This window comes from Loxodonta africana, chromosome X (assembly GCF_030014295.1).
Source record: "Loxodonta africana isolate mLoxAfr1 chromosome X, mLoxAfr1.hap2, whole genome shotgun sequence".
Taxonomy (NCBI): Eukaryota; Metazoa; Chordata; class Mammalia; order Proboscidea; family Elephantidae; genus Loxodonta; species Loxodonta africana.
This window is the reverse complement of record NC_087369.1, coordinates 77,874,912-77,947,000: the sequence shown is the minus strand read 5'-3', so window position 1 is coordinate 77,947,000 and position 72,089 is coordinate 77,874,912.

Below are 72,089 nucleotides of genomic sequence, written 5' to 3'. Positions count from 1 at the left end.
TTCTGACTCATGGCGACCCCATATGTTACAGAGTACAACTGAGCTCCTTAAGGTTTTCTTGGCTACAATCCTTAGGGAAGCAGAGAGCCAGGCCTTTCTTCTGTGATACTGCTGGGTGGGTTCAAACCACCAACATTTCACTTAGTAGCAGAGTGCAAACCCTTTGCACTACCCAGGGACCTTGACTGTATTGAAAGGTCTAAGGTGGGGAGAATTAGAGCTAATTATTCTGAAGGCAATTATCTGGATAAAAAAAAAGGAAATCAAGGTCCACTCCAGAATTAGGTGGGAAAGAAAGCATCTGTGGGACACTGTGGCATGCTGCTAGACACTGACACAGTGCTCATTCCTCATTTCAGCAACAATGCTCTAATAAGTGTATTGCCCTTCTCATTTTCCAGATGAGAAAATTGAGGTTCAGAGAGATATAGTGAAGAAAAAAATCTAAATCCAAAGCCTGGGTTCTTCACACCCCACAGTGGTTTCATGGTGCCTTGGCCCTCTTTCCTTTCTGCCTAGTTCTGGGAGAGCCCTGGTGGAACAATGGCGGTCTGTCCAATCAGTTACCACTGAGAGGAGGCCAGAGAGGCCACTTCGGAGGCCAGCCTCTGTTGTTCTTGGGCCCCGGCCGGCGCTCCTCAGGCGGGTGCCGGCATTTTGGAGCTAGCGTCTGCTGCAAGCCAAGGTCTCCTGTGGAGAACCCCTTCAAGGGCAGCCCTTGTCCCCCACTCTAATTATACAAATAATTTTTCTCGGCTTCTCCAAATAAACGGTGTGCAGTCTGTGGGCCACGGCATGCTGGGAAATCTGAAATGGGAAGCTATGGGCTTCTTAGCTGCAGGGCTAAGCAGATTGCTTAAAAGGCTGTGGCTGACCAGGCCTCTCCTCCCTTCCTGGCTGGACTCTTCCTCAGTATACTGCTTGCATCACACCACCCATCCCTGGTCTCCCTGATGCCCACCTACCTGCAGCCCCCATTAGACAGAATGATTAGTGGGGCTACACAAGAATCACATTTCTGAATGCTGTAGATGGGGCTCCTGCAAACTGAATTCAAGAGAGGGTTTTTGTGTCCACAGAGATAGGCATAAATGTGCATGCGTGTGCAAGAATAGGACTTTACATGTGCACAAGGGGTGTGTGTGTGTGTGTGTGTGTGTGTGTGTGTGTTCAAGGAGAGATTTACACATGTCTACAATAGGGTCTCAGGGAGTTGCTGGGGATGAGTAGTTTGGGGGACAGAGGTTCACAGTGGGGGTAAGTGAGCAGGTGTATGTATTGGAGAATGTGGAACTGACCACGTGGGCTGACTGTCTTTGTGGGTCGTGAGCAGGTGGATATAAAACACTACTAATAACAGTCCCATCCATCTAGCTCTTTAGGGGTTATTAAGCACTTTCACATCCAATGATTCTCCCCATTAGCCCTGTGAAAAGGGACTATGGATGCCATTTTACAGATGAGGGAAGTAAGGCTCCGTCTGAGGTTAAGTAACTTTCCTAAGGTCACACAGCTCAGAACTGACTGCAGCTTCCTGACTCCTAGGGTTATTTATCTGACAGTCATCATTTGCTGCTTTGAAAGGTTGTTTCTTGCTGTCAGAAAGGCTTCTCCTCCAATATTGTCAGCTCTCTGAGGGAAGGGCCCATCTTGGAGCCAAACTGCCAGGTTTAAATCCATCTCTGTTGATCATTTGCTGTATGATCTTGGGTTAGTTATTTAACCTCTCCTGGTGGCACAGTTGTTAAAGCACTCACTACTAACGAAAAGGTCAGAGGTTCAAGCCCACCATCCGGGAAAAGATGTGGCAGTCTGCTTTCGTAAAGATTTACAGCCTTGGAAACCCTATGGGGCAGTTCTACTCTGTCCTATAGGGTCCCTATGAGTCAGAATTGACAAAATGGCAACGGATTTGGGTTTTTCGTTTTTTGGGTTTTTTTGGCCTTGTTTTCCTCATCTGTAAAATGGGGGTGTTAATCACCAAACTCATTGGGCTGTTGTGAAATTTAATGAATTCATGCATTTGAAACACCCAAAACAGTGCTAGCACATGGCAACTACTCAGAAATGGTTGGCTGCTATTATTATTATTCTTGTTATCCTTTATATGGCTTATCACAGTGCTTAGGGACTGTAGATACACAATTTTGGAGGGTGAACAATAAACAATAAGGTTATATATGTGATGTTACTAACTAGAGCTAATGAATTACTATCGTCCCTTTCCAGGTGAACCTCTTATGCAAGTCTGTTTCCCATCCGGTTGTATGTGTTGGGAGCCCTGGTGGCACAGTGGTTAAAGCACTCAGCTGCTAACCAAAAGGTGGGAAGTTTGAACACACCAGCAGCTCCACAAGAGAAAGATGTGGCAGTCTGCCTCCATAAAGATTACAGCCTTGGAAACCGTATGGCCAGTTCTACTCTGTCCTATAGGGTCGCTACAAGTCAGAATGGACTCGGTAGGCAGTAGGCTTCGTTTGGTTTGGTGTGTGTTGGGGAGGGGCAGGAGTTGGTATGGACTTGATGGGCCTTCTGGGCCTCTCAGGCTTGGCTGTTCTGTAACGCCCGAGGTGTTGACTCTTCTGAGTCCCCATTCATGGATCCCCTAATCAGCCTGACTGACGGCACCCCTTTCCTTAGCTCACACCCCACCCCCATCAGTATCCAAGCCAGCACACCTTGCATTCCCACCACACCACCAGCCCCATCACCAAGCTACAGCCAACACCATTCAGGGCTCACTGTAATCATCAGAGAAATTCTCCCTGCAGGCTGAACTTTCAATCCTCTCCCCCTTGAAGGATGCTATTTGAGGAGAGGTTTATTTAAATCCTTTCAGATGGTTTTGAGTTACCAGAGGAAACTGAAGAGGGAGAAAATGGAAAGGGAGAGGGGCAACAGAGAAAGTGGGAGCCAACTTGAGAGGGTGTACAGAGAAAAAAATAATAATAAAAGGAAATAAGAGCTTAAAAGAGAATGAGAATTTATTTTCTGTTTTTCCCCAGGAATACTGGGGGACAGGAAATTGCCAATGACTTGGTTCTATAATTTTTTAGTGTCCTTTGTGAATGGAAAGAACTACACGACCTATAGGAATAGCCAGCAGTGGTAGGGCCTCTGGGACGTGGCCCAGGAGACCCGGTTCTTGGTCAGGCTCTGCTTCTAATTCATTGCGTGACCTAGGTGAGACTCTTCCCCTCTCTGGGCCTTGGCTTCCTGACATACGATGTAGGAGATGACTAGGGCTGGGGCTGGGGAAACTAGCTTAATGAGTGCCCATGAGGTGGGTACTATTACTGTCCCCATTTTAAGGATGAGGAAATTGAGGAACATAAAATTAAGTTGCTCAAATTCACACAGCTGCTAAGTGATGGAGCCAGAATTTGAACCCAAGACCGTCTAGCTCTAGGACTAAATTATACCACCTTCCACTCTGCTAGGATGATCTTTAAGGATCATCCTCTGTGATCTTGGCCGAGTCACTTCCCCTCTCTGAGCCTCAGTCTCCCCATCTGTAATGTCTGCTTCATTAACCTTCTTACCTCACAGGGTTATGGTGAGGAGCCCAGTACTGTAATCAACCACAAAGTGAAAATGAGGCCCTAGAGACAGTGAAGATCTTTGCCTGGCACTGCTGGGAAGACATGAGCATGGTCTATGTATCTGTTGTTGTACCAGTACCAGGCTGTTTTGACTACTGTGGCAGTATGATATGTTCTAAAATCAGGCAGTGTGAGGCATCCACTTTGTTCTTCTTCTTAAGTAATGCTTTACTTATCCGGGGCCTCTTTCTTTTCCATATAAAGTTGGTGATTTGGTTCTCCATCTTGTTAAAGAGTGTTATTGGAATTTGGACTGGGATTGCATTGTATCTGTAGATTGCTATGGGTAGAACTGACATTTTCACAATGTCGAGTCTTCCTATCCATGAGCATGGTATGTTTTCCCACTTATGCAGGTCTCTTTTGGTTTCCTGTAACAGTGTTTTGTAGTTTTGTTTTTATAGGTCTTTTACATTCCTGGTTAGATTAATTCCTAAATTTTTGGCTACTACATATCCAGTAAAGGTCTAATCTCCAAAAAAATCTACAAGATACTACAATGCCTCAACAACAAAAAGACAAATAATCCAATTAAAAAATGGGCAAAGGATATGAACAGACACTTCACCAAAGAAGACATCAGATGGCTAACCACCCATAAGGAAGTGTTTGTGATCATTAGCCATTAGAGAGTTGCAAAGCAAAAGTACTTTGAGATACCATCTCACCCCAACAATATTGGCACTAATCCAAAAACCACAAAATAACAAATGTTGGAGAGGTTGTGGGGAGATTGGAACTCTTATGCACTGCTGGTAGGAATGTAAAATGGTATAACCACTTTGGAAAACAATATGGTGCTTCCTTAAAAAGCTATAAATGGGAATACCATATGATTCAGCAATCCCACTCCTAGGAATATACCCTAGAGAAATAAGAGCCATCACATGAATAGACATATGCACACCCATGTTCATTGCAGCACTATTCACAATAGCAAAAAGGGAAGAACAACCTAAGTTCCAATGAATAGGTGGATGGATAAACAAATAATGGTACATACACATAATGGAATACTATGCAACGATGAAGAACAATGATGAATTGCAAAACATCTCACAATGTGGATGAATCTGGAGGGTATTATGCTGAGTGAAATAAGTCAGTCACAAAAGGACAAATATTGTAGGAGACCACTATTATAAAAACTCAAGAAACGGTTTACACAAAAGAAAAAGCATTCTTTGATGGTTATGAGGGTGGGGAGGGAGGAGGAGGGGAAATCACTAACTAAATAGTAGACCAGTGTCAACTTCGGTGAAGGGAAGGACAATGGACAATATAGGGGAAGTTAGCACAACTGGACCAAAGCAAAAGCATTTAAGTTTCCTAGACATATCCAAACACTCTGAGGGACCAGGTGGGGCTGGGGCCTTGGGATCATAGTCTCAGGGGACATCTAGGTCAATTGGTATAACAGCTTATAAAGAAAATGTTCTACATCCTACTTTGGTAGGTAGCATCTTGGGTCTTAAAAGCCTTCAAGTGGCCATCTAAAATACCTCTATTTGTCCCATCCTGCTCCGGAGCAAAGGAATGAAGAAAACCAAAGACACAAGGAAAATACTAGCCCAAAGTACTAAGGACCACATGAACCAGAGACTCCTCCAGCCTAAGCCCAGAACTAGACGGTGCCTAGCTACCACCAATGACAGCCTTGAGAGGAATCACAACAGAGAGTCCTCAACAGAGCAGAGGAAAAACGGAGAACAGAACTCAAATTCACATAAAAAGACCATACCGGTCTGACAAGGACTGAAGGAACCCCCAGAACTATGGCTCCCGAACGCTCTGCTAACCCAGAGCTGAAACCATTCAGAAGCCCACTCTTCAAAGATTAAACAGGCCTATAAAGCAAAAAATAACACACGTGAGGAATGTGCTTCTTAGTTCAATCAAATATATGAGATCAAATGGGCAGCTCCTGTCCAAAAGCAAGATGAGAAGACAGGAAGGGACAGGAACTGGAGGAATGGACACAGGGAACCCAGGGTGGAAAGGCCGAGCGTGCTGTCACATTGTGGGGATTGCAACCAATGCCACAAAACAATATGTATATAAATTTTTGAATGAGGAATTAACTTGAGCGGTAATCTTTCACCCTAAGCACAATTAAAAAAAAAAAAAAAAAGCACACAGAATCAATAAGCCTAAGAGCCGGGATTCAAAGACAGGCTTGGCAAGCTCCATAGCTCAAGCTCCTGCTACTGGCTGCGCAGGCTCTGAGGCTACCGGAAGGCTCTGGCCAGGCTGGCAGGAAAGGCTTTCGGCTTAAAACGGGAGGAGAGGCCCTGCGAAGTTCCTCGCCTTTTCCGCCCAACCCAAGCCCTCAGGTCCCACCCCTGCCCCACTCCCAGAGCCAGCAGAGCTGAGTTAGAAGCTTGGTGCGGTGGGATAGGAAGCTTTTCTGGGGCCGGGTGCGACCCCTCCCCTCCCGCTCCGGGCTCCTCGGGCCTGGAACTCTTTTAATAGGAAACAAAGCCTTTAATTCCGCGAGACCAGATGAAAGGCTCCAAAGCAAACGTATGGGCAGGGAAGCCATTGGTGAGAATAAGCTGCCTTCAAAGTGTAAATGACTAAACGCCTCAGCCGGCAAGAGGAAAAAACCCAGTGCCGGCAAGAGGAAAGAGGGAGGGGTTAAAATAAGCGCCAGGCCAGGCGGAGGCCGCGCGGGACTCCCTCAATTGCTTCAATTCAGTAATTGACGGTTCCCAAACAGCTCCAGCCCTAGAGCCCCAAGAGTGAAAAGAGCCCCACAGACCTGTGCTGGCAGCCAGGCTCAGCCGTGTGACCTGGGGCAATTCAGGCACTTAATTTCTCAAAGCCTCAGTTTCCTCATCTATGAAATGGAAATAGCAGAGCACACCTCTCTCCATGGTCATGAGGCTGGAAGGAGAAAATGTATCTGAATTGTCTGGCACTGAGCAGGTGCTGAGGCAAATTAGCGGCCTTCTTCCCTTCAGATGCCCACCTTTGTTGCTTGATTAATCAAAACTCAATACCATGCTAACCTTTCTTCACTCAAATCTCTCCAGCCCCCTATATTCACTTCCATCCTCCCAAAAGACACTGCCTGGGAGCCTTGGGGATGACATGGTTATGCGCTGGGCTGCGAACTGAAAGGTCGGCGATTTGAATCCACCATGGGCTCCGCCAGGAGAAAAAAACCTGGTGATCTGCTCCCATAAACATTTCAACCTAGGAAACTCTATGGAGTGGCAGTTCTACCCTGTCATATATGATCACTATGAGTCAGAATCGACTGGATGGCACCCGACAACAATCCTCTCACCTGGAATATTATGGAAATGTCAGCTGATTGGCAGAGCATCAGTTGTTCCCCCTTCCGGACCTAGGGTGTCCATTTCTTTCTGAGCCTTGATGACTGGTGGGCTTTGAGCCCATGGAGATGGGGACAGAAGGCAAGGTGTTTCGAAGTAGGGACCAGCACCAGTGAAGCCAGAGTGATGGGAAGTGTTTGGGGAACAGTGAGAGAATCTGTGCAAAGGAAGTTGGAGATGCTTGAGGTGGTGGTGGATGGATGGGTGGAGGAGTGGAGAAGTGGGAGCTGGAGGATCAGATCGTGGAGCACCAAGAGGCTTGTATAAGAAGCTTAGCTTTTCCTAAGCATGGGGGAAGCCACTGGGGGGCTTTGAGCAGGGATGAGCCATGATCTAATTTACAGTTTTGAATGACCCCTTTGGCTGCCGTATGGAGGAGAATGAATTGTAGAGGGGGCAGAAGTGGAAGCAGGAAGACCACAGAGGAGGTTATTGCACTAGTCAGGCAAGAGGTGATGGCATGTGAGCCACAGTGGTAGCTGTGGAAGAGGGAGGGAAGGCCTTCCTTTATAATACATAGACTGGGAGGCGCTCAGCAGGAGGAAAGTAAGGAGCAAGGTTGTTGCATTGCACAGCTCCAGGAGACATGTAACCAAGGCCTACAACTGCCAACTTCCCTTTCTACTTTCCCTGTGATGAGCCCAATCAGAATGAAGGTAATTATCTCTAGGATCCCTTGACTGTCCTCCCTTCCCCAGAGAGGTTGCTGTGTTTTCCTCCTTTCTTCTCTCTCCCCCAGAGTCTGTCTGCCAAGGAAGCTGCCTCACTGAGTACAGAAGCTCAATGTGGGGGTGGGAGAGGGACAGAGCTGTGTGACTGTTATGGATTGAATTGTGTCCCCCCAAAATGTGTGTCAACTTGGCTAGGCCATGATTCCCAGTATTGTGTGGTTGTCCACAATTTTGTGATTTGATGTGATTATCCTTGTAAATCCCAACCTCTGTGATGTTAATGGAAACCCTGGTGGTGCAGTGGTTAAGTGCTATGGCTGCTAACTCTATTCAGCAGTTCGAATCCATCAGGCGCTCCTTGGAAACTCTATGGGGCAGTTCTACTCTGTTCTATAGGGTTGCTATGAGTCGGAATCAACTCAACAGCAACGGGTTTGATTTTTGGTACGATGTTAATGGCAACATACGGCCATATAGCATAGCATGATGTTAATGAGGCAGGACTCAATCTACAAGATTAGGTTGTATCTTGAGTCAGTCTTTTTGGAGATATAAAAGAGAGAATCGAGCAGAGAGGAGAGGGACCTCATTTGCACTAAGCAAAAAGAACCAGGAGTGGAGTGCATCCTTTGGACCCACGGTCCCTGCACTGAGAAGCTCCCTAGACCAGGGGAAAATTAATGACAAGGACCCTCCCACAGAGCCGACAAAGAGAAAAACCCTTCCCCTAGAGCTGGGGCCCCGAATTTGGACTTCTAGCCTCCTAAACTGTGAGAGAATAAATTTCTCTTTGTTAAAGCCATCCACCTGTGGTATTTCTGTTATAGCAGCACTAGATGGCTAAGATAACAACTTTAGACAAATTACTGCCCCTTTCTGGTCCTAACTTTTTCCTTTTCTCTAAGGAGATGACAACCTACATGTGCTCTGAGGTAAGGTGCTAAGGACGCGGCACTGTGGACAAAGTAGTGCAGAAGGAAGGACTTGTGTTCTGTGGTTCTGGGGTCCTCTTGTCAGATGTTGCTGTGTTGCCATAGGGAAGGAGCTTTTGTTTCGGTATCAAGTCCTAGTCACTTCTAGGACAAGGTGTGTTACCTGAATATCTGGTTTGGTTCTGGATTGGTTCTGGGGTGAAGTTGTGTGCTTGGAGCTTCGAAATGTAATTTCCAACTCTTACAATGGCTTCTACCTGGCTCTCGAGATAACTTGGTGCTGTGGCCAATGTCTCCCCTTCCTTAGGTCTGTTTCTCCTTCTGGCAGATGGGGAGAAGGTACCTGATGGGTGAGGCTGACCAAGAACAGTGGATCAAAGGTAAGAAAGAGAAGAGGTCAGACTTCGGACAGGATGAGGAGTGGAATATGGTGGAGAACTGGGGAGATAGATGGGGTAGAATTGGAAAGAAGAGGCTAATTTAGGGCAAGCATGCTGCATGGGACTCAGGAATGGCACTGAGGCCACTGAGGTAGGTTCAGATAACTGAGCAGAAACAGCTGTGGGCCTGAAACCCAGGCCATGGGGAAGCTCACAGATCCAGTAACAAACAGAGCCTAGAGGGTGTGTGACTCAGCCACTGTGACCCCAAGGGTCTGGCCTAGAATGGGATTAGTTTGTAGGAGTGCAATAAGGGAAACCCTGAAGCTAACCAATACTTCAGCAATGGTCAAGACACGGGCAGTCCTGGTAACTGGCCTTATCTGGGCAGTTTGTCCTGAAAGTGGGGCTCTAAGCAGGGGTCAGAAGGGATGGAGGGAAAACAGCCTGGAGCTTTAAGACAGGAGAGTCCTTTAAGAGAAGGCATGATGGATGTTTCAGGAGCGATAACTTGGGAAAGTCACTTAGCCTTTCTGGACTTCAGTCTCTTCATCTGGGTGCCTGAGCTGCTGCAAAGATCCAGTCTGACACTGTCTGCCCCAGAACCGGAGCATGAAGCAGATTTCCAGTGCACAGCAGCTTCTTTCTCCCATGCCTCACTCCACTATCCAGCACCCCCACAAGCCTAGGTAGCTGCAGGCAACTTGCCCTCTGCTCTGCTTGCATTCAGTTGTGGCTTTTCTTTTTCTTTTGTATGTTTTACTTTCTTTCCCGTTGTCAATCAAAGCCTCTGCTGAAGCCTGTGTGGCCAGGTAGGCTAAGAATGTGTGTGCTTGGCAGGCCCAGCGTGGGAGGGCTCATGCCACCCGCCCAACTGTGACAAGCCACATCTGCCAGGTGGTGGGGGGAAGTTGCGGGATGTCCCACATCTGCTCCCCACATTGCCCATCTCAGCCCCTGCTGTTGCCCAAGAGGAAAAGGCAGCCCAGTCAAGAAAGACAAGAAAGGAAAGAAGGAGAATGAGTGGCTCGAAGGAGGGCAGAAAAGGCCCAGAGTGAGAGCACAGGAGTACGACTGGGGCTCAAAGTTGTAGCAACTCCATATGAAAAAGAAAACTCTGTGGAGACAGGTGGAGAACAGGGAAAGAAAGCCTGAGACCATGGAAGATGGAGAGTGAGAAGGGGAAAGATAATCTGAGGGCCCAGAGGCCCAGCAGAAAGCAGAGGGAAAAACTGTGAGATTCAGAGGATGAGAGAGACAGAAACAAGGAATGAAAAAGAAAGCCCAGGAGTGGGAAACAGCACAAAAAGCATGGAAAAACCGTGTGGGGCTTGGAAATTCCAGTTTTGCTTTTTGTGCCCTTGTGCCTTGGCGAGGAGAGCTTCCCCATAAACCTTGGGATTAGCGGCTCTGCTGTCCTAGGCTGGCTGGCACCTAATGGAAGCCATCTGGCTGGCTGCAGGCCCTGGCCTGCCAGCTCTGGGCCCAAGAGGCTTCCTCAGAAATGACTTTATTTGCACATTTATGGTGGGGTAGCCGCATTGAGACCAGCAAAGGGTAATGTCGCACCCTTACGTCCCATGTACCCAAGTAGTAGTTTCTGCAGCCAAGCCTTCCTTGCACAGTGCCCTCCACACTCATCACAATGTGCCACCTCTGGATGTCCCCATTTTACCTCTGTGTGGATAGTTTGAAGTGTGGAAGGGAGCTCATTTTCCCTAGAGAAATGCAAGCAGGGACTGGTTGACCACTTCCTTGATGGGGATCCTGTGGAGTAGACTGGGGTCCAAGGGAGAGATCGCCCTCTTTTGCCTCTAAGTTCCTGCCAGGATTCTATAGCCCCATGAGACTATGCCAGCAGGACTAGTTACAGTGACCTGACCTGCTTCAGCAACTATCCGTCTAGCCCATTTTTCCCTTCCCTGTGGCCTGCATAGAGGCTGCAGCAATGCTGGAAGGTAGAAAGTGCTATTACCCTCATTTCACAAATGGCTCAAGGGAGGCACAGAGGAAGGAACTGTGCTGTTCAGGACCACACAAGTCAGGCGCAGGAACCAAGACGTTTGTGAGGAGGAATGAGTAATCAGGGATTTGTCTTGAGAAAGGAGGAGAGAAGGAGAGGGGCAGGAGAGGGATGGCATAGGAGGAGGGTGAGGGAGGAAAGAACTCAGTCCTTTTGGCAGGTGGATTTCAGCCATTCCCTGTACCAAGGGGTAGGATTTCAACCAGCCAGGGTTTCTTGCTCTGTGGGAGAGAAACTGGCCTGAGAAAAAGGGGGAGGTTTTGGGGCTGCACAGCCTTTTACCCGGACGTGCACATGAATGCACTCACAGGCACTCAAACAGGAGGATCAAGGCTAGATTCTAGATTGACCTGGCTCATCCCAGGAAAACCTTTTCTAGAAATGCAGTATTAAACCTGGAAAAAGTCAAGGGCCCTTGACATAAATGGAGGCTCCATGATGGCTTTTGGCAGATGAGGGAAGTGAGGTAAAGCAGACTGCCCGAGGAAGCACTGAGAGTGTGCATAGACCTGAAGGCCCCTGGGCCAGCGCCTGCCTCTCCTTTGGCTAGAGAGAGTGGGAAGCTCCGGGACCAAGGTAGAAGCCATTGAGATGAGAAGAGGTAGGAACAGTAGGACGATGAAGGAGGGCACCCTAATCACCCACATTTATTGAGCATTTACTATTAGGCTAGACATGTACCATGCTATTCTCAAGGTCTGCATTGTACTGGTTAAGTCTCACACAAAGCATAATAGGTAAGAATTGTTAGATCTGTTTTTACTGATAAGGAAACTACGGCTCAGAGAAGTGAAGAGACTAGCAGTTAGTAAGGGGACGATTCAGGTCTGTCAGAGCTTGTGTCCAGACCTTCAACCCTCATGGGGACTGGGACCCCCATGGTGGCCAGAAAAGGGAGGCAGGATAGATGGGACCTTGATCAATGCTGCCTTCACTCCAGAGTCTCCCGCTCCTCAGCCCATCCTGCTTTCAGTCTTTTCCTAGAGGAAGAGTCCCCAGCAGACCAGGACTATCCACCAGACTATGAAGATAGGGAGTTGCCATCTCTTTTCCTTGACAACAAAGATCTCTGACCTCACCCACAGCATGGGTGCATATGGGCTCACTGGGGAGGTCCAGAGACATGTGTATGCAGTGCACTGAACCCTGAGTGACACGGGACAAGTCTCTTCCCTGCTCTGGTCCTCAATGCCCCCATCTGCGCCATGGGGGGTGGACTTAGGTTGTCTAATGGCTCTGCCAGCTCTGACAATCTAGGAATCTATGACATAAATACATGGAAAGAGAACTGACGGTTTCAGGCAAGCTGTGCCAAGCACCAGATGAGGAGTGCTACAGATCCTCAGGGTGGAATTGGCACCCAGAGGAAGTGAGCCTGGGATAGGCGGGGTGGCCAGCGAGTTCAGATGGGCTTTCATTTATTCCTTTAAACAAGCAAGCATGTGTTGAACACCTACTATATGCCAGGCACTCTGCTGGGTGCTAGAGATGGAACAAGGAACTCCTTTCCTCAAGGAACCTCACCTGCCTGCCAGATAAACTGAATTGGCCTTGAAGAGCAAAGGAGTGACACTATGTCTGCTATGTCTGCCCTCCCCTCTCTGTTGCTGTTGTTGTGTCACTGTCCATCTCCTTTTCTCTGCCATTTCTCTATCTGTATCTCTGTCTTTCTGAGTCTCACTGATGATGGGAGTCGGGAGTAGGGGTCTGGTGGGGGGAGGGGTGGAAATTCTCACATGAACAACCTGTCGGCTTGGATGAAGACATTTAGAAACTGAGAGGGCCATGCCCTCAACTGGCAGCCTTCTCCCCAGGGTCAGAGGGAGGGGTTCCCAGGCAGGGGCACCAGTGGGTACAGGCCTTAATCAATGAGAGCTGCTCCAATGCTAGAACTGACTCTACCTCCCTCCAAGAGTCAGAGTAGAATTACAGCAGTGAGAAGGCCAAGGAGCACAGTGTGGGGGACTGGGATCAGAAAAAGGGCTTTTGGACAAATGTTCACTTGTCATTTTCATGTGTGTAATTTTGGTAGGTTCTGGAGTTGAGGTGTCTGGGTTGAGATGAAAAGAGAGCCCTGGGAATGGACCCAATTAGATGACTTGGGCTCAAGGCCCCATGTGAAGAACCTTGTTGAGCCTCAGTTTCTTCAAATGTAACGCAGAGATAATGCCAGGCACCTAGAGTGGGACCTAAATGATCCAACTGAAGTGGCAACCCATTGCTGTCCAGTCGATTCTGACTCATGGTGACCCTATAGGACAGAGTAGAACTGCCCCGTAGGGTTTCCAAGGAGCACCTGGGTTCCCAAACTGCTAACCAAATTAGCATCCCTAGCTCTTAACCACTAGGCCACCAGGGTTTCCAACCGAAGTGATAGTGCTTTACAAATTAAAGGCATTGTCTGATCCCTTCCAGAGGGAAGGGACAGCAGGCCATAGTGCTAGGGAATGGGATTGGACTTCAGGGGGGACTCCCAGTCCTGGAGAAGGTAGAAGTGGGGAGGAGAATTTTGTAAGGGTGAGGATTGAGAGGAGAGGAGTGCAATGTGGAGGGTCGGTGAGGGGCACTGAAGTGAGGAAAGACTCTGCTGTAGCCACATCCAATTCTGCAGGCCAGAGCAGGGCATTATTCGTTTCTGTATCCTTCCCAGCACATCTCGCTAGACGCTGAGGCAGCATCCTGGTCGCGGCAAGAACACATACTTTTGAGTCAGATAGCCCAGGGCTCAATTCTTGGTTCAGTCCCTCATCATCTCCGTGGTCTTGGACAAATCAGTTACCCTCAGTGGCCCTGAGTTTCTTCATCTATGAAATGGGGCTCGCCAGGCCTTGCTTGCTTGAATTTACATGGTATTTGGCAGATGTTGAACATGAGTTTTCCAGTCCCTTATCTCCTTGGGCCTCAGTTTCCCCATTTGTCAAAGAAAGGGGATTGGATTAAATGATTTATTGGGTCCCATTCAGCCTTAACACAGTTATTACAAGCCACAATTATTATTTGTGTTTTCAAATTGTGCCTGGTGAGTCAGTCACCAGTAAAAACTTGATTGTGTGGGTGCTTTATCAGGTGCTGGAGGATGGAGAAAGAAGGATGTTACGGAAGCAACAGAAAGGAGGGCCTTGGCCCTCAGAGGGGAGGCTGCAAGTCAGCTTTTTTCCTGCAGGAGGGCCTTGTCACAGCTCAGTGATAGATCCTGATCATGTCCAGTCACCAGGCCTGGGCAGCAGTGCTGGAAACTCCAATGGGCTTAGTAAGGCTAGAGGCATATCTGGGGCTATGGCTGGGCTTGGGGAGTTTGGTTAAGGCAGCTGGAAGCAAACTGAGAAGCTCCTGCTTAAGTCCATGTGTTTCCCTTCCTCAGGAAGCAAAGAGAAAGACTTAAAGGATTTAGACCTCAAGGAGGAAAAAGAGAAGAGAGTTAGAACTCAAATCCACATCTGGCCCTAAGCTCTCTGCCCACTGAGGCTGTGGGCTGGGAGGTGGGGGGCAGGAGAGCAGCTGGTTGCTCCCTTCAAGCTGCCTTTCTGGTGACATCATTGACAACAGAGGCACCCACGTGGGGCAGGGCTGGTCGCTCCCTTCTGGATCCAACCAGACCTAGGAAGGAGAAAGAATGGGGCTCCTAAAGGAAGCCACAGTTCCTGCTTTGACTCAGCCAGGAAACTCTCAAGGCTTCATTCCCTCATCTGCAAAATGGGGCCCACCCTCGTCCCTTGCATGTTGAGTAATATTATGACTAAGCCTCCTCTGCAGTGAAAGGAGTAGCAGACACACATACCACCTCCTGGAGTACATGCTATGCACCTTGATATTCCCAGCCTGAGTGTCACTGAGCTTGCCCCTGGAGGGCCAGTGGTAGGCTCAGTCCCTCAGTGCTCTCTTCAGCCATTCAGAGGCATTTGAGACAGAGACAGGCAGAATCAGCACTGGCAGGGCCAGTGGGGAGGAATGGGGAAGGAGGGTGTTACAGAAGCAGCAGAAAGGAGGGCGCAGTCAATCAGAGGGAAAGTTGTAAGTCAGCTTTCTCCTGCAGGAGGGCCTTGTCACAGCTGAGTGATAGATCCTGATCATGCCCAGTTACAGGGAAGTGACTATCCCAAGATCATTCAGTGAGTCTAGAGCAATGGTAGGATTTGCCCATGGGTCTCCTCCCTCCCAGTCCAGGCAGAGCCCTTTCACCAACACCTTATTACCTCCTCAAGGGCACAAGGGAATCAAATCCTCAGAAAGAAAGGAGAATTGGCCCTTTGCACTGTGGCGGGGGGGGGGAGGGGGGAGGTTTAGTTTCTCAAGTTCTTAGGCTTAAGATGCTTGTCCTTGTCCCAGTCTGGCTCTGTACCCCAGCTCCTGGATCCTGAGAACCCTCCTGATTAGGGTTGCCAGATCAAATCCAGGACACCCAGTTAAATTTAAGAAATTGGAACCCTCATGCATTACTGGTAGGAATGTGAAATGGTACAGCTGTTGTAGAAAACAGTCTGGCAGTTCCTAAAAAAACTAGAGGTAGAGCTGCCATAAAAACCAAAACCAAACCCACTGCTGTCGAGTTGATTCCAACTCATAGCCACCCTATAGGACAGAGTAAGAACCACCCCCAAAAGGTTTCCAAGGCTGTAAATCTTTAAGGAAGCAGACTGCTACATCTTTCTCCTGCGGAGCAGCTGGTGGGTTCGAACCATGGGCCTTTCGGTTAGCAGCAGAGCACTTTAACCACTGCACCACCAGAGTTCCTTTTTAGAGGTGCCATATGACCTAGCAATTCCGCTCCTAGGTATATACCGTAGGCATCTAATAGAAGTGACACGAACAGACGTATGCACACCTATGTTCATCACAGTACTATTCACAATAGCAAAAAAGATGGAAACAACTTAAGTTCCTGTCTTAGTTTCTTAGTGCTACTATAACAGAAATACCACAAGTGGGTGGCTTGAACAAACAGAAATTTATTTTCTCACAATTTAGGAGGCTAGAAGTCCGAAATCAGGGTGCCATCTCTAGGGGAAGGCTTTCTCTCTCTGTTGGCTCTGGGGGAAAATCCTTGTCTCTTCAGTCCTATAGGGTCGCTATAGGGTCGCTATGAGTCGGAATCGACTCAATGGCACTGGGTTCTGGGTCTTCAGCTTCTATCTCTTGGCTCCTTGGTGATCTTCACGTGGCACATGGCATCTATCTTCCCCCACTTCTGTTTGTCTGCTTACTTGTGCTTAATCTGCCTTTTGTTTTTTTAATATTCTATTGTGTTGTAGGTGAAAGTTTACAGAGCAGATTAGTTTCCCATTCAACAAATTGTATACAAAGTGTTCCATGACATTGGTTGCAATCCCCACACTGTGTCAGCACTCTCCCCATTTCCGCCCTGGGTTCCCCATTTCCTCTCGTCTGGTTTTCCTACCCCTTCCTGCCTTCTTATCTTTACTTTTGGGCAAATGCTGCCGTTTTAGTCTTGTATAATTATTTGTTCTACAGAGCGCATTCTTTTCAGGTGTTATTATTTATTTTATACTCCTCTCTATCACTTGGCTGGAAGGTGGTTTCTGGGAATGGCTGCAATTCCAAGTCAGAGGGGTGTCTTAGGGCTATAGTCTTGGAGGTTCCTCCAGTCTCTATCAAGCTAGTAAATCAGGTCTTTTTTATGAATTTGATATTTTGTTCTACATTTTTCTTCAACTCTGTCCAGGACCATCTATTGTGATCCTGGTCAGAGTGGTCAGTAGTGATAGCTGGGCACTATCTAGCTCTTCGTGTAGGCTGTGGTGCATGTGGTCCGTTAGATGTTTGGACTAATTGCTCCCTTGAGTCTTTGGTTTTCTTCATTCTCTTTTATTCTGAATAGGAAGAGACCACTAGTTGTATCTTAGATGGCCACTCGGAAGCTTTTAAGACCCCAGGACATTGTTTTTATGTGCTATGTTATGCCAATTGATGTAGATGTTCCCCGAGTCCTTAGCTTAAAGCCTAGTATCTTTATCCCAGGAGGTGTTTGGTTGCGCATAAGAAGTTTTAATCTGCTCTTTTTATATCTCCAAAGAGATTGACTTAAACACACCCTACACTAATACTACTTCATTTAACACAACAATGAAAACCCATTCCCCAATGGGATTATAATCACTATAGGGGTTAGGATTTACAGCATGTATTTTTGGGGACACAGTTCATCCATAACAGTGCCAATCAATGGATGAATGGATAAGTAAAATACGGTACATACAGACAATGAAATGCTTACTCAGTGATAAAGAAAAACAAGTTCCCCAAACATCTCGGAACGTGGATGAACCTACAGGACATTATGTTGAGTGAAATAAGTCAATCACAAAAACAAACAAATATTGTATGTTCTCATCTCACTTTTATGAAATGACCTGAACAGGCAAATGAACACTAATGCTCATTAGTGGTTACCAGGGATTGGGGGACGGGAGGCGGAGAGGGAGATTCGTTCTCTAGATAAACCTAAGCCAAACCAAACCCACTGCCACGGAGTCGATTCCGACTCATAGCTACCTTACAGGACAGAGTAGAACTGCCCCACAGAGTTTCCAAGGAGTGCCTGGGGGATTCGAACTGCCGACCTCTTGGTTAGCAGCCGTAGCACTTTACCACTACGCCACCAGGGTTTCCTCTCTAGATGGTAGACACTTGTTATTTTTGGTGATGAGAAAGGTAACACTGAATGATGGCGAAGTGCACACAGCTTGACAAAAGGTAAATGATGTCACTAAAATGTACACAAGAAAAAAAAGACCTGCTGATAATTGCTATGCTATATATAATTTTGAAACAATAGCAAAAACAGCCAAAAAATATATGTGTGTGCATATATGTAGGTATGTAGGCATATGGGCAGGTATGTAGGCATATATGTGTATAGGTATGTATATGTAAGTATATTTGTGTATATGTAGCTATATACATATATATATATGCATGTATGTAACTGTATGCACATATATTCATATATATAATAAAGCATATAGGGGCACAATTATGAACACTTCTTTGACATAACCAAACACCTCCCAGGATTGAATGATATAAAAATGACGTAGGAGTGGTGTCTGACCTCTTGTAACTTCACAATTGGGAAGGAGAATCAAGGTCAACAGCCCAAGCCTGATTCTTATGAGGCAGAGCTCAGACATGCCTCCTCTCTTGGCCATCTTTACCAACTCTGACACCAACCGTCCCTCACACAGCACTCTCTACTAGGCTTGATAATTCATTGGAATGGCCTCACAGAACTCACAGTTTTGGGGTTTATTAAGGAAGTAACAGTTACAATTCAGGCTCAGGAACACTCAGGATACAGTTCTTCCATCAGGATAGCTTCTTCCCAGCTGTGGCTCATAGGCACACCTCTCCCTGGTCCTCAGTCTCTGTCCAGAAGCACTCAGCACCATCTTCTGCTGCCAGGTCTCTACTGCTGGGCCTCTCCTGCTGGTGGGCTCCTCCTCTCTGCTCTGGAATTGGCTCTCTTTTAAGGCAAAAGTGACCAATCCCCTTGCTGGGACATAATTACCCTATCACACAGTCCCAACCAATCACCTGGGTGGGAGTTTCAAAACCATGGCTAGAAAGCCCACACTAAAGTAATGAATCACTACGTAAATGATTAAGACAATAGTCTCGCAAATTACCTCGGTCAACTGGCATAATATAGTTCATAAAGTTAAGTTCTACATCCCAGTTTGGTAAGTAGTGTCTGGGGTATTAAAAGCCATCGAAGATACAACTATTGGTCTCTACTCATCCGGAGCAAAAGAGAAAGAAGGAGACCAAAGACTCAAAGAGGAAACTAGTCTACAGAACAAATAGCCTACATGAACCACGGCCTCAACTACCCTGAGACTAGAAGAATGGGATGGTGCCTGGCTACCACAGACAGTTCTGATCAAGGCCACAATAGATAGACCCTGACAGAATGGGAGAAAAATGTGGAACAGAACCTCAAACTCCTAAACACGCACACACAAAAAACAAAAAAACAGACTTACTGGGCTGATTGAGACTGGAGGACTCCCTGAGACTATTGCCCTGAAACCCACTAAAACCAAACCCACTGCCTTCAAGTCAATTCAGACTCATAGTGACCCTATAAGGCAGAATAGAACTGCCCCATAGGATTTCTAAGGCTGTAATGGTTTTTTTCTGAATCTTTATGGAAGCAGACTGCCACATCTTTCTCCTGTGGAGTGGTGGTAGGTTCGAACCACCAACCTTTTGGTTAGCAGCCGAACACGTAACCACTCCACCACCAGGGCTCCTTTAATTGCCCTGAGATACTCTTCAAACCTTGAACTGAAACTAACCCCTGAGGTCACCTTGTAGCTAAATAACAGATTGGCTCACAAAATAATCACCTGTAAGTACTCTGCTCCTTTAAAAAAATTACCTATATGAGACCAAATGGTCAACAATTACTTTAAAACAAAGATGAAAATGTAAGGGGACAGGGAGACTAGATTAATGAAAACAGAACAACCAGAATGGAAATTATGAGAATGTTCACGCATTGTGAAGAATGAAACAAATGTCACTGAACAATATGTGTAGAAATTGTTGAATGGGAAACTGAATTGCTGTGTAAACCTTCACCAAAAATATAATAAAACATTATTTTTGAAAATTTTTAATTTGAGATAAGCAACAAATTATATTTTAGTATAAAAAAAAAAAAACCAAACCCGTTGCTGTCGATTCTGACTCATAGCGACCCTACAGGACAGAGTAGAACTGCCCCATAGAGTTTCCAAGGAGCTCCTGGTGGATTCAAACTGCCAACCCTTTGGTTAGCAGCCGTAGCACTTAACCACTACACCACCAAGGTTTCCATTTTAGTATAATAAGTATGTCCCAAATATTGCATGAGACATACTTGTACTAAAAAAACAAATTGTTGTTTATCTCAAATTCAGATTTTAATTGGATGTATTGTGTTTTTATTTGATAAATTTGGCAGTCCTACTCCTTAAGTTAATCGAGATGGACTGACAGTGGCTGCACCAATGGGTTCCAATGGCAGCAGTTGTGAGGATGACTCAGGACTGAGCAACATTTTGTTTTGTTATTCATAGGGCTACTGTGAGTCAATAGCACCTAACGACATCAACAACAACTCCTTAAGGAACAGGAGGAGATGGCTGCTTTAAGGTCTTAGACCTGTGGGGCAGGGACTTCCCACTTTCAAATCCCCACTCCTCAGCCAATCGACTGGAACAGCTTGCTGGCTGATATAACATGTTTAATTTGGTTGGTTATTAATTTGTACAACTCTCTCCCCCAGTCCTTCTGGGCCTGGCGCTGCTCTAACGAGTTGAGGGTGATAATGAATGAGCAAGAATCTCTTCATCTGGAACTGCAAAGGCCCACCCATGGGCACTTGGATGGGCGCTTTTGCCAGCGCATCAGCTGACCCACCTTATGATCAGGCCTATGGCATTGAGAAGTTCTGAAAAGGAGGGTCTGCTTCCCATGTTGGCCTCAGATTTGAAGGAGAATTGAGTACCTTCTGACCTTTCACTGATGAATTCAACAAGCATGAGGAGGGCATGGAGTCTGGTGGGATGGAGAGAAGACTGCAGACCCAGGCAGTGGGCTGGGTATAAGGTCTATGGCCCAAAACAACCCTCTAGATTGGGATTCAGTAATCTGAGAAAGGAGATTTCAATATGTGAGGGCAACAGAAGAAGACTGAGCCTAGGGTGTAGAGAAAACTTAAGGATACATTCCCCGAAGTGGACATTCACCCTGAAACACTGTGGAAAAAGACCTCAGTTGTCAAATTAATTTGGGTTGCACATTTGACTGTGACACACACAAACACATACACCTCAGTGATTGGCTTGTACATTAGCTTATCAAAGGCTCTGAGAAGTCTTGCTGTAAAAAAAAAAAAAAAGCTACATTGGTTTAACTCGGCATTTCTTATATTTATTTAACCATAGAATATTTTTGGCATGGGCATTATTACCCTTCCCAAGCACTAGGACACCCTCTGGCACACATTTTGATATAAGATGTTCTAGGGGCTGTGCCTCCGCTGGGGCAGAGTGGGCACTGGGGGGTTACCAGGTTCTTCTGGTTCCTGGAGATCATGCCTGATGAATTCCACCATCCTGACCTGGTGCCCAGGCCTCAGCTCAGCTCTGTGTCTCCCTCCCTTCTTTCATCTTACATGGACCTTTGTTCTCAGGCTCTCTCTGTCCATCTGTGCCCATGTACACACATGTCTACCTGTGCATATTCCTACATGTATCTATGCATCTAGGCACACCAGTGTCATACTTACCAGTGTGGGCTAATCAAGAGAAAAAAGAGAGGGAGAGATTGACTGATTGATTTTCTCTCCTGGTTCACTTCCTCTTGGGTCACTCTAACTTCTTTTTCCACTATTCCAGCCACCAGCAGGAAACATTCTAAAAGTTAGCTACTGATGAAGTACACGTTGGTCATACCGTCTGCCTGTGCTTATAGGCTGATTGCTTCCAGGATTGTGGAGAAGGGTCTTTGAAGTACACAGCTGACCAGCCTGCATGTACCCACAGAGGAAAGCAGAGCAGAGAGGAGTGGAGGCTGGATTCCGGGCCTGGCAGTGCCGGCTTGAACAGTCAATCCACTTCTGGCTGTTAGGAGGATTCTAGGAACAGAAGTAAAGCCTCTACCAGAGGGTCAGTTCATGACTGAGTGTCAGCTCTGTGAGGGCAGGGACTGTTTCTGTCGCATGTGCACACACACACATAGCAAATATTTATTGAGCATTTACTGTGTACCAGGCATTGTTCTAAGAATTTTACGTGGAATAACTCATTGAATCCTCACAACCATCCTCTGAGGTTAAGCACTATTATTATACCCATTTTACAGATGCAGACACTGAAGCACTAGGGGGTGAGTAAGTTGCCTAAAGTTACCCAACCAATAAAGATGCAGCCAGGATTCGACACAGGCAGTCTGACTCCAGAACTCACTCTCTTAACCACTATTCCATACTTCGTGGTTCATTGAATAGTTGTTAGAGGAATGTATGAATGAATGCATGTGTGCACAAATGAATAAATAAAAGAAATACCAAATGATGGTGGCCCACAATCTTCCTGTAGCCTGATACTAAGCGTCCAGTCCTGCCAAGGGCTCCCTCCAGAAGCCCAGCAGTGTAATACAGGAAGCACGCCCTCCTAGGTGCCTACTCCAACACCACCCCTTTTTTTCCCCTCCCTTCTTTTCTCCAGGCCTTTGCCACATTTTTCTGTCACCCTCTTCCTTCCCCACCTCTCCTCCCCAGCCATTCCCCAGCCCACCAGTTTCTTGGCCCACCTGCTTGCCAAAGCCTCTGCCCCCTCTTCCTTACATGCTCATGTGTGCTTCACAAAACCCACAAGCTGTAAAAACAAAGCAGGGAGTCACCTCACCCTTGTGCTGCACCTTTAATGTCCACTTCCTGGCAGTTGCAGGGTACTGAGCCACCCTCCACAGGCTTGGGTCTCTGGGGTAGGTATCAGTGCAGAAGTTCCACACACAGACCCAGGCCAAGAGGAACATGGGCTGTTGGAAACCCAGGAGGCTTGGGAGAAATGGCCAGCCTGCTGGATTGCACCTGGGGTGGCCTGGAACCCTCAGGACCCAGGGGCTTTCACTTAGCAGCCTCTATGTCCAGGGTGTCTCCAGGAACTAGCTGCTAACATAATTCATAAGTAATAACAATACCCACCCCTCACATTGGCATAGTCATCTAGAATTTACAAAGCACCTTTGCATCCATTTGCTTGATCAATCCTCATTATGGCATAGAAAAAGCTTTGGAGTCATGTTGCCTGGGTTTGAATCCTGCTTCTGCTGCTTCCCAGCTCTGGGACATTGGGAAAGTCATTTATGCTCTCAGTGCCTCAGTTTCCCCACATTTAAAATGAGGATAATAATAACAATACCTACCTCATAGGGTTATTTTGAGGGTCAAATGAGCCAATCCACGTACAATGTACCATGTAAACATGTATCATTTATTGAATGCTTACTATATGCCAGCACCATGCTAAGTTCTCTTACTCACATGTTATTTCAGGCAAACACGTGAAGTGGAACAAGAAACTGAGACTTGTGAAGGATAAATGACCTGCCCAAAGCTATAGAAGAAGTGGTAAAGTTGGAATTTGAACCCAGGTCTATCTATCACCAAAGCCCATGCTCTTTGGGTTAAATGAAACTCAGAAAATGGCACTTGTCTCGTTAGAAGCCAGACTAGCTCAACTCCAAACCCAGTGCTCATTTCATAGCCTCTTGAATGCTGCCCTTCTCTCTTGGATGAGATACTTCCTGGTGTCTTCCACCCCTCAACTTCCTCAAGCAGGAGACTTCCTGGTCTTTGCTGCCCCACCCCAATGGCACAGTGGGAAAGGTGTTCTTCAAAGACGATGAGGGAATGTTTAAAGTTGGGCTCTACCCAGAGGGACCCTGTTCCATGTATTCCTGGCCAGTGGGTGACAGGACTACCTGTCTGCCTACAGATAGTGGTTATACCTGGTTCATGTCACTGGCTGGCCAGTCCTGTTTGCACCACAGGTACTTTTTCTATGAGATTTGTTGACACTTGAGCCCAGGAGGTGGACCTCTACTCACTATTCCTGACTTTGTTACCAGGTGCCCTTGACTGGTGTCAAAAGGCTAGAGAAACTGCTCTTAAAAGGGAAGGCTGTAGAAATCAGAGGAAGAAGCAAAGGGGGCTCCTTAGTCCCTTCCCTTATCTTGGCCTCTAAGCCCTTGTTCCTGTGACTCTGTCTCCCCTTCTTTTCCCCCCATCTCTGGGCAAACACCAGCCCTGTCTAGAACCAGCATCACCTCTGGGCTCCATTGTCTCTGCCAAAAAGGCTGAGACCAGAGACCCTTGGAATGCTACTCCCTGAGATCTTTCAACAAGGGAGAGGTGGTGGCGAGGAGACAGGCTGGGACACTATTTGCAGACCTCCGGACTCTCTCAAAAGAGAAGGATGGAACACCTAACGGGCCCCTACTATGTACTGGGGGCTGTATAGGTGGGCTTTTGTTTCTCCTATTTAATCTCACAATCCTGCAAGGCAGGTATGATTATCAACATCTTAGAGAACTAACAGCTGACACACACAGAGGTAAACTGACTTGCCGAGGGCCACATGGACAGTAAGTGGTGGAGCCTGTTTTGAATTCAGGATTTACTCCAAAGGTCATGGTAAACATACCATAGTACATTGATTCTTGGTGGGATGGTGAACCCATCCAACTTCAGCTCTGGGGATTCTTAAGGAATGAGGCAGTCTGGATGTTAGAATTTGCCTGAGAGCTGAGGTTTTATTTCTGTAAGTGCCCACTTTAAAAAAAAAAAAAAAAAAAGATCAGTCATTTTCCATAGAAACCTATTTCTCATCTTCCCTGCTTCCTTAAACAGAGCATAACTGAGCTCTTTCTGGAGACTTGGGGACATCTTCATTAATACTACATCACTATTAGCACTATAATATAGCGATCTCCTCAGGGCTCTTTCCCCCTATACTAAATGGCCCCAGATTGTGTTCTTTGAGCTCTTCTACCTGGTTGGATTGTTTTTTGTTTTACTACTTTTGCTGCCTACTCCCCTGCTGTCAGGCTGTCAGCTCTCACTTCTTGACACTTTTAGTGTGCCTGCTTCCAGCAGCCCCTCTGCCCTCCTTCTGATTTACTGCTTCTAATTTGCTGTGGGCTTGGGAACCAGATAACCACGCTTGTTAGAGTAAATAGGAGTGAAAAGCACTATGGAGGGTCCTACAGGTAACTGGCCTGAGCTTTAGCATAGGCACTCGGTGGTAGCCAAGCACGTGAGGAGCTCTTCACAGCGGTCAGCCCTAAAGCCTGGGTCCCCCACATCCCTGCCACCAGGTACCTCCTTATCCTGACTTGCAGCCTGGGTGAGTCTGAGTCCAGCCCTTAGCCCTAAACTGACTGGTCTCTCTGACCCTCTCCCTGGCCAAAAAATTGATAACTAACACACCCAGGAAAAGAGGACTGCCAAATCTTGTTGAACAGAAGAGTGATTGAATGGAAGCTCACCCTTGCCTAAAGACAAAGGAATGAGCACAATGGCCTTTGGAGACCTCTTACCCTTCTTACCCTGTCTCCCAGAGGCCTTGCAGAAAATTCTGGGGCTAAGGAAGCTCCCTCTCATCCATGTCCCTTAACTTGTCAGGAGGTGGGTGGGTGGCGGGGATCATTACAGGTGTCCTTCACAGGGAATCAGAGACCAAGTCATGTTAGGCTCAGTGCCAGCATTGGGGCTTCTTCTAGGCCTCAGGGCCTGGGTAGGCTGAGCCCATCTCTGCCTACATCCAGACTGGTTCCCTCTCACTCCCACGGTTGCACCCCCCCCCAATCTAACTCTGGCAGGAAACGGGCCAAGCTGAGCTTGAACTGGCTTGCCACCTCAGCAATCCAAGGGCCTCCTTTCCTCCAGCCTGGGAGGGGGGGAGGCGCCACTCAGGGGGAAGCACTGAGGCAGATTTAGGACTTGGTGGAGTTTGAAGCCCCCCAAAGCTATTTTTCAACCTGAAAACTGAACCAAGCTGGTCTGGAATTGTGGCTGGAGGATAAATGTGGACCCCATGGTGTCATTTTATGGTCAATTTTCAGAGTGTAACTGCACTTTAAGCACTAACGCTGAGTAGCAGGAAAAAACTTCTTAACCATAAGATCTATTAAGAGTGCAGAGCTGGCTCCCAGGGGCAAGGTGGGAATGCATAGACGTGAATCATTGGAAACAGGTCTAGCCCAGGCGCTAGGGAATAGCCCAGCCCAAGCCAGGGCTGCAGGGAGGGAGGGGGCAGTGCTGGAAGCAAGCTAGGGCTCCTCCAACTCCTCAGGCCCTGCTGGTGGCAGCTCCTGGTCTCCTTTTCCAGGGGCCTTGAGTCCTGCCTAAGTGGCTGAACCCTATACTCTCCTGGGCAGGCCAATTGGGCTTGTTACCCGGGTCACTACAAGCAGAAACTGGGAAAGACAAAAACTGGTGTAGCAGCTGGCTTGGTGAGGTAGTGGCAAGGCAAAAGGGCCAGCTGGCCACTGAGCTGGACAGGATTGATGACTTCCCTGGTAGTCTTGCTCAATGTCAATCACTGGGCTAAGCAAGCTTTTCCACCAGACAGGGCTAGCTCCCAGGGAAATGAGACAAGAGGCAGGAGAAGATCTAGGTTATTTGGGGTTAAATGCCTCTAGAGAGAGAGAGCACAGTCAGGGGCAGGGAGCTTGGGAAAGGGGTTAGAGAGTACAGAGATGGAAGAGAGTGGTAATAGAGGAGGTTGTTGATGGAAGATGGCAGATGGAAGAGGAAGTCAGAGGATCAAATGATCTGTAAGGTTCCTTCCAGCTGGAAAAACTCTCTGAATCCAAGGAACACAGGAGTGAGAAAGTGAACTGCCAGACAGGGCTGCCAACAAACCGAAGGTGAGCCTCCCTATCTCAGGACCATGGTCCATCCACTAAGACACTTGCGAAGATCCCATCCGAGAAGATTGAGAGCCAGGTCTGTCAGTAGGGGTATGAGAGGACACCCATCTGGGGAAGGACAAAAAGTGAAGCTCAGGTCTGGAAGTGATGAAACCTCAGCTGAGGCATAATTTGCTCTGTGGTCTTAGGCAAGTCTTTTCCCCTCTCTGCGCTGAAATGTACTCATATGTATCATGATGGGTACAACGGGTGTTGGGAGTAGAATTTGAACCTGATCAATTTCTCTAAGCTTGGAATATAAAGCTCTTGGCAGCTAGAACATCCTAGGATTCCTCAGATTAGTATGCTCTGGGGCAGGATTTCCTGGGGGCTAAAAACAGAAATAAAGAAAACAAAACAAACAAAAAAAAAAACACTAAGTGCTGGGGAATGTTCTAAATGCTCTTACAAATATTAACTCATTTAATCCTCAAAACATTCCTACGATGTGAGTGCTTTTATCCCCATTTTGCAGATGAGGAAATTGAGGCACAAGGAGCTTAGCAAAAAAAGACCCCAGCACCAAATTAACTCTGAAACCAAAGACACTCCACCTTCTTTCTGGTTCCTTTCTCTAGATGGGACAACCAAATCTCTACCTCCTTCCAGGGCTCTGTTCTCCTTCATAGCTTTTGCATAGCTGGGATAGGTCTCCTGAGCCACGTCTGCCTCCTTGTGGTGCCCTTTACCTCCCTCTACTTCCTTCCTCCCCTCCCCTCCTTTCTAGCGGAGCTGAGCCAGGGCTCAGGTTTCTCCATTTCCAGGCTGAGGCTCTTGCCTTGGTCTGAGCTCACTGGAGAGATCTTGCTGACTCTGCACTTTCTGTCCACTCTGTGGCCGTGGATTCTGAGTGGACACAGGGGACTCCTGTACCCCCTGCCAGGCAGAGTATTGGGGAAAGGCTGGCCTTCTTCCCTTGACCCCTTGAGAGAGACAGAAGGTACCCCAGTCCCACTGGCCAGGAGTGAGTATGACCCCACAGGCTTCTCTGAGCAGATCCGATCAATGCAGTCAGGAACAGTGCTGAGGGCGCTGGAGAAGGAGTCAGAGCTAGGGCTAGGTAAAATAGTATCAGGAACGCATGTACAAACTGCATCTCAAAATCACAATGGGATACTAACTCCTTACATTGGACTAGTTTCTTCTTCAAGCTCTCTCTTTTGGAATCATAAAATTGCAGACTGTCACAGCTGGATCAAACCGAAAAAAACCAAACCCAGTGCCGTCGAGTCGATGCCAACTCATAGCGACCCTATAGGACAGAGTAGAACTGCCCCATAGAGTTCCCAAGGAGCACCTGATGGATTTGAACTGCTGACCCTTTGGTTATCAGCCGTAGCACTTAACCACTGTACCACCAGGGTTTTCCACAGCTGGATAGGCCCTTAGAAATCACTGAAACCAAGCCCTTCTGGTTTCAGATGGGGAGCCTGAGGCCCAAAGAGGGCAAGGACATGCTCAAAATTGCACAGCAATACAACCATGGAGCTGAGTTGGAACCCAGGGCTCCTCACTCTTCTAAGTCAGTGCCTTTTCCAGCTCAGCTCCCTTAGGGCCTCCAGAGGCAGCTGTGTGCCACCTTTTTGGGGGCCTTGCTTGAGGCCCCACCCCTTGCTGTGCACAAGATCAGCCCCTACACACAAACACATGCCCTACAGAAGCAGGACCTTGAGAATGAAATGGGAGGTACCCAGAGGTTCAGATGAAAGGCAGAAGCCAGATGCCAAGAACTTCAGCTGTGCCCCTGGGGTGGGAGAGGGCATTCTGAAGATGAGTGTGCCCTGTTTTTTTTTTTTCCTGCCTTAGAGTTTCATGCTTTTGTGAGCTCCACTTGAAAGTCTGGGGAGAGGCTGAGGGGAATTCCTTCCCCGGCTCACAGTTTTGGTATTCTGATGTTTGAAGGCCTTGGAAGTCTCCAGCAAAGCCACTGGCCCAAATCCTAGGTTATCCTTCACACCTGTCGCCCTCCAGGTGTCCAAAGCCCAACCTGGTACTCTCTCCCACCCCTTTTCCAGTCTACTGCTGCAGCTGGGTACGCGGAAGGCCAGGGCCACAAGGGGGCACTGGCGCTCCATGGCTCCGGTGGGCTGGAAGGCCGCTTTGTCGCCTAAACCATGTGGTGTGGGGTGGGATGGGGGTGGGGTGGTGGTGGGGTAGGGGGCTCAGGAGTTTGCGTCAGGCTCCACCACTCCTGGCACCCTCCCCATTTCCTCTTGGAAACCTCCCTAATCCTCTTTTGCCGAGGGTCACATCCCTGGGCCCAGGGACGAGGTGTTTCATTTTCCGTTAGCCCCCACTTCATGAAACGTGGGGAGGGAAGACCCCTGGACCGGAGGCCTCTTCTCTGCCCCTCTGCCAATCCTTTTTCAATGCTGCTCTCTTCTCGGGGTGTCTCTCTCCTACCTGCCTGCTTTCCATTCCTTCTCTTCCTGGTCTGGCTTCTCCCTTCCCCCTCCGAGCCCTGTTCCAGTTCACCTCTTCTTGGATCTTATCAACTTTCAGCTTGTACTCTCCTTTTCTCTTCCCCCTGTTCTTGTCCTCTCCCTTGCCCTCTTCTTCACTCCATTTTCATATCCCCTCCACTCCCCTCTTCTGCCTTCCTTCTCCATTCTCCTCTGCTTCCTCTCTCCTTCCCCTTCTACATTTGCTCCACTGTGGCCTCTTAGCCCTACCGCCAGAGCCCAAGGTTCCTCCCTCCCCCCAACACATACACAGTTCGTAGGCTGAGACAGAGAGTCAGGTAGGGAACATCAATTGCTGCTGGAATCTGGGAGTGGAGGAAGCTCTGAGTCAGAAACTCTCTTCAGTTCACTTGTTGAGTACAGCCTCTCATCAGGGTAGAGGGAGAGATCTAGATGTAGAATCAAGAGATCTGGAGTCTGGTCTGGGCTCTGGCCCTGACTGGCTACGTGACGTTAAAACAAGTCTCATCCTTTCTCTGGGCTTCAGTTTGTCCCTGAAGATAACAGAGAGGTAGATCTCTGAGGACTCTCCCAGTAATTATTTTATTTTTCTCATTTTTCAGCAGTGACTGTCAATCCCAGGAAACTTGAGTTCTGCTTCTTCCAGATTTGTCCCCTGTCATCACCAGCCCCCTTTAAAATGTTAGGGACCCTTGGTGTGGGAGAGAGGGCCCTGCCTGTGTTTGTCTGTTGTACTGGAAGAGGGACTTGGGGTTGGGCGTGGGTCATAATGTCAACATGTGAAGGAATCTGTCTGGCATACTTGCTCACTGACTTTGAGGGGCCTGGGCAGCTGTTAAGGTCCCTGTGTGGTGCAAAATATTTGTGCTCAGCTACTAATTGAAAAGTTGGCAGTTTGAACCAACCCCCCAGTGCTGCAGAAGAAAGACCTGGCTATCTGTTTCTGTAAAGGTTACAGCCAAGAAAACTCTATGGATCTCAGTTCTACTCTATAACACATGGGGTCGCCGTGAGTCAGAATCAACTCAATGGCAATGGGTTTGGTTTTACAGGTCCCTGGTGGCACATAGGAAACCCTAGTGGTGTAGTGGTTAAGAGAGAGCTACGGCTGCTAATCAAAAGGTCGACAGTTCGAATGCACCAGGCTCTCCTTGGAAACTCTACGGGCAGCTCTATTCTGTCCTATAGGGTCGCTTTGAGTCGAAATCAACTTGACGGCAGAGGGGTTGGGGAGGCACAAATGGTTTGCACTTGCCTACTAACCTAAAGATCGGCGGTTTGAACCCACCCAGTGGAACCATATAAGAAAAGCTTGCCGATCTGCTTCCATAAAGATTAAAGCCAAGAAAACCCTAAGGAGCGGTTCTACTCGTTAACACATGCAATTGCCATGAGTTGGAATCAACTTGACCGCAACAAGTTTGCTTTTGTTTTGTTTTGTTTTGTTTTGGGGGGGCAGTTGTTGGGGCATATAATTGTAAAATGTTAGTGATGGAAGAGGTTCGGGGAAGAGGTTAAGTCAAACACAAATGTATGGGACCTCAGTAGTTACCACTACGCCCTCTAGCTTTGCCCCTGAGATACAAACCTCAGGCCCGTTGCCTACCTTACACATCTCAGCTAACAAAACAATTAAAGCCCCCTGTGGTACAAATGAAGCCTTGGTGGCGCAGTAGTTAAGAGCTCAGCTGCTAACCAAAAGGTCAGCAGTTCAAATCCACCAGCCGCTCCTTGGAAACCCTATGGGGCAGTTCTACTCTGTCCTGTAGGGTTGCTATGAGTCGGAATTGACTCGACGCCAATGGGTTTTTGGGTTTTACGGTACAAACGAGAAAACTGAGGTCCAAAGAAGGGACTTACAGCAAGGAGGTGGTAAGCTGAGACTAGGGCACGAGGCTCCATTCTCCCAGCTGTGAGCATGCTGGGGCTCTAAGGACAGAGGTGAGGAGGTGTTGCCACCCTGGGCATGCACTTGGGGGCTGGTGAAGTGAACAGAGGTGTGTATGTGCCTGGTAAGACTGAGGCTGGGGCTTGGGGTTGGGGTTGGTACTTATGGTTGCCTGCTCCCCACCTCTTGTTTTGAGCACACCATCCTAGGAAGGCAACAGGTCTAGAGCCACCAGTGGTCCTCGCTACAGCTTGAGGATAGCATCTCCACCTGACAGTGTGATTTATCACATTCTCCCTTTCTCCTCTTAGCCCCCAACCTTCCTGCAGACCCCAGAGAGGGCCCAGCCTGGCTTAGAGGCAATTCACCTGTTTTTGATTTGAGACTCAGGTGGACTTTTCTCTCTTCTCATCAAAGAAGTGGTGAGGGAAATGCAGGGCCCCATCCATCACCCCAGCCTCTCAGCAGCCTTGGGAAGGGGAGTAGAGGAGAGGAGGAGTGGTCCAGGGATCTCACAGCCTCTTTAATTCACAAAGGGAAACTCTCAGACCGCCAGGCAGGGCATTACTGGGCTAGACACTTAGATCTTGGCCACAAATGTTCAGGAGAAACAGCCTAAGGATTTCTCCATTGGTGCTGTGGATATCCTGAGGTCTTGAAGGCAATTTTTCTTTTCCAACCCCTGCTGCCTGGGAAGGGTGGAGGCTGGGAGGGACTTGGGCCCAAAACGAAAGCAGAACAAAGATTTAGTGCCCAGGGAAAGAGGGGGAAGATGGGGAAGGAATTCATTTTGGTTTTTTTTTCACCTATTCTGTACCAGACACTGTTCAAAATGTTATGTATCTCATTTAATCCTCCAAACACTGTCCCCTTCTACAGATGAGTAAAATGAGACTTAGAGAGGTGAAGTGACTTGGCCAAAGTCAAATTATAAGGGAGTAAGTAATGGAGGCCAGATTCAAGGTCACAGTTGTTTGTCTCTGAAGAGAAGGCAGAGGAGGCAGGTAAGGTCTCTGGATGTTGCTCTGGCCAGGAAAGATAAGCCGTGGCGCCCAGTCCCCATCCCCCAGCCTGACATGTGCTCCCTTGGGCTTCAGCTCAAGGCCACTACTAGCCCATATGGAGCCTTTGCACAATTAGAAAAGGCACCCTTTCCCCTGGGCTGACCCAGTCCCAGGTCAGGGTTCATGACAGGCAGCAGGGGCTCAATTTCATCCTCCATGATCCCCTGGACCAGGCACCCTTGAGCAAGGCTCAGTCTACACAGTCATTGGCTGTGGCCCTGCTTGGGCTATCCTTTTTTCACAGTGGACCTGGTGAGTCCTGGTCAGGGAAGGTAAGTGAGGAGCCTGATAGGCTTAGCACCAATGTGCCATGATGCCTAATCCTTCTGCTACTTCTCCCCCTTCCCTGGAACATTATTACCATCACCATCATCACCACCATCATCCCAGGCATTCTCATGATACCACAATTACTAATAACATGGGTTCCATTGTGGCTCAATCTGTTAGGAATTCTTCCCCCGAGCAACCCATTTGCTCTCTGCTGGACTCTTTCCTCCTCATTACACCCTCCTCAGTCTCCAACTCATAGAAACATGTTCTCGGCTGGGCCAGCTGGGCCATGAAGGCTCCTGGGTGACTTGGGGAGACCTGAGAGAGATAGGGGTAGCAGGGACACTGTGTGGGCTTAGATACGCTGATTTAGTTGTTGTGTGACCTTGAGCAAGCTGTTCACCTCTCTGGGCCCAACTCCCCACTCTCCAAAACTGTGGAGTAGGTAACAACCATGGCCATTTCCAGCCTGAGTCCAGAAGGCCTGCTCCCCTTTATGCAGCAAGGGATGAGAATAAAACATCCTTTAGATTCCTTCCTGTGGTCTTCCAGCCAAGCAGCGGCAGGCTAGGGAGTAGTAAGCAAGTCTTGACTTTGTTGCTTCCTACCTGTGTAACCTAGGACAGGTTACTTCAATTTCTGAGCCTCAGTTTCTTCATCTGAACAATTGGTCACCCCTACCCTGCAAGGAAAGGCTGCTGTGAGGAGTCAATAAAATAATGTATGTTAATGTGCCCTGTACAGCAATTCATACAGTAGACCTTCATTCATTCTTTCAACAAATATTCCTTGAGTATCTAATATGGGTAGGTAGGATAGTATAGTAAAAGTGTAGGCTCTGGAACCAGACTGCCTGGGTTCAAAACTCAGTTCTGCCTTTCTTTTATTACCTACCTGATCCTGATCTGTGGCTTAACCTCTCTGTGTTCCAGCTACCTTTTCTCTAAAATGGGTCCCCTACCTCGTAGGGCTGTTATGAGGATTAAGTGAGTTAATCCATGTAAAGCATTTACTGCCTGACACAGAGTAACAGCTCATTAAATGCCAGCTATTCTTCTTGTGACATCATTATAAATGCTGGGAGTGCAGCAGGAACAAGACAGACAAGATCCCTGCCTGCGTGGAACATTCAACAAATGTAGGTTCCTCGTTTTGATCGAGGACTTGATAGATGGATCGTGATCAAAAGGGGGAAATACCTAGAACTGAATTTCCAATTCCTATAGAATCTTTTTCTTCCACATAGAATCCAGACATATTGGACCTATTGATACTAAAAGAACCCTTGAATCTATTGCTCTGAGATAATCTTTACACCTTGAAGTGAAACTATCCCCTGAAGTCATCTTTAAACCAAACAGCAGTTTAGCTCAATAGTAAAAAAATGCTTATTCACCTTGAGCATTGCACGCTTTTAAAGAATTATCTGTATGAGATCAAATTGACAACAGTAACTCTAAAGCATAGATAGGAAGTTTAGGGGCCAGTGAGTCTAAATTAATGGGGGTAAAATAATTTGGGTAGAGATAGAGAGAAATGATGACACAACATGAAGAATGTAACCAATATCACTGAATTGTACATGTAGGAATCATTGAATAGGTGTATGTTTTGCTGTTTATATATTTTCACGAGAAATTTTAAAATTTTTGTCATCCTCTGTGAGGTTGATAAAGAAGTGTCTTGGATAGCTCAAGCTGAAAACTATCCTTGGCTCCTTCCCCTGTTCCAACCATTAACCATTCCAGAAATATTAAACAAATATTCACACACGCATGGAAGATTCATTGAGCAGGCTCTGTGCTGGCTGCTGAGGCTGTAGAGATGAATATGACTTATTCACCTAAGAGCACTTAGTCAGAGAGGGGGATGTGGGGGGAGGAGAGACAGAGAGAGAAAGAGAGAGGACACGAACTTTTCCAGGGAGCTGAGAGCATTCCAGACAGAAGGAACAGTATGATCCAGGGCACAGAGGTGCCCAGATATGAGCAGTAGTCCGGTGAGGCTGGAAGCATCATCAGGTCAGAGGCTATGCTTCATGCCTTCTTTTGAAAGAGGAAGAGGCAGGGAGGAAAGCAATATATATAGGGCACCTTCCACGAGCCAGGCACTATGCTTGGTCTCTCCACATGTTATCTCACCATTGGGGTGGGAATTCTTACCTGCCTTTCACAGATGAGAAAACAGACTCAGAATGGTGCAGGAATATGTCCAGGGCTAACCATCTAGCAAATGGCTGACTTGAGACTGGTCTCTAAGTCTGCACACCTTCAGTACCTGTGGGTCAATTCTTCTCTGCTGTCTGATTAGCCTGTCTGCCGATTTCCTTGGGATAACTCTGTGTGTGTGTGGTAGGAAAGTGAAAGGATTCAGGGGAGGCCAGAGGAGGGGGAGGCTCAAGGGTCTGGGCACACACGCACTGAGCCAGCACCTTCCTGCCCCTCAGTGAGGAGATTTGGGCAGAAAGAAGTACCAAGGTCTACTTTATCCTGTGCCTCTCCTCACCCAGGAATTCACCATAAAGAAGGCTGAGCCTCCTTCTCAGTCTCCCCCCATCCTTAACCCTCAAACGCAGCAGGTGTGCACACACATGCAAACACACACACACACACACACACACACACACACCCCACAACTACTACCATCCTCCTCTCTCCAAAAAATATCAACCCAGTGGAGCTGCAAGGAAAATGATTGTTTGGCAGCAGAGCAAGTGGCCTAGGAGTGGTGTCAGGCTCTGTAAATATTTACCCATGGGATTAGAGCAGAAGTTGGAAACATGAGGCAGCTGAAAATTACTGTTTTAATAGCATGGCTGATAAATCCAAACTTGGGGGTTTGTTTGGAAATCTTGGCTTCTGGGAATTTCAGCACATAAACTACGGGCCTGGAGCGGCTGAGAACAGAGTGGAGGGGTATGGGCTGGTGGGTGGGTCTGCCTGGGAGGAAAGGGCAGTAAGGCAGAGGTGGCACAGAGCCTCAAGTTCCAGTCATTCATATTGTCTAGCATGAACTCATTTCCAGGTCATTCATTTATTCATCATATTGTGTTAAAGGGAAGGAATAACAATCAAACATTTGTTGGGCACCAACCATATCTCAGGGGGTGTTGTATATTTCAGAAGGTACTTTATCTTTTAGTTTGCATTTAATATTTACCATAACCCTGGGTGGTAGCAATTATTATTTTTATCCTACAAAAGCTGGGGAAAATCAAGTCTCAGAGTGGGAAGGTAACTCACTCAAGGGCGCCAGCTGGAAAGAACCAAAATAGGGATGTAATGCAGGTGTCTCTGACTTCAAAGTCATGTTCTTCCCATGCTATCTTCCTGTGTGTGGTGTGAAGTACACACTCAATACATTTCTTCCCAATCTGAATCAAGGTGCCAGGAAATATAAAGGTGAATCCCATACAACTCTTCCTCAGAAAGCTCCTGGGCTAGAAAGGACCTAAGATATGTATCCAGACAATTATAATTCCAGGGAGAAAGTGGTTAGTGCCTTAAGAGAGGATTGGATAAAGCGCCATGGGCATTCTGATGAAGGAAGAGTTTCTTTCAGCTTAGCAGGTGTCATGGATTGAATTGTGTCTCCCCAAAATATGTGTCAACTTGGTTAGGCCATGATTCCTGATATTGTGTGGTTGTCTTCCATTTTGTGACTGTAATCTTATGTTAAAGAGGATTAGGGTGGGATTGCAACAACTTTACCCAGGTCACATCCCTGATCCAATGTAAAGGAAGTTTCCCTGGTGTGTGGCCTGCACCACCTTTTATCTCTTGAGAGATAAAAAGGAAAAGAAAGCGAACAGAGGAGGGGGGACCTCACACCACAAAGAAAGCAGTGTTGGGAGCAGAGTGTGTCCTTTGGACCAAGGATTCTTGCATGGAGAAGCTCCCAGACCAAGGGAAGAATGATGAGAAGGATCTTCTTCCAGAGCTGACAGACAAAGCCTTCCCCTGAAGCTGACACCCTGAATTTGGGCTTGCAGCCTACCAGGCTGTGAGAGAATAAATTTCTCTTTGTTAAAGCCACCCACTTGTGGTATTTCTGTTATAGCAACACTAGATATCTAAGACAGCAGGGAAGGCAGGAGGCAGAGGGGAAGTCAGGCGAATCAGGAAGGCTTCCTGTAGGAAGTGGCAGTTTAGCTGGGCCCTACCGATTGCTAGGATTTGTATATGTGAAAATAAGAAGGGCAGACATTCCTGGCAGTGGGAACAACATGAGCAAAGGCATGGAGGAAGAATATTGAGTTTGGTTGAACCACAGACTGTATAAAGAGAAGGGACGGGCAATCAGTTCCAGAAGGTAGATCACGGCCAGATTGTGGAGGAACTTCATACCACTGAACTGTAACCCTTCAGAGCTGAGGGAACCAAGGGTCTCAGGGCTCAGGCCACAGCCTCTCTATTTTTCCTTTTGCCCTTGCGAGAAGGCAGAGAGAACAGTTCCCCGGAGCAATCTCCACCCTAACCCATCCCCGTGCAGGACAAAGCCCTGAGTGCCACTCCACCTCAATGTGTGTGTGCTGTTGCCCTTCCTTCTCCAAAGCCAGCCCCCTAGTTCAGCTGGTGACAGGATAGTGAAGCTGGTTTAGGTGCATGGGCACTCCTGAGTCTGAGAAGAAAGGGCGACCAGGGGAAGGTCATGATGGGCAACTGGGCCCAATGAATAAAAGGGCAGGAAAAGGCCTGGTGACAGAGGCCATGTGTGTGGGGGGTGGGAATTAGCACTGCTTTGCACATAGGGGGCACAGTTATGGATACTTCCTAGACATAAACAAACACCTCATGGGATTGGTTTTACTGGGTTTGGGGGCTTAGGACCATAGTATGGTGGGGGCAACTCATAGTATAGTCAATTGACACAATATAGTCCATAAAGAAAATGTTTCACATCCTAGTTTGATAAGTAGCATTGGGGTCTTAAAAGCTTGTGAGTGGCCTCTATGGTCTCTACTCATCCAAAGAAAAAAAAAAAAGAGAAGGAAATCAAATACTCAAAGAAGAAACTAGTCTACAGAACTAGTAGTCCACATAAACAATGGCCTCACCTACCTTGAGACCAGAAGAACTAGATGGTACCCGGCTACCACTGTTGACAATAGATGCTCCCAGATAGAATGAGAGAAAAAATGTAGAACAAAATTCAAATTCCTGAAAAAAAGGCCAGACATACCAGACCAGTAGAGACCAGATGAACCCCTGAGACTATTGCCCTCGGGTACCCTTTAAACTTAGAACTCAAATTACTCCCAGAGGTCGCCTTGCAGTCAAATGACAGACTGACCCATAAAATAAATAATATCACTCGTGGGTACTGTGTTCTAAATAATCATCTAAATGAAACCAAACAGTAAATATTTTCCCTGGACCAAAGATGAGAAGGTAAGGGTGGTGCAGGAAAGCTAGATTAATGGAAACAGAACAATCAGAGTAGAAATAGTGATAATGCTGATATATTGTGAAAAATGTAACCACAGCCATTGAACAATACATACAGAAATTGTTAAATGAGATCCTAATTTGCTGTGTAAAATTTCACCAAAAACACAATAAAATATTAATTAAAAAAAAAGGATTAGCACTGCTTTGACACGCAATAGGCCTGGATAAGAGTCCTATCTCTGATGTATGAATTTGGGAAAGTCACTTCACTTCTCTGGCCTTCAGTTTCTGCATCTGTAACATGGGAATACTGACACCTACCTGGAGGCATTATGTGAGGATTCAGTAAGATAATGCATGTAAAGCACTTAGTGTGGTGCTTTGCACATAGTAAGCACTCAGCAACTGTCAACCATCATAGTTATGAATAAATGAACACTTTTGTATCTCAACAAGGAGAAACTGGGGCTTTAAACATCAGGGAAAACTTCCAGATAACAGTGTTAATTCCTGAAATGTCTTCCCTTGAAGGCTTACAATAGAGGGGTCACTGCCCAGCTGAAACAGGTGAATGACCTGGAGAGTGTAGCTCTTTACCCTGTGCCTGTGGTTTCCTTGTTCTGTCTAAACTGTAAGTTCCACAACTCAGTGAAAAGGAAGAAATTTTAGGTTTAGGGAATTGGGGGGTATCAGGACTTCTGACTGATGCCTCAGGGTCCCAACATCAGGCCCAGCCCTGTACTCTCACTCCACCCTTCCTCTTCACCCTTTCCCAGTTCCTTGTCCTTTCCTTCTGCTAATGGGAATAAACAGGCCAGTCCTATATTTTGTAGGGAAGGAGAGAGGAAGGAGATAATGTCAGCAAAGAGGAGAGGACAGGCAGGGCTGTTTGCAAGGTGGAGGGAGGGAGGCCCCCAGCCAGTCCCAAGAAAGGTGGGAGTGAAATGGAAGAAGCTGTTCCTTAGGGGCTCTGATCTCCCAATCCCCAGCAAGAAAGGGGAGGGGAAGGGAAGTGGGCCCAAAAGGCTTGAGGCCATCCCCAAATTTGGCAATTAGGCCTCGCTGTATGGTTTTCCTGCTCCAGAAAATGTTAACTTATTGCAATTTGAAAAATGATCAAGCAGGGCTGGGGACTCAGCAGCTGGCGCAAGAGAGAGAAACCTCTTTTTGTTCTGCGGGGAATTAGGCTGCAGATCTACCTGTACCCTACTTCCTCACCCAGTGATTACCTGCAGCCTCTGGGCCACCAGAGACGCTATAGAGGAGGGTCTGAGCTAGGAAAAGAAGCCTGGAGTGGGGCAGCTGGCTAGAAACAGTGTGGGGACCTCCCCAACTCTTTTTCAGTCCTGTCAAGCTATGTCCACATACCTGGGCTGCCCCTCTCACCTCCATTGTTCACCCAGACAAAAGATGGCTATGGAAAAACAGCCTGCACCTAATAGGCAGGATAAGAACACCAACAAATCCCCAAACCCAGCTGAGCCCCACTGGGCCTGGCTGGAGTAGGAAGGCCAGGCTCTAGGGGACCCTGGTGTTCATTCTGTATCAAACACTGGTTTGGAGCACCATCTGTTCTGCCTCAGGTGGACAATTCCATATCTGACATCCAGGGGCATAGACACCCATTCTGTGGAGCCTCTGCCCCAAGCAGAAGTACACTTACTCCTCACTTATCAACTATCTCGTTATCTGACATTTTACATTTATGACAATGTAAAAAATCTACTATCTGACTATTTCACACATTAGTGACGTACATCTGCCAGTAATGAATTCTGAGGTATGAGATGAGAGTAACACTGGCTGTGATGGTTAAGGTTATGTGTCAACTTAGCTGGGCCATGATTCTCAGTGGTTTGGCAGTTATGTAATAATTTGGCAGTTATGTAATGATGTGATTTGGCAGTCAGGTAATGATATAATTTAGCAGTTGTTTAATGATGTAGTCATCCTCCATTTTGTGATCTGATGTGTCATCCTCCATTTTTGCATAATGGTGATTTTTGCATAGCAAACTGGTCTGTGGAAACTAACTACGTCTATAAGTAAGGAGTGTACTCCAACATGGTCACTTCTTACTGGTCATCATGACCATCCTTCCCATCAAACCCAAAACCACTCTCACTCCTCCATTCATTCAGTAAGCACTTGTTGATGCAAACTATGTGAAGGGCACTGGGGTAGGTATTAGGACACAGAGGTGAGCAAGGCATCAGCCCTGATCTGAAGAAGATTCTAGAAGGGAAAACAGACATACAAAGAAAAAAGGGGAAAGCACTTTAAGAGGGGACTGGACACCTCATATCACTACCTGCATCACCCTCTCACCTTTTACATCTGCATCAGCCCCACTTTCTCATCCCTCACCTCTACTTCCACTTCCCTCACTTCCACTTCCATCTTCCTCACCTCCATTTCCATCACCCTCACTTCCATCTCAGCCTCCCTCAGTTCTACCTCTCCCACCTTCACATCCACTGCCAACTTCTTCACTTCCACTCCCTTACCTCCTCCTCCTTCTCTTTTCCTGTATCCTTATACTATAACCACCAGCATCAATCCCAACACTATTATTATCATCGTGTCATCCTCATCATCACTATTTTCAATTCTGCATCCCTGCAAATCTATTCTCCGCCCTCTAGGAATTTACTACCTGAAATTGACATACCAACAAGAGCACAACTATCAGGACAAAAAAAAAAAAAAACTTTTGTATTTCACCACAGTCTTCTGTTCAAGTAATCCCTTGGGAGCTTATGGAACCTCTGACATCAGGTTGGAGATTTTCAGTGAAATTTAGAGTATGCTGACCCTCTCCAGCAAAGACCCAAAACACCAAGTAAAACAGATGCAAACGTCAATCCTGGAACTCTCAGCATCAAATGAAGGGACAAAGAACTAGATCAAACATCAAACGGAAGAAGAAACTGACAGAAAACAGAGAATGAGGAGAGATACAGAGTGGAGGTCTCCTGCCAACTAATATGGCACAGCGTCTCCATTTTGTAACACAGCCAGCGATGACCCTGGACAGGGAGTATGAGAAGGTAACTTCACAGAGCTCCCATCAGGAGATAGAGAGCCCAACTTGTACACCACCCCCGCCCCTTCTTTCCAGACCCTGCCATGCCACCATGGCTAGAGCATCCTTGGTACTCAGGCCTACCACCACACCAGGCCCGCACTGCCCTCTCCTCCCACAACTTGATCAGCTGCTGAACAGTGGGAAACAAGCCCATATCACTCCCTATTTGACCCTCTTATCTATCTGGTGAGGGGCTGTGATGGTTCCTACACTGCTGGACCAACAGTAGGAGGCAGACAGTGCCTGTCCAGTCCACCCTCAGCCACTTCACCAAACCAATGTACAGCAAAGTGGGTTTGGCCTGCCTGCTGCTGCCCTGCCCACCCAGAAAAGGTGGTGAGAGCTAGCATGGCCACAGATGAGCAAGCAGCAAATCATGCCTGGCCTACCGACCCTGACATATCATAGCAAAACAAAAAAGCAGGACTAAACAAATGAACATACAATCAAATAAAGAAAATAATACCTTAATATCTTGGAGAAGCAGACAATATCAAAACATATAAAAAGTAAGAAGATGGCTCTAGCAAGTGATCAAAATAAAGAATCAGATGAACTTCTGGTAGAAGAAAAGGCAGTGGAACGACCTGACATAGAATTCAAAAGTCCAATACTTAGGGCTCTCCAAGAGATTAGGAAACAGATCAAGGAAAACACGCACAAAACCAAGGAATAAATATACAAAATCATGGAAAACACAGACAAAGCAATAGAAGAATTCAGGAAAATAATACAAGAAAAAAAGTCAAAATATATAAACAATTAGAAATCATACAAAAACAGCAAGTAGAAAAGCAATAGATAAAGAACAAAATTTCAGAAGTGGGCAACTCAATAAAAGGCCTTAAGGACAAATTTGAAACAATGGAAGACAGAATCACTGAGATTGAAGACAAACTCATGGACACCATTTTATTGGAAGAAAAATCAGAGAAAAAAATGAAGAAAACCTAAGAATTATGTGGGACACAATCAAGAGCATAAATTTGATGAGATTAGAGTTCCAGAACAGGGAGAAAATGGAAAACACAGAGAAGATTGTGGAAGATTTGCTGGTAGAAAACTTCCCAAATATCATGAAAGATGAAAAGCCGACCCTCCAAGAATCTCAACAAACCCCATATAGGACAGACCCGAAAAAGAAGTCACCAAGACATATCAAAGAAACAATCCTGAAAGCAGCTCAAGAAAAAATGAAAAGTCACTTACAAAAAGAAAACAATAAGACTAAACTCTGATTACTCAGCAAAAACTATGCAGGCAAGAAGACAATGGAAAAGAAAAACAGGAGAGGAATCCAATAACCAAATAAGAAATGAGATGGGCTATATCAAAACAGACCCAACTGAAATTAAAAGAATCATATCAGATTACTACGAAAAATTGTACTCTAACAAATTTGAAAACCTAGAAGAAATGGATGAATTTCTAGATACACACTACCTACCTAAACTAACACAAACAGAGATAGAACAACTAAATAAACCCATAAGAAAAGAAGACATTGAAAAGGTCATTAAAAAAAACTCCCAACAAAAAAAAGCCCTGGCCCTGACAGCTTCACCAGAGAGTTCTACCAAACTTTTGGGGAAGAGTTGACTCCACTACTACTAAAGGTATTTCAGAGCACAGAAAAGATGGAATACTCCCAAACATTCTATGAAGCTAGCATATCCCTAATACCAAAACCAGGTAAAGACACCACGACAAAAGAAAATTACAGACCTATATCCCTCATGAACTTAGATGCAAAAATCTTCAACAATATTCTAGCCAATAGAATTCAACAACATATCAAAAAAATAATTCACCATGACCAAGTGGGATTCATACCAGGTATGCAGGGATGGTTCAACATTAGAAAAACAATTAATGTAATCCATCATATAAATAAAACAAAAGACAAGAACCACATGATTTTATCAATTGATGCAGAAAAGGCATTTGACAAAGTTCAACACCGATTCATGATAAAAACTCTCAGCAAAATAGGAATACAAGGAAAACTCCTTAATATAATAAAAAGCATTTATACAAAGCCAACAGCCAACATCATCGAAAATGGAGAGAGTCTGAAAGCATTCTCCTTGAGATTGGGAACCAGGCAAGGATGCCCTTTATCACCACTCTTATTCAACATTGTGCTGGAGGTCCTAGCCAGAGCAATCAGGCTGGATAAAGAAATAATGGGCGTCCACATTGGCAAGGAAGAAGTCAAAGTATCTCTATTTGCAGATGACAGGATCTCACATACAGAATACCCTAAAGAATCCTCAAGAAAACTTAAACTAATAGAAGAGTTGAGCACAGTGTCAGGATACAAGATAAACATACAAAAATCAGTTGGATTCCCCTACACCAACAAAAAGAACATAGAAGAGGAAATCACCAAATCAATACCATTCACAGTAGCCCCCAAGAAGATAAAATTCTTAGGAAAAAATCTAAGCAGAGATGTAAAAGACCTATACAAAGAAAATTACAAGATGCTACTGCAAGAAACCATAAGTGGAAAAGCATACCTTGCTCATGGATAGGAAGACTTAACACTGTAAAAATGTCTTTTCTACCAAAAACAATCTATAGATACAATGCAATTCAGATCCAAATTCCATCTATGTTTTTTAATGAGGTGGAGAAACAAATCACCAACTTCATATGGAAGGGGAAGAGGCCCCAGATAAGTAAAGCATTACTGAAAAAGAAGAACAAAGTGGGAGGCCTCACACTACCTGATTTTAGAACTTATTACACCACCACAGTAGTCAAAACAGCCTGGTACTGGTACAACAGATACATAGACCCATGGAACAGAATTGAGAATCCAGACATAAATCCATCCACATATGAGCAGCTGCTATTTGACGAAGGCCCAAAGGCAGTAAAATGAGGAAAAAACAGTCTCTTTAACAAATGGTGCTGGCGTAACTGGATATCCATCTGCAAAAAAAATGAAACAAGACCCATACATCACACAATGCACAAAAACTAACTCAAAATGGATCAAAGACCTAAATATAAAATCTAGAACAATAAAGATCATGGAAGAAAAAATAGGGACAATGCTAGGAGCCCTAATACATGGCATAAACAATATACAAAACATTATTAACAATGCACAAATACCAGAAGAGAAACTATAACTGGGAGCTCCTAAAAATCGAACACCTAGGCTCATCCAAAGACTTCACCAAAAGAGTAAAAAGATTACCTACAGACTGGGAAAAAGTTTTTAGCTGTGACATTTCCGATCAGCACCTGATCTCTAAAATCTACATGATACTGCAAAAACTCAACAGCAAAAAGACACATAACCCAATTAAAAAACAGGCAAAGGATATGAACAGACACTTCACTAAAGAAGACATTCAGGTAGCTAACAGATACATGAGAGAATGCTCACGATCATTAGCCATTAGAGAAATGCTAATCAAAACTACAATGAGATACTATCTCATTCCAACAAGGCTGGCATTAATCAAAAAAACACAAAATAATAAATGTTGGAGAGGTTCTGCAGGGACTGGAACACTTATACACTGCTGGTGGGAATGCAAAATGATACAACCACTTTGGAAATCAATTCGGCACTTCCTTAAAAAGCTAGAAATAGAACTTCCATACGATCCAGCAATCCCACTCCTTGGAATATATCCTAGAGAAATAAAAGCCTTTACATGAACAGATATATTCACACCCATGTTCGTTGCAGTGTTTACAATAGCAAAAAGGTGGAAGCAACCAAGGTGCCCATCAATGGATGGATGGATAAATAAATTATGGTATATTCACACAACGGAATGCTACACATAGATAAAGAACAATGATGAATCCGTGAAACATTTCATAACATGGAGGAATCTGGAATGCACTATGCTGAGTGAAATTAGTCAGTTGGAAAAGGACAAATATTGTATGAGACCACTATTATAAGAACTGGAGAAATAGTTTAAACACAGGAGAAAATATTCTTTGGTGGTTACGAGAGTCGGGATGGAGGGAAGGAGAGGGGTAGTCACTAATTAGATTATAGACAAGAACTATTTTAGGTGAAGGGAAAGACAATGCACAATACAGGAGACGTCAGCAGAACTGGACTAAACCAAAAGCAGAGAGGTTTCCTGAATAAACTGAATGCTTTGAAGGCCAGCATAGCAGGGGCTTGGGTTTGGGGACCATGGTTTCAGGGGACATCTAGGTCAGTTGGCATAATAAAATCTATTAAGAAACATTCAGTATCCTATTTGGAGAGTGGCATCTTGGGTCTTAAATGCTAGCAAGCGGCCATCTAAGATGCATCAATTGGTCTCTATCCACCTGGATCAATGGAGAATGAAGAACACCAAAGACACAAGGTATTTATGAGCCCAAGAGACAGAAACGGCCACATAAACCAGAGACTACATCAGCCTGAGACCAGAAGAACTAGATGGTGCCTGGCTACAACTGATGACTGCTCTGACAGGGAACACAGCAGAGAACCCCTGAGGGCACAGGAGAGCAGTGGGATGCAGACCTCAAATTCTCATAAAAAGACCACACTTAATGGTCAGACTGAGACTAGAAAGATCCCAGAGGTCATGGTCCTCAGACCTTCTATTAGCCCAAGGCAGGAAACATTCCCAAAGCCAAGTCTTCAGACAGTGATTGGCTTGGACTGTAGGATAGAAAATGATACTGGTGAGGAGTGAGCTTTTCAGATCAAGTAGACACATGAGACTATGTGGGCAGCTCCTGTCTGGAGGGGAGATGAGAAGGCAGAGGGGGTCGGAAGCTGGCTGAATGGACACAAAAATAGAGGGTGGAGAGGAGTGTGCTGTCTCATTGGGGGAGAGAAACTAGGAGTATATAACTCCAAACCCACTGCCGTCAAGTCAATTCCAACTCATAGTGACCCTATAGGACAGAGTAGAACTGCCCCATAGAGTTTCCAAGGAGCACCTGGCGGATTTGAACTGCCAACCTCTTGGTTAACAGCTGTAGCACTTAACCACTACGCCACCAGGAGTATATAGCAAGGTGTATATAAGTTTTTTTATGAGAGACTGACTTGATTTGTAAACTTTCACTTAAAGCACAATAAAAATTAAAAAATAAGGGCAATGGGTGACATATATAAAACCTTGAAAGAAAAAATTGCCAACCAAGAATAATATATCCAGCAAAACTCTCTCTCAAATATGATGGCAAAATTAGGACATTTGCAGATAAACAGAAATTAAGGGGAAAACCAAACCAAACTTACAAGAAATATTTAAGGAAGTCTTTTAGTTAAAGAGGAGCCCTGGTGGTGCAGTGGTTGAGAGCTACAGCTACTAACCAAGAGGCTGGCAGTTCAATTCACCAGTTGCTCCTTGGAAACCCTGTGGGGCAGTTCTACTCTGTCCTATAGGGTGGTTTTGAGTTGGAATTGACTCGATGGCAAAGTGTTTGGTTTTTCTTTTCTTTCAGTTAAAGATCCAACAACATCAGACAACAACCAGAAGTTAGGACACAGAACAACCTCAGCCAGAAACCAACCTAGTTAAAGAACTCTCAATAATAAAACAAAGCTATAGGACTTAAAACAGGGAAACAGATACATCAATCTGTAACTGATGACAAAATCAAAACAATAAAAGGGAGAATAAATGGCGTAGGTATTAGAAATTTCGAATGGAGAGGAAGTCAAGGCAATATTAAGTAATAAAAGACTGATTCAAACATAGAAAGATAAGGGTAAATTTCAAGGTAACCACACACAAAAAATGTTCAAAATATTCATCAGAATAAACAAAGAAGAAAAATAAAAAGACTTAGTAAATACAAAATGAATAATAACAAAAGAAAAGAAAATCCACGAAAGTACTCAGCACATGAAAGTAAGAAGAATAAGGGAAATGTCAGCACTGCAAAAAAAAAAAAAAAAAGCTCAAAAACAGGACAGCAATAAATTCATACCTATGCAAAATCACACTGAAGGTAAATGGCTTAAATGCACATGCAAAGAGAGAGAGAGTGGCAGAATGGATAAAAAAACTAAACTGATCAACATGCTGTCTACGAGACACACCTTGGACACAAAGACATAAAAATATTAAAAATCAAAGGATGGAAAAAAATATCAAGCAAACAGTAACAACAAAAAAAAAGGGGGGGGGCAGGAGCAGTAATACTGATCTCAGACAAAATAGACTTTAAGGCAAAATCAACCATAAAAGATTAGGACATTATATAATGATTAAAGGGACAATTCACCAAGAAGACTGTCTTAGTTTTCTAGTGATACTATAACAGAAATACCACAAGTGGGTGGCTTTAACAGACAGAAATTTATTCTCTCACAGTTTAGGAGGCTAGAAGTCCAAACTCAGCATGCCAGCTGTAGATTGTGTCCTGCCTCATCAAAATAACTGCCTCTAATCCTGCCTCATTAACATCATAGAGGTTAAGATTTACAACACATAGAATAATGACATCAGATCACAAAATGGTGGACAACCATACAATACTGGGAATCATGGCCTAGTCAAGTTGACACATTTTTGGGGGATGCAATTCAATCCATAACAAACACATAACTTTAATAATATCTATGCCCCCAATAACAGGGCTCTAAAATACATAAAACAAACTCTAACAGCACTGAAAAGAAAAACAGACAGTCCCATAATAATAGCAAAAGCCTTCAACACACCACCCTTGGTACAGGACAGAACATCTAGAAAGAACTCATAAAAGATACAGAAGACCTAGATGCCAAAATCAACCAACTTAACCTCATAGATATATACAGAACAATCTACCCAAAAGGAGCAAAGTATATATTCTTTTCTAACACACATGGAACATTCTCCAGAATAGACCACATTTTAGGCCACAAAGCAACAGTCAGTAAAATCCAAAACACTGCAATAGTACAAAGCATTCTCTCTGATCACAATGTCATAAAAGTAGAAATCAGTAACAGGAAGGTCAAGGAAAAACAATCAATTACACGGAAACCAAATAACACCCTGCTTAGAAACAACTGGGTAATAGAAGAAATCAAAGAGAGAATAAAAAATTCCTAGAATCAAATGAGAATGAAAACATATCATACCAAAATCCTTGGGACACAGCAAAGGCCACGTTCGTTCAGAGGTCAATTTATAGCCATAAACACACTCATCAAAAAAAGAATGGGCCAAAATCAGAACATTAGCCCTACAATTCAAACAAATAGAGAACAACAAAAGAAGACCACAGGCACCAGAAGAAAGGAAATAATAAAGAATAGAGCAGAAATAAATGAAATAGAGAACAGAATACAATAGAAAGAATCAACAAGACCAAAAGTTGGTTCTTTGAAAAGATCAACAAAATTGACAAAACATTGACCAAATCCACAAAAGAAAAATAGGAGAGGAAGCAAATAACCCAAATAAGAAATGAGACTGGGGACATTACAACAGATCCAGCTGAAATAAAAAAAAAAGATCATAGCAGAATACTATGAACAATTGTACTCCAACAAATTTAAGGATGAACCTAGAGGCAATGGAAAAATTACTAGAAACACACTAGGTACCTAAACTAACACAAACTGAGATACAAAATCTGAACAGACTCATAACAAGGGAAGAGATGGAAGAGGTAATTAAAATAACTCCCTACCTCCCTCAAAAAAAAAGTCCTGTTCTGGAGGGCTTCACTGGAGAACTCTACAAAACATTCAGAGAAGAGCTCACATCAGTACTACTCAAACTATTTCAGAGCATAGAAAATAAAGGAATACTCCCGAATTCATTCTATGAAGCCAACATAACCCTGATACCAAAGCCAAGCAAAGACATCACAAAAAAAGAAAATTACAGACCAATTTCTCTCATGAATATAGATACAAAAATTCTCAACAAAATACTAGCCGATAGAATTCAGCATCATATCAAAAAAAAAAAAAATACACCACGACCAAGTGGGATTCACACCAGATGTCATAGGCTGGGTTCTCTAGAGAAGCAAAACCAGTATAAATGTATATATAGATTTATATCAAGAAAATGGTTCACATGGTTGTAGACGCTGAAACATCCCAAGTCTGTGGGTCAGGGTGGAGGATTCTTCTGATTCAAGTAGCTGCAGGGGCTGGCGATCCCAAGATCAGCAGGTCAGACAGCAGCCCTCTGGCTCACAGGCTGCAAAGAACAACAAATCCCAAGATCAGAGGGTAGAAGGCAGGTAAGCTGCTAGTTCAAGTCCCAAGTATCAGAGGTCAGATAAACAGGAGCCAGCTGCAGGATCCAGAGTAAGCAAAAGCCCATGAGCCTTGCTAGATAGCCCACCTATATTGGATGAAGGCCACATTCCCAAGGAAAGTCTCTTTCAACTGATTGGTTACTCACAGTGGATCCCACCATGAAGGTGTTCACATTATATCAAATCTTATCATGGAGGTGATCACATTATCACCTCCAAACTATATCATAACTGCCAAAATACTGAGAATCATGGCCCAGCCAATTTGACACAGCCATAATGATCTCACCAGGTATGCAAGGATGCTTCAGCATTAGAAAATCAATTGATGTAATCCACCACATAATTAGAACAATAGAAAAGAATCATACGATCATCTCAATCAATGCAGAAAAGGCATTTGATAAAGTCCAACATCAATTCCTGATAAATACTCTCAATAAAATAGGAATAGAAGGAAAATTCCTCAGCATAATAAAGGGCATCTATACAAAATTGCTGAGTCGGAATCAACTCGACGGCAGTGGGTTTGGTTTTGGTTATACAAAATCAACAGCCAACATCATTCTCAATGGAGAGAGGCTGAAAGCATTCCTGCTGAGAACAAGAACAAGACAAGGATGCCCTTTATCACCCCTTCTATTTAACATTGTGTTGGAAGCCCTAGCTAGAGCAATAAGGCAAGAAAAAAAAAAAAGAGTATCCAAACCGGAAAAGAAGAAGTAGAAGTATCCTTATTCATAGATGCTATGATCCTATACTTAAAGAACTCCAATGATTCCACAGGAAAACTACTGGGACTAATAGATTCAGCAGAGTAGCAAGAAACAAGATCAACCTTCAAAAATCAGTTGGATTCCTATACACCAACAAACAGAACTTCAAAAAGAAATCAGGAAAACAATACCATTTATAATAGCCTCTAAAAAGATAAAATACTTAGGAATAAATCTAACGAGGGACATAAAAGACACAAAGAAAACGACAAAACGCTATTGCAAGAAACCAAAAGAGACCTGTATAAGTGGAAAAATATACCATGCTCATGAGTAAGAAGATGAACATTGTGAAAATGCCAATTCTACCCAAAAAGCTATCTATAAATACATTGCAATCCCAATCCAAATACCAAAAGTATTCTTTAACGAGACAGAAAAACTAATCACCAACGTTATATGGAAAGGAAAGAGGGCCCGAATAAGCAAAGCATTACTGAAGAAAAAGATCAAAGTAGGAGGCCTCACAATACCTGATGTCAGAACCTACTACACAGCTACAGTAGTCAAAACAGCCTGGTACTGGTTCAGCGACACATAGACCAATGGAACAGAATTGAGAACCCAGACATAAATCCATTCGCCTATGGTCAGCTGATTTTGACAAAGGACCAAATGGGGAAAAGACAATGTTTTTAACAAATGATGGTGACAAACTTGAAAAACTTAAAAAAAAAATGAAACAGGACTCATACCTCACATCATACACGAAAAACTAACTCAAAATGGATCAAAGACCTAAATGTACAACCTAAAATGATGAAGATAATGGAAGAAAAATTAGGGACAAAGCTAGGGGCCCTAATACACGGCATAAATACAATACAAACCGTAACTAACAGTGCACAAACACCAGAAGATAAACTAGATAACTGGCAGCTCCTAAAAATTAAGCACAACGTTCATCAAAAGACTTCACCAAAAGACTAAAAATAGAACCTATGGACTGGGAAAAAACTTTTGGCTCTGGCATATCCAACAAGGGCCTAATCTCTAAAATCTGTAGAATACCTCGACGCCTCTACAACAAAAGATAATCCAACTAAAAATGCGCAAAGAATATGAACAGACATTTCACCAAAGAAGACATTCAGGTGGCTGATAGACACATGAGGAAATGTTCCCGATCATTATCCATTAGAGAAATACAAATCAAAACTACAATGAGATACCATCTCACCCAGCATTACTGGCACAAGTTTAAAACACACACACACACACACACACACACACACACACAAAATAACAAATGTTGGAGAGGTCACGGAGTGATTGGAACTCTTATACACTGCTGATGGGAATGTAAAATCATACAATCACTATGGAAAATGATATGATGCCTCCTTAAAAAGCTAGAAATATGAATACCATGCAATTCCACTCCTAAGAATATATCCTAGAAAAATAACAGCCATCACACCCATGTTCATTGCAGCACTATTCACAATAGCAAAAAGATGGAAGCAACCTAAGTGCCCATCAACAGATGAATGGATAAACCAATTATAGTGCATAAACATAATGGAATACTATGTAATGATCAAGAATAATGATGAATTCGTGAAACATCTCACAACACGGATGAATCTGGAGGGCATTGTGCTAAGTGAAATAAGTCAGTCACAAAAGGACAAATATTGTATGAGACCACTATTTTAAAAGCCCAAGAAAAGATTTACACACAGAAAAAAAAATCTTTGATGGGGGGCGAGGAAATCACTAACTAGATAGTAGACAAGTGTTAGGTTTGGTGAAGGGAAAGACAACACACAATGTAGGGGAAGTCAGCACAACTTGACCAAGGCAAAGCCATAGATGCTTCCTAGACACATCTAAACACCTTGAGGGACCTAGTTACTGGGGCCACGGGCTGGGGACCATGGTCTTGGGGGACATCTAGCTCAACCGGCATAACATAGTTTATGAGGAAAATATTCTACATTCTACTTTGTTGAGCAGGGTCTGGGGTCTTAAAAGCCTGTGAGCGGCCAACTAAGATACTCCACTGGTCTCAACCCTTTGGGAGCAAGGGAGAATGAAGAAAACTAAAGATACAAGGGAAAGATTACTCCAAAGGACTAACGGACCGCAACTACCACAGCCTCCACCAGACTGAGTCCAGCACGACTAGATGATGCCTGGCTACCATCTCTGACTGCTATGAGAGGGATCACAATACAAGGTCCTGGATAGAGTGGGAGAAAAATGTAGAACAAAATTTTAACTCACAAAAAAAGACCAGACAACTGGTCTGAAAGAGACTGGAGGAACTCCCGGGACTCTGGCCCCTGGACACACTGCAAACTCAGAACTGAAGCTACTCTCGAAGTCCACCTTTCAGTCGAAGGTTAGCTGGTCTATAAAACAAACAATAACACATTTGAGGAATGTGCTTCTTAGTTTAATCAAGTATGCAAGACCAAATGGGCAACACCTGCCAAAAAGCAAAGACGGAAGGCAGGAAGGGACAGGAAACCTGGATGAATGGACACGGGAAATAGAGGGTGTAAAGGGAAAGGAGGAGAGTGCTGGTGGCCTGCCTCTCCCTCTTAGTGCTGTTAAGCTTCCAATTTCACCCTGACTTTCCTGGAAATCTACCACTCTCCCCTGGGAACTATCAAGTACTGTGACTTAGGACAGCTTAATTTTCAAGGTCCTACTAGGGCCCAAGATGCCTGCTGGAGCTCCAGTCATCACATCACTATCATTCTAGACAACAGGAAAGAGCAAGAACACACATCCTGGCTAAGTCCACTTCCTTTTCAGCAGCTTTGCCACAAGTTCACATAACATTTCCTTTTATATTTCATTGGTCAGAACTTAGTCACATAGTCACATGTAAGTATAATAGAGGCTGAGAAATGCAGTCTTTTTGCTAGGCATTGCCATCATGGATAAAATTGAGATTTGGTTACTAATGGAGAAGGAGAGAGTGGATATTGGATGGTAACTACCAGAAGCTCTGTATAGCAAGGTGTTCCCTCCTCCATTACAGCATTTATCACTCTGCATTAGAATCTAGCACCTAGCTTCAGTAGGTCCACTAGGCAGGAGGGAGTCCCCCAGCTGCTGCTTCGCCCAGCCTAGCTCAAGAGAAAGGCTTAAGTGCCAATGACAGCGAGAAAACAATGAGCATGAGGGTACAGAGCATTGCAAAGAACGTTGGTTTTAGAGTCAGAATCGAGTTTGAATCATAGTTCTGCTATGCAATAGCTCTGTGACCTCAGGCGCTAGTAACAGTGACCCGTGAGCAGCATTTGCTACTTGCTAGCCAAGTTGTTTACATATATTATCTCATTTAATCCTCAGTGGGGTCAGCACTATTATCACCTCCATTTTACAGTTGAGAAAACTGGGGGTTAAATAACTTGTCCAGGGTCACCCAGCTAATAAGAGGTGGAGCTATGCATCCAATCAGGCTGTCTGAGCCAGAGCCCAAGCTCTTAATCACTCTACCGTACTGTTGTTGTTGTTAGTTGATTTCAAGTTGGCTGTGACTCATGGTGACCCCCTGTACAACAGAATGAAACATTGCCCCGTCCTGTGCCATCTTCATGATCGTTGGCATGCTCGAGTCCATTGTTGCAGCCAATGTGTATCTTGAGTGCCTTCCAACCTAGCAGACTCATCTTCCAGCACTACATCTAAAAATGCTCTGTTGTGCTCCACAGGGTTTTCATTAGCTGATTTTTGGAGGTAGATCACCAGGCCTTTCTTCCTAGTCTGTCTTAGTTTGTAAGCTCCACTGAAACTTGTCCACCATGGGTGATCCTGCTGATATTTGAAATGTTGGTGGCATAACTTCCAGCCTCATAGCAACACGCAAGCCACCACAGTATGACAAACTGACAGATGGTTGATGGACTGTACTGTACAGTCTCTCTCTAAATCTTACCATACCTCAGGTTTCTCCTCAGCAAAGTGGGTAAAATCATCCTGCTTCACAGGCTTGTGTCAAGTATTTAATGCCACCATGCATGTGAAGTGCCTCCCATTATGCCCGGCACAATAAACGCTCATTCTTTTCTCCTACTTCTGACAAGGGCAGTCTTAGCAGACCCAATTCCCTTTGGAAGCCAGGGTTGCTGGCATCCCACTCCTTCCTTCCTGTCAGTGTCATAATTCTATGTGCACAAGGACCTGCCCATCTTTAGAGGGTCCTGCATCAGGGCAGAGTTATTGTCAGAAATACTGCCCACCCAGGGACTAATCCCATACGTGGTGGTATCTGCTGCAAAGAGGCACTGGTGCAGGGATGCAGGCCTTCCCAGCTCTGAGATGCGATGGAGTTGATGTTTCATTTTAGAGAAGATGGGGGCCAGAGAGGGGCTGTGACCTGTCCCAGGTCACACAGTGGAACCGTGGCAGGGCGGGGATTCAAACCAAAAGTGGACTGTGTTCCAGGCACATCTCTTCTTTCAGGGTCATCTATTCCCTGACAGCTTCAGATTGCCTAGTCTCAAAAGAACCTTCACCTGGGACATGGTGACATTTACAATTCCACTTGAGCTTTATTTAAGATCTAGATTCAATATCACTTCCTCCAGGAAGTTGACATCTCCCTTATCTCCACTGTGCAACACGCATGCCTGATTTGCCTTTCTGTTATCACATCAATCATTTCCCCACTGATAGGGAGATCTAGGAGGGCAAATGAACTCTGTATTATCAGAGCTCAGCCCTGGGCCTGTCCCAAAATAGGTCCCTATTGAATGCCTGAAGACTGACTGAATGAATGAAGAACAAATGAGTAAGTGACTGAGTGAACCCCTTCTCCTCACCTGGACCCTAGAGGACTACATGGGTGGTAATAGTCCAGGGCTAGCAGACCAGAAAAGGGTTTTTCCCTGGAGCCACAAGAAAAGCTAAGAGAGAAAGGCGACATTACATGAAAGCCAGTTTCCCATGGCATTAATAGCCCAAATCTTGTTGCAGGAGAGAGGCAAATGGTAAAACAGGTGTGTGAGCAGATAATACAATCTTCCTCCCTAAGACCCACGTTGGTGAGCCAGGCAGCCAGAAGATTAAAGCACTGGTATCTCCTAACAGTGCCAACCAACATTTATTATTTATTATAACAAGAAGTAGAGATTTCTGTCAGTAAGAGAGAGGATATGTGTATACACACACACACACACAAAGCAAGATATAAGTTATTCTTATTTCCACTTAGATGCAAGGGAAGAAAATAACAATAACAACAACAAGGACAATAATAACACAAGACAGCCTTGCAAAAGAGTTTTGTTGATTTCTTGTGCTGAGAAGATAGTTCCTTCAGCGCGAGCCTCACTTAGTCTCCATGTGTCCACCCCACTGATGTTTTGACGTTCCACTTTCATCAAGAATATTGGGCATGAAATCCTAACGTTATGTGGGCTGCCTGGCGACAGCTGATGAAAAAAATGAAGTGTGAGCAGATGAGCGTTAGGGATGCCTGCCTCTGCTGCCCAGGGACAAAGCGCTGCCTTAATAGGGCCCCTGAGAACAGTGAAAGCCCAAAGGAGCAAAGCAGAGTACATCCGGGCCCTCTGCCAACCACTACCACTCCAGGCCTGACTTGGGGGCCAGGGTGGAGGTTTGAAGGAAGCCGAAGGCTCCTCACCCCTGGTGGCAGTGGGGGGTCTGGGGTTCCAGTGCTATTGACCCTTGGGAAAGAGGTGGGACAGCACATGCCTGGGCTCTTGAGATCAGTGAACTTGAGAGCTGTGGGATTTGACTTCTAGATGCAAATTCCGCACCCTAGAGAACTGGCTCACAGAGCTTCCTGCACTGGCAGTGGGACTCTTCTTTCTCCGCCAGTACTGCTGTCTCTGGACAAAACCTAAGGCTTTTCTAGATGCATTGGGTTTTGGATTCCCATATCACTAAGGTCTGCAGTGTTCTCAGAGGTCGTTGAGTCTATCTTCAAGCGTTCAGGCTCCACTCCATCTTATCCAGTCCCATTGAAGAGGACCCAGGGCATGCTTGTCTTAAAGGTTCTGTTTAAGGGCGATGGAAAAATTTGGAAACGGAGCGTGGTGACGGTTGCACAGCATGATGAATGTAATTAATATCATTGAATCGTGCATGCAAAAAATGTTGAAAAAGCAAAAGTTTAGTTTTATATATATATATATATATATATTTATAACCACAATAAAAAACAAAAGATGTTTCAGAGTGCTGCCCAGGACTGGCAACATGGGCATTCCCTGGAGCTTGTTAAAAATGCAGAATCTCAGGCCCCACCCCAGACCCACTGAATCAGAATCTACATTTTAGCAAGAACCCCAGGAGATTTATCCTCCCATTAAAGTTTGAGAAATGCTGCTCTAGCTAATGGCGCTCAGCCTTAGTTGCACATTAGAACTGTTTAAAAATACTCAGCTTAGGTCACATCCCAAACTGATCAAATTCAGGACTCTGGAGATGGGGCCTGAGCACAGGTATTTTTAACAACTTCCCAGTTCCCCAGGTGATTCTGATACGCAGCCAAGGTCAAGAACCCCGGGGCTAGAACGCCTTCTAGGAGCACCTATTCAGATGCATATTGAACTTCAGAGACAGGCAATCCTTCCAGGTGCCTAACCTGTAGGGCCTGTGGTGTGACTCCAGCCCATATAGTCTTCCTCAGGTGGGAGAGAGAGGGAGAAGATGGAACTCTTCACCCTAAGAAACTTCTGAGGCCTCCAGGGCCTTCATGTGCCCTAGCTGCTGTTTTGCTTGATGACTCATTTTTGTAACAAGCCCTAACAAATTTAGCAGAGAAGCAGGGCGAACAGTGAAGCCTCACATCCTCAGAGCTCACCTTTTCAGTGCCTACCTATTGGAGAACTCTGGTTCCTTGGGCTAATAGGACTAAATGAGGACAAGTCACCTCCATTATTTTCCCTCTTCCAGAAAAACTTCTCTGCTGGCCCACACCTTGGGGGTGTTGAGAGGTGATAGTGCTGACTTAATTTTAAGTGTTCCTCAAGAAAATAACTAGGATCAAAGTGTGAATATTATAAGGTGGCAAATTATCACGCAATTTTCTTGAGCTTTCCTAAAAGTTATAGCTGACTAACAATGAAACCATCTGCCATGTGAGGTAATGAGTTCTCTGACATTGGTGGTGAATAAGCATGGGCATCTGGGAGGGAAACTAGAAAGAGCTCCTCAAAGATCTCCAGTCCTGAGCACCTACTAGATCATTTATCAAATAAAGGTGAAAGGAACAATGTAGTTCAAGGGCTTGTTCTAGAGAAGCTTGGGAGATCTTAATATCTGGAGCAAGTCTACAGCAGAGAGGAATGAAAGGCAGTCTGAGTTCTAATCCTCACACTGCCACTGATTGATTGGGCTGTGTGACCTTGGGCAAATGTCTTTCCATCTCTGGGTATCAGTCTAAGGGACTGAACTCCATGGGCTTAAACTCCATGGGTCTCTGCACACTCTAGTGAGTACCGTTTACATAGACCACAGTCTATCCTATGACTATATGCAGGACTGGCTACATAATTTGCAGGGCCCAGTGCAAAATAAAAATGTGGGGCCCTTGTTCAAGAATTATTAAGAATTTCAAGACAGTGACAGCAGAGCATTAAGCAAGTTTGAGTCCTGTGGACTGCATTGCTCAAGAAGTCAGGCCTGACTATATGATAAATGCTGGCTGAAGGGGCCATGAGGTGGAGGTGAGGGCTCATACCTCAGCATTTCTTCCTCTTCGTGCCCTGCCCTTCTTAGGCCTGGCACTCCTGGGGGACTGAGTTAGGAGGAAATTAACATTAACATCTAATCAGTCCTCTAACAGCTCAGCCTCCACTGGGGCCTAGTCAGTGCTGTCCCCTCTCCCTGCCCATGATCCAGGGTATCATTAGTTCTCCTAAGGGCTGATCCCAAGTGGGGCAGATAGCCACTGACAGAATGCCGCAGCTGGAAGGGCCCTCGGGGACCTTCTAGTCCAACCCCTTCATTGTACAGGTGAGGAAACTGAGGCCCAGAGAGGGAAAGGGGCTTATCCAAAATCATATAGTGAATCTGGATGCAAAACCAGAATTGGAATAGGGTCGCTATGAGTTGGAATTGACTCAACAGCACACAACAACCCTTAACCCAGTCCATAGATGGCACAAACAGTTAAGCACTTGGCTACTAGCTGAAAGGCTGGTGGCTCGAACCCACCCAGAGGCACCTTGGAAGACAGGCCTGACAATCTGCTTCTGAAAAGTCACAGCCTTGAAAACTCTATGGAGCAGTTCTACTCTGCATACATGGGGTCACCATGAGTCAGAAGTGACACAACAGCAACTAACAACAACAACACTTAACCCAGGGCTCTCTCCCATTGTCTGAACAACAGAACACCCAAGCTTGCATCCCAGCCCTACCAAATACTGGCTCTGCCCCTTCTCACACCCTCAGTTTCCCCATCTATAAAATGGAGGCAATAATATCCATTTTATAGGTTTGTGGTGTGGTTTAAGTGGGGTAGCAAATGTGAAAAGTACTTTGTAAAGTACAAAGAGCTATTCAAATGTAAGACACCCATTCATTCAACATTCACTGAGGCCCTGCTTTGTGCTGGGTGCTGTGCTCCAGGCTGGGGACAAAGAGATGAACCAGGCAGTCCCTGACCTCCCTGAGGGGACGTATGTAAATGCGGAGGGAGATGTGCTGCAGCAGAGCTCATCCTCTTTGGAAGAAGGGAGGGGAAGGCAGTGAAGATTTCTTGGAGGAGGTGAACTCATGAGAAGCAGAGGGGGTCACAAGGGATTAAGGGGGGGTGACATGGTCATATGTTTGACAATACTGCATAGTACCTATCACATGTCAGAGCCTGTTCTAAACAAAAAAAAAAACCGTTGCCGTCGAGTCGATTCCGACTCATAGCGACCCTATAGGGCAGAGTACAACTGCCCCATAGAGTTTCCAAAGAGCACCTGGTGGATTGGAACTGCTGACCTTTTGATTAGCAGCCGTAGCTCTTAACCACTACACCACCAGAGTTTCTGAACCTGTTCTAAGCACCTTAAAATATTAACCCATTTAATCCTTGTAACAAGCCTATGAAGTTTCCTAGGAAAACTGAAGCCTAGAGAGGTAAAATGACTTGCTCCAGTCATAAAGCTAATAAGTCGCAGAACTAGGATTCAGACTCAGAAAGCCTGGCTGTAAAGCCCACACTCTTCATCACTAAGCTATGCTGCCTCTGATACAGGATGGTCCCTATGGCAGCAGTGGTGTGGACAATAGTTTGAAAGGGACAGACCTGGAGGCAGGCAGAACAGTGAGGAGGCTGGGGCAAGAGGCCAGGTGAGAGTTGTCAAGGGCCTTGACCTCGGGCAGTGGCAGTGGAGCTGAGGAAGAGGTGACAGGCTGACAGTTAAGAGGCAGGAGAATGGACTTGATATTTTAACTTGAGCTTCTGATATGATGACCTTAATTCTCTGTGGATACACACTGATGGAGTTGTATTGGTCGAAGCCCAAATTTAATCTTCACTCTAATTTTCTCCTGAGAATCCTTGGTGGTTATTGTTTTTATCTGTTCAGGACTCCTTTTCTTCCTTTTCTGCCTGATTGGCTACAGGGATGAGCATACGACTTAAGCTAGCCGATCAGAATCCTCCCTTGAGACTGCAAATAGGCAGTGTTGGGAAGAGCTCTGCTTCCTTGTTGCTACCAAAGCTATAAGAATGTAGGCACTGCTTCCACCCTTCCCTTGGTATGACCCTGTGACCGCTGTGCCTGAACCAGGCCTCCTGATTCTGCAGGCACCTGCTCCACCCAGGTGTCCAAGCCCTTTCAGATACCTGGGAGACCCTTTTAGGTCACCTCTTCCCTCACTCACATCTAGTTTGTCACCAAGTTCCCTTGTTTCTATCTCCTCAATATCTCTTGAATCCTCTGCTCGTTCTCTCTTTTTTTATTATTGTACTTTAGGTGAAGTTTTACAGAACAAACTAGCTTCTTATTAAACAATTAGTACACATATTGTTCTGTGACATTGGTTACCAATCCTACGACATGTCAACACTGTCCCTTCTCAACCTCGAGTTCCCTATTACCAGCTTTCCTGCCCCCTCTTGGCTTCTAGTCCTTGCCCTTGGGTTGGTGTGCCCCTTCAGTCTTGTTTTGTGTTATGGGCCTGTCTAATCTTTGGCTGAAGGGTGAGCCTCAGGAGTGACTTCATTACTGAGCTAAAAGGGTGCCCAGGGGCCATACTGTAGGGGTTTCTCCAGTCTCTGTCAGGCCAGAAGTCTGGTCTTTTTTTGTGAGTTAGAATTTTCTTCTACGTTTTTCTCCAGCTCTGTCTGGGACCCTCTATTATGATCCCTGTCAGAGCAGTCAGTGGTAGCAGCCAGGCACCATCTAGTTGTGCAGGACTCAGTCTGGGGGAGGCCGTGGTAGTTGTGGTCCATTAGTCCTTTGGACTAATCTTTCCCTTGTGCCTTGGTTTTCTTCATTCTTCCTTGCTCCTGACGGGGCGAGACCAGTAGAGTATCTTAGATGGTTTGCTCACAAGCTTTTAAGATCTCAGACTGCTCTTTCTTTCTTTATGTACTGCCTCAGTAGAGGTGACCCTTGTCACCTCTCTCTTGTATGACTGTAGTTACCTTCTAACTGCTCTCTCTGTTCTAACTCCCTGTTATACACCCTCCACTCAGTGGCCAGGGGTATCTGATATGTCACGTGGATCTGATCATGCCCCACATGGGTGAACAGCATATTAGATTTCTCACATCCTGAGACTTTGCCTTACTCTTCCTTTCCTGGAATAACAATGAATGAAATTGCCTTGCAGACTTTTACTTCTACAATCCCTGGTTCAAACATGGCTGTCTTTTGGATTCCTCTGACTGGCAGACAATGGCTCTTTCTTGGGGCGACCACTTGGTGACATTCACTGATAACATTTTAGTGTATTTCCTTCCAGCCTTTTCTTTCTTTTTTTTTTTTTTAAAGATAATTGAGGTCTTACTGTACTACAGTTTTGTATTTTTCTTTTTCATTTCACAATATCTCATAGGCATCTCTCTACATTATCTGAAATCCTTTGTAAACTGTCTTAGTCATCTAGTGGTGCTATAACCAAAATAACATAAGTGTACGGCTTTAACAATGAGAAATTTATTCTCTCGCAGTCTAGTAGGCTAGAAGTACAAATTCAGGGCACCAGGTCCGTGGGAAGGTTTTCTCTCTCTGTTGGCTCTGAAAGAAGGTCCTTGTCATCAATCTTCCCTTGGTCTAGGAGCTTCTCCTTGCGGCAACCCCGGGTCCAAAGGACGTGCTCTGCTCCCAGTGCTACTTTCTTGGTGGTATAAGATCTCCATGTCTCTCTGCTTGCTTCTCTCTTTTTATATCTCAAAAGAGATTGGCTCAAGACACAATCCCATCTTGTAGATTGAGTCCTGCCTTGTTAAAATAACTGCCACTAAATCCACCATGGTTTAGTGGCTAAGTGCTATAGCTGCTAACCAAAAGGTCGGCAGTTCGAATCCACTAGGTGCTCCTTGGGAACTCTATGGGGCAGTCCTACTTTGTCCTATGGGATCACTGTGAGTTGAATCAACTCAACAGCAATGGGTTTTTTTTTTTATTTTAATCCCATCTCATCGACATCACATAGGAAAATCACATAGGAAAATCGCATCAGATGACAAAATGGTGAACAATCACACAATACTGGGAATCACGGCCTAGTCAAATTGACATGCATATTTCTGGGAGACACAGTTCAATCTCTGACATAAACCAAAATTTTTAAATGCTTGCCTAATGTTCTGGCTGGATATTCCATGCATTTAGGACCTGAACATCTCCCAGTTCTCCAGCCTTCTGTGGTCACTCTAACATCCAAATTGTCTTATTCAGAGAGTCCATTTGGGTGTCCACAGGAAGCCTAAGGTCCCCCCTGAATTTGTGGTGCTCCTGCCCCAAGGATACATCCCTTTTGCTTCTCCTTTGTCACCTGAAGACCCAGACCACAGCTCTGGGCTTCTGCCTGTTCCTGTCTAGCACCCTCATACCTCATTCCCCCTCCATGTTGCCCTGGTGGTTTCTGTGCCCCTCTGTCAATGCCTTAATTCCCCAAGAGTGGGGACACTGGGCTGTCATATTTTACCAACTTCCCCAATAGCTTGAAGATAACACAGAGTGGTCTTTCCCAAACTTCAGTTAATTGCAAACAACCTTCACAACTTGCTGTATTCATTATTCTTACTCCAACTGTCCTAGTATTTAATATGGGTTTTTATAGTAACGCTCACCCTCTTAAAAAAAAAAATGGGCTTCATCCTAAGCAAGCATTAAGTTTTTTTTTTTTCTTTCATGTACAACCTAAAATTCTCTCGTGTGCAAAACTTCTGTTGGGGTAACACTGACATGGGGGAATTACAATTGATAGCAGCCTCGTGGCTATGAGTCTCTGCCCTTTCCCAGGACTCACTGCTGGCGGTCATGGTTTTTAATCCCCAGATGGCTGCCACGTTGCTGGGACCCTATCCTCAAACCCGAGATTCTTTTCTTCTGTCCTTTTTATTCCCATGCCAGGGCTGTCATCTACCACCACAACCCTCCACTCCACCTGCCCCCATGCTGTCTCAAATCCTAACCAAAGAAAGCTGAAAATCATTTAACATAACAAGAGATTCTGCAGGGATGCTGCCCAGCCCACAAAGAAGACGATCTTTTACATTATTAAACAGAATGCTTAAATATTAACATCACTGTGTACACATCTGCATATGGAGTCGGGGCTTCCACAAAAAAAAAAAAAAAGTATAGGTACTTGAGGTTCGCAGTGTGGGCCCTAGAGAAACAAAGACATCACCTGCCCCCAGAACAAATTTCAGCTTCTTGCTTAAAGACCCAGCAACACGTCTCCGGCAGTTCAAATAGCAGTTTCTCTCCTGTTTCCAGCCTTTGAGGATTCAGCGATATTCAGGTCCAGTTTTAACACTTGCCCCATTTGTTACAGTTATTTGATGTTATAAGTAACACCGGAGGCGGAGGAAACTTTTGGGCACGCATCTTTACTCACATCCACAATGATTGCTTTAGGACAAATACCTAGAAGTGGGATTACTGGGTCACAATGTGCACTTTTAAAAAGCCTGTCATATTTCTTGTCGAATGGACTTTCCGAAAGGCTGAAGTGATTTGCCACCCGCCCTCCCCCACAATCCCTTCCTGCAACATGTGTAAGGGCCCATCTCACAAAACTCTCAGCCCTGTCAAGTTTCAATCCCTGCTAATTTGATAGGTCAAATATGGTATCTCATTGTTACTTTAATTTGTATTTCTGTGCATTCTAGAGGGGTTGAATATCTCATATGTTACTGGTCATTATTTTGTGACTTGCCTGTTCACTGGGGCCTTGTTTTCTCCATCTCTTGTCTCCTCCAAAGCCCAGGGCTAGCCATGAATTAAATATACCCTACATTATTTTTAATTAATCTTCCTTAAACATAGCTCTGATCATGTTCCTCCCCTACTTACAAAACCTCTGATGGCTCATTATTGCCTACAGGATTAAGTTCAAATTCTTTAGCCTGGTTTTTAAGGCCTTTTACACTCTGGCCCCAACCTAATTTGTCTTCCATCACCCCCACTCACACCCACTCTCTGCCTTTGCCACTGTGTTCTACCTGCTGCTTCCCACCTCCAGGCTTTTCCCCAGGCTAGTCCCCTTTCCCCCTTTTCATCCTTAGAGAGATCGCTCAAATATCACGTTCTGCATGAGGATTTCCTACTAGCCCCAGGATAGATGGCTTTATTCCTTCTTTCTATACCTGTAGGTGGCACTTTGTATCCATCTCTGTTACAATATACTTTGGGTGTCTGGCTCCTCCTCTCCTTCTTTGGGCTAGGAGTTCTTCAGCAGGTCGGGGATCATGTCTCTTTCCTCTTTATGGCCTCAGAACCTGAAGAGTGGGATGGAAGGGAACTTCTGCATATTTAGCACTTCTCATGGCTTAGGTGAAGTCCCTGGGTGGTGCGAACAGTTAACACATTTGGCTGCTTACTGAAAGCTTAGAGGTTCGAGTCTACCCAGAGGTGCTTTGGAAGAAAGACCTGGTAATCTACATCCTAAAAATCAGCCATTGAAAACCCTACGAAAAAAGCCCCAGATAAGTAAAGCATTATTAAAGAAGAAGAACAAAGAAGAAGGCCTCACACTATGACCTCAGAACCTACTATACTATACAGCTATGGTCAAAACAGCCTGGTACTGGTACAAAGGCAGACACATTGACCAATGGAACACCCTTGAGAACCCAGATGTAAATCCATTCACCTATGGTCACCTGATCTTCAACAAAGGCCCAAAGTCCATTAAATGGGGAAAAGATAGTCTCTTTAACAAATGTGCTGGCAAACTGGATATCCATCTATAAAAAAATGAAACAGGACCCATACCTGACACCAAACACAAAAACTAATTCAAAATGGATTAAAGACGTAAATATACAACCAAAAACTATAAAAATCACGGAAGAAAATAGGATCAACACTAGGAGCCCTAATATACAGCATAAACAGGGTACAAACCATAATTAACTATACAAAAACACCAAAAAACAAGCTAGATAAATGGGATCTCCTAAAAATTAAACACTTACACTCATCCAAAGCCTTCACAAAAAGAGTAAAAAGAGAACCTACAGACTGGGGAAAAAAAAAAAAGAAAATCTTGGCTATGACATATCTGACAAAGGCCTAACCTCTAAAATCTTTAGGAAAAGCCAACACCTCTACAATAAAAAGACAAACAATCCAATTTAAAAATGGGCGAAGGACCAAAAGACTAAAGGACCAAATGAACCAGAGACTCCACCAGCCTAATACCAGAAGTACTAGATGGTGCCTGGCTACCACCAATAACCACCCTGACAGGGAACGCAACAGAGAGTCCCAGACAGAGCAGGAGAACAATGTAGAACAGAATTCAAATTAACATGAAAAGACCATACGTAATAGTCTGACAGAGACTGGAGGAACCCCCAAAACTATGGCCCCTGGATGCTCTGTTAACCCAGAACTGAAACCATTCCTGAAGCCCACTCTTCAGACAAAGATTAGGACTATAAAACAAAAAATAATACACTCAAGGAACATGCTTCTTAGCTCATTCAGATATATGATACCAAATGAACAACTCCTGTCCAAAAGCAGGATGAGAAGGCAGGAAGGCACAGGAACTGGTTGAATGGACATAAGGAACCCGGGGTGGAAAGGGGGAGTGTGGTGTCACATCGTGGGGATTGAAACTAACGTCACAAAACAGTATGTGTACACATTTTTTAATAAGAAATTAACTTGAGCGGTAAACCTTTACCTAAAGCACACATACACACATACACACACACACAAAAAAGATAAGTAAAGGCCAAAAAAGAAAGGTCAAAAGATATGAACAGACACTTCACCAAAGAAGACGTTCAGGCAACTAACAGACACATGAGGAGATGCTTACAATCACTAGCCATTAGAGAAATGCAAATCAAAACTACAATGAGATACCAACTCACCCTGACATTACTGGCACTAATCCAAAAACCAGAAATAGCAGATGTTGGAGAGGTTGCAGGGAGATTGGAACCCTATGCACTGCTGGTGAGAATGCAAAATAGTTGTACCATTTTGGAAAACTATATGGTGCTTCCTTAAAAAGCTAGAAATACAAATCCAGCAATCCCACTCCTATGAATATATCCTAGAGAAATAAGCCGTCACATGAATAGACATATGCACACCCATGTTCACTGCAGCATTATCCATAATGGCAAAAAAATGGAAATAACCTAAGTGCCCATCAACAGATGATTGGATTAGAAAAGCTATGGTACATACACACAATGGAATACTATGCAACGATAAAAAACAAGGACGAATCTGTGAAACATCTCACAACATGGATGAATCTGCAGGGCATTATGCTGAGTGAAATAAGTCAATGACAAAAGGACAGACACTGTATGAGACCACTATTATAAAAACATGAAAATGTTTCCACACAGAAAGACACAATCTTTGATGGTTATGAGAGAGGGGAGGGGTGGAGAGGGGAAAACACTAACTAGATAGTAGATAAGTGGTAACTTTGGTGAAGGGTAAGACAGCACACAATACTAGGGAAGTCAGCACAGCTTGATCAGGTGAAAGTCATAGAAGCTTCACAGACACGTCCAAACGCACTGAGAGATCGAGCTGAGGTCTGGAGACCACATTCTCGGGGAACACCTAGCTCAATTGGCATAACATAGCCTATAAAGAAAATGTTCTGCATCCGATGTAGTGAGTAGCATCTGGGGTCTTAAAAGCCTGCGATCAGCCAGCTAAGATACATCTACTGGTCCCATCCCAGTTGGAGCAAAGGAGAAGGAAGAAAACCAAAGACACGAGGGAAAGATCAGTCCAAAGGACTAATCAACCACAACTGCCATGACCTCCACCAGGCTGAGCCCCGAACAAGTAGGTGATACCTGGTTACTACCCCTGACTGCTCTGGCAGGGATTACAATAGAGGGTCCAGGACAGAGCAGGAGAAAAACGTAGAACAAAATTCAAATTTACACGCACAAAAGACCAGGCTTGCTGGTCTGAAAGAGACTGGAGAAACCCCAAGTCTATGGCCCCCAGATACCCTTTTAACTCAGTACTGAAGTCACTCCCGAGGCTCACCCTTCAGCTAAAGATTAGACAGGTTTATAGGGCCAACAACAGCACACACCAGGAATGTTCTTCTGTAGTTCAATCATGTATACAAGACTAATGGACACACCAGCCCAAAAGCAAAGATGAGAAGGCAAGACGGGACAAGAAAACTAGATGAATGGAAACAGGTAACCCAGGGTGAAGAAGGGGAGAGTGTTGAACATATCGCGGGGTTGGCAACCAAAGTCACAAAACAATTTGTGTACTTACTGTTTAATGAGAAACTAATTTGCTCTGTAAATTTTCACCTAAAGCTCAAAAAAAAAAAAAAGAAAGAAAACCCTATGAAGAAAAAGAAAACATTATGGAACCCAGTTCTACACTGCAACACATGGAGTCACCATGAGTCAGAATTGACACAACGACAACTTTTTTTTTTAAGAGTTAGGTATTGTGCTAGATGACTCTTTCTCTCTCTGACACACACAAGCGGAGAAAAAAATACAGTTTGAACTCAGACTATATTCTCTTCTGTCATGCAAGGGAGTGAGGCAAAATTTACATGGGGGTTGGAAGGATAAATCTCTATACTGCTGCCTTCCCCCACAGGGTAAAGAGAAAAGGTGAAAAAGAAAAGAGGTGGCCCATTGTTGAGTAGAGTACCTTCATGAATTTGGGAATGTAAAAAAGTAGTCTAGGAGCTTTGTTGGGACAGGGGCTGGAGAAAGTCAAATTACTCAGCTTTTTTTTTTTTGTTTTTTATTGAAGTGGGAAGGAATGTTTTTAAATATATATTTCAGTATTTCACATATAGATATATATGTATATATATATATATGTTTTGTAGAGTCGCCAGAGGATAGCAAAAGGGTAGGGGACAGAGAGTGAACCGAGCAGGCTAGAGCTTTACCTAGATGGTGAAAATCACTCATGAAATTTTTAAGAAGGATGTCTCTATACTGCCTGTGATTTTATGATGTAAGCCCCTCCATCTCGTTCAACCTTCAGTCAAGTCTCCTACACACACACACACACACCCTTGGCAAGAGTGTTTTCTGTGAGTTCCACATCAGGGCAACAGAGTGAGGGGTGGAGACAGCACATGCAAAGCAGTAAGGCAATTTATAAATTGAACCTCTTCAGAGGAAATTCAACAGTAAATGGATAGTGATTGATTGGCTGTAAAGTGTGGGGTGGGGGAAGCAGAAACAGGAAGGATTTGGGTGACTGAAACTGATTGGACTGAGAGACAGTGGTACCATGAACAGAAAATGGAGGAAATGACTGGTGAGGGTGTTATGGAAGATGATGTATGTAGTTTAGACTTGTCGAATTTGAGGTACTAGTGAGAATTCCAGGTAAAGATGTCCACCAGATAGTTGGAGATATGAAACTGGAGCTTAGCAAAGAGGGTGGGGCTGGAGAGAAATTTGAAAAACCTCTTTTAAGAGGGCAGCAGTAAGGCTGAGGGAGTAGAGTGTGCCATAAGACAGAAACATTGTACCCAGGCCAGAATCTTGGGCATAGGGAGAGACCTGTGATAAGTGAATGAACAGAAGAGCAGTGTGTGTGTGTGTGTGTGTGTGTGTGTGTGTGTGTGCTGGTGGAGTGGATAACCAGAGATTTAGAGGAGAACCAGGACAATGAGGCTTTGTGGAATCTAAGGGACGAGTTTTAAGAAGGAGCTTGTGTCCACCACGGCCAGAGGTCCAGAAGATGCAGATGGAGAAGCAGCCAATGGATTGGATGCTTTCTAAGTGCAACCTCACCCAGCCTCATGGTACGGAGGGGGTGTAATTCATCTCCTTAACCCTCTTAAAAGCCATCAGTCCTCCCTGGGTTGAGGGAATAGGGTCAGGATTTCTGGGGGATGTGTTCTGAAGGTTTTGATGGCAGAGGTAGCCATGTCCAGGGCCACATACATAGCTTTGGCCCATGAAGAACAACTGGTTGTGCCCAGGATTCAGAGTCCTCCCCGAAGCAGGTAAGATAGAGAAGAAGGGGTGTGCTGGGAACAAGCTCTGCCAAGTGGTTCTCAGCCCTGGATACACACAAGAATCACCTGGGGAGCTTTAAAAAGATATGAATGTCCAGACTTCACCCCAGACCAATTAAGTCAGCATCCCTGGGGCTGAGGTCTGGACATTCATATTTTTTAAAAGCTCCCAGGTGATTTTCATGTGCCGCCAGAGTTGAGAACCAGTGATACAGAAGTTTATTGGAATTACATTTGGCCCAATGCCCCCAGGAATCGACAGCAGAGTAGGATGCGGGGAGGAATTGCCATGCATGCCACACTCTCCTTACAACAGATCTGGGCATGGTGGGTTCCCATCCACATTCGTTTCCGCTATTTATAATATTTAATTTATTATCTAGTTAAACACACCTTTTTGAAATCATATGCCACAGAAAGAGCAAGAAAATTTAGAAAATGTTTCTTGCTACTCACTTAATCTAAAATTAATGGATTCCCAAGTACCTCTGACTGGAGTTTAGTCATCTCACACAGTACCCGGGAAGACATCATCTTCACTCCTGTGGAAGTTGCCTGAGGTTCTGAATCCTGCGTATGATGCTCCCATTGGAAATTTGTTTCGTTATGAAGTATTTCAAACATGGAGACAAGATGTAAATATATATATATATATATATAAAGAACTCTTATGTACCCATCACTAGCTTTGTCAAATCTTAACATTATTCTACATTTGCTTCACAAATAAAACAAGCCAAATAGAGACAAGGGCCTTTAGGTAACCCTCCCCTGTCCCATTTCTCTTTCTTCTTTCCCAGAGGTAAGAACTCTCCTGACCTTGGTATTTCTCATTTCTGTGCTTGCTTTTACTCCATATTTATTATCATCACCATTTTAGAGATGTGGAAACCGAGGCCCAGAGACATGCAGGGAGTTTCCCATCACACAAGTCGACAGTAGGTGGTAGAGCCCAGAAGCCTCAGGACAAGGTACCACACAGTCACCTCCCAGCATGCTGGCCCTGCAGTGCCCTCAACTGGGGACCTCCCACCCCATCATTCTGTCAACACCTCCTTTACAGGCAGGGCCAGGCCAGATCAGGCCCAGCATAGCCCAGGACCAAGCAGAAATTGTAGCCTTCACCTTACATCTCCTGGTACCTGCCTAGCCTAACAGGCTAGGCTTCCCCCAGACTCCTGCCAAACCCTCCTCTGTTTCCTCTCTGGGCCTCTGCCCAGCCCAGCTCTACCCTGCCCCCAAACCCCAAGCAAAGGGCCTGTCTATGCAGCCAACTTCCATACTAGACCACTGGGGGCTGGGCTCAGGCAGGGGGGCTGCAACTCTATTCTGTGGGTCCTCCTGGCTTAATTAGTATGCTGCCTGGAGCAGCAGGCCAGAGGTGGTAGGCAGGCGCCCAGACATTCTCCCTGGGCCCCAAACCACTGCCTGCCTCCACTTTCCCCTCCCCTCTTCTGGCCAGCAACAGAGAAGGCCTGTGTGCAGTGGGAAGGCAGTGGCCCAACACCTCTGCGCTGAGGAATGGGGTGGGGAGAGGCATGCAGCACATGCATAAACACAGAGACATAATTGCTCCCCTTACATGGGAAGGAAGGAGAGGGGGAAGGGCAGGAAATGGCTATTTACTAAGCAGCTATTTAGATGCTGCCGCACGTTATTCTATCTAATCCTCACTGCCACCCTGTGGGAGATAGAAGGAGTCTCTTAGTACAAAGGAGAAAACTGAAGCTGAGAAAGGCAGAGTCGGTGGACCAAGAAGACACACAGGTAATAAATAGTAAAAGTCTAATTTAAATCCAGATCCATCTGTCTCCAAGTCTAGTGCCTTTCCGAGGAACCAAATTGCCTCCACAAACCTCTCCCTTCTCAGGGGGCCTCTTCCTCCAAGAAGTCCTCCTCTTTCATGGAGGGATGGAGAGTTTGGACAGGTAGGCAGAGGTGAAAGATAGCAGATGGGGGAAATAGGCACAATCTAGTCTCCATTTCAGATTCCCAGATCCCCTAGTCTCAAAAGGACCATTTCTCACTCAGGAGACTTCAGGCTGAAAGCCCTCCCACCTCCCAATCCCCCAGACCCCAACCTTACCCCAGGCTCTGTTCCAACCATGGGCTCTTACCTTAGGGCCTTCCTCCCACCCTATTCAACCTTGGCCCCCAGGGACCCATATGACCATAGACAGTAAGGACTAGGGGGCAGCTCAGGGTGCCCAAAAGCATGGATAATAGTAAAAGCCATAATATAGCTACCATTTATAGAGAACTTAATATGTGCCAGACACTGGGTGAGGAACTTTGCACATAGTAATTTTTTTTTGATCTTCACAACATTACCACGTAGATACTATTCTTCCCCTATTTTAAGACCAGAAAACTGAAACACAGAGAGGTAAAGGAACCTGCCCTAGGCCCATTAGGCAGTTGGACTCCAGAGCCCATGCTCTGGCCAGGCTTGGAAGACAGGGCTGGCTGATGAGGGAGAAGGAGATGGTGGTAGCCCCAAGAAAGGGATTTAAGAATGGGGAAGGCCATGGGAGAGAGCTCCAGCAGCCTCTTGGAAAGTCTCCAGTCTTTGGGATGGGGGTCCTGCTCTGACCCCAGGTGTCTGCCAGCTTACCCCTTCCAAAGGCACTGCCAAGCCACTCTCTGCGGGCTGGTATTGTTTGGAGCCATCTGCAGTGTGTCCTTCTCGAGGAGCTGAGGCTATGGGGGGAGATGCAGCTCAGCCCCAGTCCCCTACCCAGTAGGGGAAGAGGCTATGGGGGCCCCAGCAGGTGGTAAAATTCAAGTCATTGGACCCCAGCTTGGAGGCTCCACCCCTGTACCCACTCTCCATATTGGGGCCTGAGGCCTCCAGGCTTTTAGAGAAAAATTGCTAAAATCAAACTGCAATTAACAGAAGCAATTATCCACTACTAGAAATTATCCTACTAGAAAATGTCCCCTGAGCCAAGCCTATGCCATGAGCTGCAGCTGGGCCCCAAGAGAGGCCCCTGAGAAGGGCAGCATCCAGGGGTCAGGGGGAGGCAGGAAGCAACGCAGGCCTTTGGGGGCTCTGAAAGGTCCTAAGGGGAGGGCAATGGGAACATGGGTCTGCATGTTTCCCTACAGAAGAAGCCCCAGTGCTTGAGCACTGGCCAGGACACTGTGGGCCATCCTTTTCCAACCTCCCTCTGGCACCTCCTCCTCTCCATTAGGCCTTCCTAGAGGGCTGTCCTAGAGCAGTCTGTGTGTGTGTGTGTGTGTGTGGGTAAGAACAAAGGAAAGAAAGATCAGGCAATGACCCTCCAGGGAACAATGATAACATTTTCACTTGAAAATTATCAGGGAACAGATTGTCTTATGCAAATTATATGCAAATCACACTCCAGTTGGTCTCTCCCTGACTGTGTATGTTGAAGGAGGGGGTACTGCCTGAAAATCAGGTTTTAGGGGGATTCCTGCCTAAAACCAGGGGACTGGATAAGTGACCTCTTAGGGTTCTGTACACTGCAGCTCCATGAGTTGTACTACATTTGTTTGAACCCTATAGCAACCTCACTGTTGGACTGCACTTAGACCCCAAATCCAGTGGGGGCTTATCTGCTACTAAGGATGGGACCTTCCAATTGCAAAAGATTTTTGAGTTTGCTTGAGTGGAATAGAAGGAGGAGCATTAGGCCAAGAATCTGGAAACTAGCTGAGAGTTCTCAAATCTCTCTCTCCAGCCCAGACTTCACTGTTGGGCTCTAAATGCAGCCATTCTGAACCTAAGACATGGCACGGAAAGTCATCTGGCACAGTACCTATTATACGGTATATTCTCAAAACCCCGGGGGAATCCTCAGCTGTCTGAATTGAGAGTCAGCTTTACAAACATAAATCCTCTCAGCCAGCGTGGCCTAGTGGCCATTGCCTCTTTGGCCCTTGCTCCAGGGTTGACA